The following is a 51,325-nucleotide window of genomic DNA, read 5'->3' on the forward strand; positions in this document are numbered from 1 at the left end:
GTGTTTAAACCTTTTCTTGAGTTCTTATAATAGTGGTCTTATACAATATTTGTCCTTCTGTGACTGACTAAATTCACTCAGCATAATGCCCCCCAGATTCCTCCACGTTATATTTCACAGCTTCATCATTGTTCTTTATCGTTGCATAGATTCCATTCTGTGGCTATACCATAATTTGTTTATCCATTCATCCATTGATGGGCACCTAGGTTGTTTCCATCTTTTTGCTATTGTGAACAGTGCTGCAATGAACATGGGTGTGCATATATCTATTTGTATGACAGCTCGTTTCTCTAGGATATATTCCAAGGAGCAAGATAGCTGGACGTTATGGTACTTCTATTTCTAGATTTTAAGAAAGTGCCAAATTGATTTTCAAAGTGGTTGTACCATTTTACATTCCCATCAACAGTGTATAAGTGTTCCGGTCTCTCCACAACCTCTCCAGCATTTAGTATTTTGTGTTTTTGGGTTAATGCTAGCCAAGTTGGGGAGAGATGGTATCTCATTGTAGTTTTGATCTGCATTTCTCTAATGGCTAATGATCATGAGCATTTCTTCATGTGTCTGTTAGCTGCCTGAATACCTTCTTTGACGAAGTGCCTGTTCATAGCCTTTGCGCATTTTTAATTGGGTTATTTGTCTTTTTGTTGTTGAGGTTTTGCAGTATCTTGTAGACTTTAGAGAGTAGACGGTGATCAGATTCGTAGTAGCCAAAAATTTTTTCCCAGTCTGTAGGTTGTCTTTTTACTCTTTTGGTGAAGTCTTTGGATGACCATAAGTGTTAGATTTTTAGGAGCTCCCAGTTATTTAGTCTCTCTTCTGGTGCTTGTGCATTGTTACTTATGGTTCTTATTGTGTTTATGCCATGTATTAAGGCTTCTAGCATTGTCCCTATTTTTTTGTCTGTGATCTTTATCATTTTTGACTTTATATTTAAGTCTTTGATCCATTTTGAGTTAGTTTTTGCGCATGGTGTGAGGTATGGGTCTTATTTCAGTTTTTTGCAGATGCATATCCAGTTATGCCAGCACCATTTGTTAAGGAGACTGTCTTTTCCACAATTAAGGGAATTTGGTCCTTTGCCAAATATCAGCTGCTCATAGTGGTTGAATTTACGTCTGGATTCTCAATTCTGCTCCATTGGTCTATGTATCTGTTGTTGTACAAGTACTAGGCTGTTTCAACTACCGTGGTGGTATACTAGATTTTAAAATCAGGTTGTGTGAGGCCTCCCACTTTGTTCTTCTTGAGTAATGCTTTACTTATCTGGGGCCTCTTGCATTTCCATATGAAATTGATGATTTGTTTCTCCATCTCCTTAAAAAATGCCATTGGAATTTGGATCGGAATTGCATTGTATCTTTAGATCGCTTTGGGTAGAATTGACATTTTCACAATGTTGAGTCTTCCTATCCATGAGCAAGTATGTTTTTCCACTTATGCAGGTCTCTTTCGGTTTCTTGCAGTAGTGTCTTGTAGTTTTCATTGTATAGATCTTTTATGTCTCTGGTTAGATTTATTCTTAAGTATTTTATCTTCTTGGGGGCTATTGTAAATGGCATTGATTTGGTGATTTCTTCTTTGAAGTTCTCTTTGTTGGTGTAAAGGAATCCAACTGATTTTTGTATGTTTATCTTGTATCCTGATAATTTGCTGAAATCTTCTATTAGTTCCAATAGTTTTCTTGTGGATTCTTTGGGTTTTTTTGTGTATAAGATCCTATCATCTGCAAATAGAGATACTTTGACTTCCTCCCTACCAATATGGATGCCCTTTATTTCTTTTTCTAGCCTAATTGGGCTGGTTATGAACTCTAGCACAATGCTGAATAAGAGTGGTGGTAAAGGACACCCTTGTCTGGTTCATGGGGAAAGAAAAGCAGAATTTAAATGCAAAGCTGGGTGGGGGCGGGTGGCTGGGGAGGAAGCCCAGCAAAGGAAACAGGATTTTTAATGCAACACTGTGGGAGAGGAAGCCAAACAAAGAACAACAGTAGTTTTAATGCAACACTGTGGAGGCAAGAAGCCAAGCAAAGAAAACAGGATTTTTAATGCAGCACTGTTTGAGGCTCTGTCTCATCATGTCTGCAAAGTCATGTAAAGTAATATAATCACAGGTCCCAGGGTTAAGGCATGCACTTATTTGGGCAGACATTATTCTGATGATCACATGGGTCTTCCTCTTTCACTAAGATCCAGAGGCTCATCTTCTCCTCAGGGATTTGTGATATGGAAACAAAACCAACAGAGAGCATGTGGCACAGAGCTTCCCCAGCCTGCAGTTTCCTTAGTCCTCCTCCCCAAGACATCATCCAGGAGCCCAGAGGAACAGGCCTGGGAGGCCTCGTGACCTCCGTGAAAACTGTTCTTGCTTAGCAGTTGTCATATGCGAAGAGGTTTCCTGCCTCTCCCTCTCTGTTCTGTCAGCTTCTCCTTTGAGTACTGCATCCTCTTACGGGAAACAGAAAATGAGTACCTTAAAGACAATCCCTTAAATTTGCATTGTGCTTTTCAGTTTCCAAAATAACTTTACCTCCTATTAGCCCTGGGAGAGGCAGGGCAGGCATTTTAATTGTCCCCTTTAACAACTGAGATCACGGAGTATCAAAGACTTGAGGACATTTGCTCAAGGTCCCAAACTGGCCCCTGACACCCAGCTCTGATCCTTCCCACGTATCACCGTGTTACCCAGCAACAGCATGGCAGAGGTGGAAGCCAGATCAGGGAGTTAAAGGTGAGGTCAAGTCTCAGAAAATGACTATGCTTCCGGCTGGGGTCCAACAAAGTTCTGCCTGAATGTACAGTCACATCACACTTATACACACACACACCTCACACATGCACACTCATACTCACACTTCAAAAGCCACATAAAGACACACTCACAACACACATAGCACACAAATTCATATACTCTGTGCACGCTCACAGTATACATACAACACACTCACATACCACGCAACACACTCCACAGACATGTAACACATCCATACACCCTGCATTGGCACACACGTTCTCTGCAGTAACCCATACATTCTCACACAAGCAAATGCTCATATTCACACATACACACACTAAGACATGCATGACACCCACCACACTGCATACATGCACACACACACACACTGCACCGTACAGGCACACATACCACACCACCCTCACTATCCCACACACACACACTCTACCACACACATGCACACATCATACACACCATACACCATATACACATATACACACATGGATGCAGGCACATAATACACACTCACCCCCAAAACTCATAGCATGTACTCATACATACCACATACACATGCCATACATTCTAGAACTGCACAATACATCCACGTACGTGTACACACACATGTAAATGCACACACACAAAACACACATATTACATGAAACCCATCACATACCACCTACACTGCTATAAGAAAACGAGAAAACAGAGACAAGTAGAATGGAACATAAATAAAAAATCACCCCAATCCCTTGTGATCCAGAAATGACCATTGATAATATTTTGGTGTATTTTCCTCAGAACATTTTCTGATAGATTTTATGAAAATGAAATCAAACGAAATCTAAATAAAAGATTTAGCTTTTCTAAACTTCCTTTTTTTCACTTCAAAGGAAATGGAGAGCTAATTTCCTTGAGACCTGAGGGTTGTTGGGGAACAGCGGAGGGTCAGAAGCTTCTCTTCCCAGGGCTTTGGGGGTGCAAATGTGATCTCATCACAACCTCCTTTTCAGACAGACGCCTCTCCTGATGTCACTGCAGGTCCCATGGCCCAGAGACACGCGGGCATCCCAGAGGCCTGGGGAGACAATTTCTTAAATGAAGACCAAGAAGGACGCATGTACAATTTTTAAAAAATGTTTGACCAGCAGGGGGAGCCAAGTGTTCATGAATGTTCTCCCTTCACTTGCCTTGGTTCCCAGCCTGAGCCTTCTAAATTCTAGAACTCTGAGGGAAAAAGTTCCAGAACAAATCTAGCCTACTTCAAAATCCCCAGTGGCTCCTACGCTCAGGTTTGTGGAGACGTGTGGCTTGTGGAGACCCAGGCAGGGCATCTATTTCAGGAGAGGGAGGTGAAGGCAGGGATTCTGTTCTTTCTCTGATATAATAGAAATACATTGTTGATCCCTTCCCCACGCCCCAACCCTCCATTGCCTTTGAGTCGATTCCTACTCATAGCGGCCCTATAGGACTGAGTAGAACTATCCCATAGGGTTTCCAAGGAGCAGCTGGCGGATTTAAACAGCTGACCTTTTGGTTTAGAGTCTTATTTATCAGAGATTAATATTGCCACTCCTGCTCTTTTTTGATTGGTGTTTGCTTGATATATTTTCTCCCGTCTTTTGAGTTTTAGTTTGTTTGTGTCTTTGAGTCTAAAGTGTGTCTCTTGTAGGCAGCATATAGATGGATCGTGTTTTCTTATCCACTCTGCCACCCTCTGTCTCTATTTTTGCATTTAGTGCATTTCCGTTCAGTCTAATTGATAGGTAAGAGTTTAGTGCGGTCATTTGCTGTATTTTTTGTGTGGTGTTGACAGTGTCTTTGTTCCACTTACTTTTCTGTGCTGAGCCGTTTTCCTTTATGTGTTCTCTTTTCATCTTTCTCATTGTAGTTGATTTTGTGTTTGTTGAGTGAACTGCCGGCCTTTTGGTTAACAGGCAAACCCTTAACCGCTGGACCACTAGGGTTCCATCCGAGGCATTAGAGAGCTGAAATGGACTGATATTGGCCATTTTGAATCACATGGTCTACTCTGCCAGGAATGACAAATTGAAGAGAAACATCGCTACATTCATCATCAAAAAGAATACTTCACAATCTAGCCTGAAGTACAACACAGTCAGTAATAGGTTAATATTCACGTGCCTATAAGGGAGCCCTGGGGGCATAGTGGTTAAGAGCTCAGTTGCTAACCAAAAGGTCTATAAGTTGGAACTGACTCGACTGCACCTAAAACCACAAGGAAGACTAGTTAATATGAATATTATTCAAATTTACACACCAACCACGACTGCCAAAGGTGAAGAAATTGTTGATAGACGATGTTATTTGGCTACAAATCTTCCCTTTAGAAAAGACGCTACTTTGGTTTCAAGAAAATTTTCTTTTAAAACTATTTAAAATTAAGGAAAAGTTACTGAATAAATATCAGAATAACAGTGTGTTAGTTAGGGTTCAATCATGAGACAGAAACCACACAGTGATTTGAACAGGGATAATTTAATATAAAGCATTTTTGACTGTAACAGGAGATTACCTCCTAAAGCGTAAAGACATACGGGGAGCAGCCCCTACTTCTAGGGCTGGGGCAGGGCACACAACTACAGGACAGATCTGGGGGAGTCAGGTGCTGTGTGAGTGCAGTGTATGTTCAGTTGTGTTTATCGCCACAGCCACGCTGGGGGTAGGCATTTCTTATTCTCATGGAGGCCCAGAGGGGCAGTTGGACTCCTTTCTGTATTCTCAAACCTTAGGGATCTGAGGAGCATGTAAGAGCCTTGGAATTGACACTCTGGGGATCCATAGTGAGTCCTGGTGGAGCTCAGCGCCCCCTCACTCCTTCAGGGCCCTGGGATCTCTCTCTTCTCCCGGTGACCCTTCTCTTGTCCACTGGGCCAAGGGTCCTCTGAAGTTGTGGATGGCATCCAGACTGCCAGTCCAGACAGGAAGGCAAGACCACTTGGGCTCACCCTGGGGCCTATTCCACAGAGGCCCAGACCTCACCCAGGGGTCTCATGCCCATTAGGGAACTGGACTCCCTGGGAACATGGCACATGATCCCAGGAGCCTCAGAGACTCACAGGAGCTGATTTTGGGATCCACAGGAGCTACCAACCTTTACAGCAAGTGTATCTGCATACTGACCTCTGATAGTCCCATTTCACAGATGCAGTGTGCTAGGACCACTCGGGATCCCAGAGGGAGCCAGTGCCAGCCCCAGGGGGCGGGAAGACATCACTGTGCTGCTCCCAGACTGCCTGGTGCCGCCCTGAAGAGCCTCTGTGTCTCATGTGCCTGTGAATTACCATTGCAGGGGCCTGCCTGGACCCTCATCTTACCACTAGCCTAGGGATGAGGCATGACAACTATTCTTCCATTTTCAGATGAAAGAACTTGAGGTTTCCTGAGGGTCTTATATTAGACAGTAGTGTCAGCTCCTGGACACCCAGTATGGACGTCTTCCACACCAGCCCTGCTCTGAGAGACCCACCTTGCTGAGATGAGTGGAAAGCCTGAGATCTCATCCACCCTGTGGGAGGTGGGTGGACCTGGGGTGGGATCTCATGCTCCAGCTGACACAAGGACCACTGGGAGGACACCTAGGCCACTGGAATGCGGGCAGATCAGGGGACCTGATTTGCATGAGTGTCCTCAGGCTTCTGGTGGAGGGGTGGAAAGGTGGTTTCCAGAAGGTTTGGAAGTTTAGGGATGGGTTTCTGTAGAAACTTATTGGGCTGCACGTTCTGGTCCAAGGAGAGAGTTGAGAGGGTGAAAAACACACTTGGCCAAACGTGTGTACACTCTCCTTCCTAGGGGCAGAGGCTGGGCTAGACCACGTATCTCTGGAGGAGACACATGTAGGGTATGCTGTGGTCCTCAGGCAACTGGGGCCATGCACTTCCAGACAGGCACTGTGCTCTGAGCCCTTGCTGGAGGAGCAGAGCTCCCAGCTGAGTATGAAGCTCCTGGGGGTGGGGGGCAGAGGAGAAAGATGGGGAGGGGACCCCCGAGCAGAGTGGAGTGAGCCTGGAAGGTCTGCAGTTTTGCAGGAATCAGCTCACAGCTGTCCCAACATTGGGGGGGTCGGGGGGGGGGAGGGCGTCGGCAGCTGAAGAGAAGCTGGAGGCAACATGGAGAGATTCCCCCTCCAGAGCTCCTCCTCTCTGCTGGGAGCAGACAGCTCAGGAGAGGGAAGACAGCTTCTTCTGAGCAGCAAGCATGTGGACTCAGGGGCAGAAGGAGCTGGATGGTTGGCCTGTCCCTCCTGTGGGCCTGTCCCTCTCTCGGAGGGGCTGCTACTGACCTCCAAGACGTCATCCCATTCCTGCATCCTAGGAGCTCTCTAAGACCCAAGTCAGTGTGGACTCAAAGAAGGGGCTGTCTGGTGAGGTAGGGCTTCCCTGGAGACCTCCTATCTACTGCAGCAGAGGGGCGGCGGCAGGGACAGAGCCTTACTTGGCTTGAACTCTCCCCAACCATTAAGCATGCTGTTGTCTTTACATAGCCCCTGTTGCATGCCAGCACCTCCATCTCCTCACATGGATGAGTGGCCCAGGAACAACCCACCCCAGCTGGCCTGTGCAGCAGGGCCGCCCACCAACCCTGCCACCTCGTGAGCCTTCTTCTTCAGCTCACCATCCCCATCAAGCTCGTCATTCCACCAGAATGTCCTCTCCTGTCTGCCTAGGGAGACCAGACCCATCTCTAGTAGTTGCTTACTGCTTCAGCACAAACCACCCTAACAGCTAGTGCCTTACACACAAATTCTCCATTTCTCACTGTTCTGTGGTTGACTGGGTTCAGCGGGAGGTCTTCCTGTCTGTGTCAGCTGAGGTTGCCCACAGGCCATGTTCAGCTGAAACACCCAGGTGAGCTCACATCCTCAGGCCCCCTTCCGCCAACAACCAGAGGCTGGCGTCTTCACAGCATGGAGCTCCTTTTGAGAAGGAGAAAGTGAGAGCTGCCAGCCTACCTAAGGTCTGGACTTAGAATGCCCAGACATCACTTCTGTGAATTCTCTGGGTCAGCCTGGAGTCAGGGGGAGTGTGGAGAGGCTCACCTCTCGATGGGAGGCGTGGCAAAGGCTGTGACAGCCTTTTCTCCGTGACACACCATCCCTTCAGGCCTGTCTTCCTGAGTAGGCTGCCACCTCCCAGGCTGTCTTAGTTATCTAGTGCTGCTACGACAGAAGTACCACAAGTCGATGGCTTTAATAAAGAGAAATTTATTCTCTCCCAGTCTAGGAGGCTAGAAGTTCGAATTCAGGGTGATAGCTCCAGGAGAAGGCTTTCTCTGTTGGCTCTGGGGGAAGGTCTTTGTCATCAATCTTCCCCAGTTGAGGAGCTTCTCAGTGCAGGGATCCTGGGTCCAAAGGATGCACTATTCTCCTGGCTCTTGTTTCTTGGTGGTATGAGGTCCCCCGTCTCTCTGCTTACTTCTCTCTTTTATATCTCAGAAGAGATTGGCTCAAAACACAATCCAGTCTTGTAGATTGAGTTCTGCCTGATTAACATACCTGCTGCTAATCCCATCTCAACGTCATAGAGATAGTATTTACAACGTATAGGAAAATCAACATCAGATAACAGAATGGTGGATGATCACACAATACTGGGAATCATGGCCTAGCTAAGTTGACAGATATTTTAGGGGGACACAGTTTAATCCATGACACAGGTCTATACAAGCTGCCGTAAAGCCTGGCCCTGCCTGCCTTGCCTGCCTTGTCCCAGGATACACGTTGGCTTCCCCGTGTTCGTGGATGGGCTGTCTGGCTCAGGATCTGGGAAGTGTCATGGATTGAGTTGCGTCCCCCCAAAATATCTGTCACCTTCGCTAGGTCATGATTCCTAGTATTGTATGATTGTCTACCATTTTATCATCTGACATGATTTCCCTATGTGTTGTAAACTCTATCACTATGATGTAATAAGATGGATTAGTGGCAGTTATACTGATGAAGTCTACAAGATTAGATAGTGTTTTAAGCCCATCTCTTCTGAGATATAAAAGAGAGAAGCGAGCAGAGAGACATGGGAACCTCATACCACCAAGAAAGCAGCGCTGGGAGTAGAGCGTGTCCTTTGGACCTGAGGTTCCTGTGCTGAGATGCTACCAGACCAAGGGAAGACTGATGACAAAGACTTCCTCCAGATCCGACAGAGAGAGGAAGCCTTCCCCTGGAGCCTGAATTTGGACTTCTAGCCTACCAGACTGTGAAAGAATAAACTTCTCTTTATTAAAGCCATCCACTTGTGGTATTTCTGTTATAGCAGCACTAGACGACTAAGACAGAAGGTTAGGTACATGAAAGCCCTCCCCTTTGCCAGTCACTCAGCACTTCCTGGTGTCAGGAATCGGGGCCCTGCCTGAAGAGCTCCCAGTCTTGAAGAGGCAGAAGATGACAAACAGCAGGCATCTGGCTGCAGGATGAGCAGGAGCAGCTACAAAGAAGGGAGAGGGAGGAGTTGAGGGCTTTTGGCCAAGGAGACAGGGTGTACATAGGCAGAACAGGGACAGGAGGGAGCCTCACTGGGTGCCTCACCGGGCCCTGATTCCCCAAGGCCAAGACCAGAGCCTGGGAGTGGGAGGAGGAGTGGGAGCAGCAAGGTAGTGTCTGTGTAGATAGAAGGGGCATGGTGAGCCTCTCGCTGTGGCTATGCCTCTCACTAGCTGGGCTAAAAATCACCCTGCTCTGTCCAAGGCTGTGGGCACAGACTACAGAAACGTGGGCCCTCCAGAGGCATAATGACAGAAGTGAGGAGAGGGAAGTGTACTTCATGGAACAACTTGCTGTGAGGCCCTGAAGCAGGTTTCATGGAGGAGGGGCATTGGGGCTTGAGCTGAAGAGTGGATAGGGCTTTCCAATAGTGGAGCCAGGTCAGGTAGGAAAGGGCATCCAGGTTGAGGGCACAGCCTCAGCCCAGGCCAGAAGGTGGAGCATAGGTGGGGCATCCCTGCCTGCCCAGAGGAGTTCATCCCCAAGTACTGGGCTGCTGTCAGGCTTGCCACCACCTGAAGGCTGACTTGCTGTCGCAGCATGCCTGCTGTGAGGACTCTGGCCAAGGACTCCCTAGCCCTGTGAGTTATGGAGCCTCCTGGTACGCTGCCTGGACACCCGGTCCTGGGATATCCTCTTGGTTTGTCTTGGTTGGAGCAGGGTCAGAAAGAGAGGCAGCTGACAGGTGCCGCTGAGAGGAACAGGCAGCCCAGTCGCCTCATCCTCTGACCCCTGGTCTGTGCTGGGAGGCCTTAGTGTTGGCATGATCAGTCTCACAGGCGCCTCTGTGGCAAGCTCGCTGCCCCTGCCCTCTCCCCACTCCCCTCGGGCAGGGGCCAGGCAGGAAGGCGGATCAATTTTTATTCGTTTGAGTCTTCCTTGAAATAATTGTGGCTTTAATCAGAATTTCTTCAGTGAAAAAGCACAGAAAGCTTTGATCCCTTACTAAATGGTCTTCCTAATCTCCCAGCCCTTCCGACCCCGCTTTGCAGAACAAGGGAAGGGCCAGCTCTTCTCACGCAAAGGCAGCAGTAACTCGGAGCTGAGAGGTGGCAGTGAGCGGCCCGCCGCACCCCGCCCGCACCCGGGCCCGCACCCTGCCCGCACCGAGACCATACCCCGATCCCAGGCTCGCGCACCCTCGTCACGGGCCCCACCCCAGCAGCTGGAGGGAGCCGGGGCGCAGCGGAGGCGGGCTTGCGTGGGCCTTGCCCCTCCCCTCCAGGCCTAGGCGCAGCTCCCCGGCGCCCCCCACAGCTGACGCGCCGCCGGCAGCGAGCCAGGACCTTGCAGTGCCGCAGCCAGCCGGACCATGGAGGGACGAGCGCTGCGCCGTCCGCAATTTCTCCCGCTGCTGCTGCTGCTTAGCGGTAAGGAGGACGTCGACGGGCCTGGGGGCGAGGGGGTACCCCAGCTTTCTGGGGGCAGCGAAGAGGACACGCGCGGGCCCGCACCTTTCCCCGCACCAGCACCGGGCTGCGCAGGCAGTGCCTCTGGGTGCTTGCGCAATCCCGGCCTCCGCGGAGAGGGGTCCCTTCACCCGGCTCCCGCGAGCCCCAGGCTCTGCAGGAGGGTCCTCAACCTGTCACCTCCTTACGACAGAGGGCACCCCGGGGAGCTGTCTGCCACAGGATCCGGGCTGGGAAGGGAGGGGCGGGGTCTCGGCAGGTTCCGCTGGGCCCGTGGAGCCGCTTGGGAAGGGCCTTCTCCTCCTGTCCTCGCTGCCCCAGGTATGCGGAGACCTCACCAGCCCCGCATCCCGAGGAAGGTCAGCCCCAGGAGGTAGTAAGCGCCATGTTACGGACCTCCTGTACCTGTTGACTTGATGCCCACGTGCAGGGGCTGCGGATGAAAGGAATCCAATTGTGCAGTGTCATGGATTGAATTGTGTCCCCCCAAAATGTGTGTTATCACTTTGGCTGGGCCATGATTCCCAGTATTGTGTGATTGTCCACCATTTTGGCATCTGATGCGATATTCCTTTGTGTTGTAAATCCTGCCCCTATGATGTTAATGAGGGGGAATGGGCAGCAGTTGTGTTGATGAGGCAGGACTCAATCTACGGGATTGGATTGTATTTTGAGCCTGTTTCTTTTGGGATATAAAAGAGAGAAGCGAGCAGAGAGACAGGGGGACCTCATACCACCAAGAAAGCAACGCTGGGAGCAGAGTGCGTCGTTTGGTCCCGGGGTTCCTGCGGAAAAGCTCCTAGACCAGGGGAAGATTGATGAGGACCTTCCTCCAGAGCAGAGAGAGAAAGACAGACTTCCCCTGGAGCTGACACCCTCAATTTGCACTTCTCTCCTACTTTACTGTGAGGAAATAAATTTCTTTTGGTTAAAGCCTTCCACTTGTGGTATTTCTGTTATTCCAGCACTAGATGACTAAGACAGGTAGGAAGTAGCTCCTTGTCCCTCTTGCTCTCGGCTCCCTGAGGACAGCCTTTCTGTGAGAGAGAGAGAGAGAGAGAGAGTGTGTGTGTGTGTGTGTGTGTGTGTGTGTGTGTGTGTGTGAGAGAGAGAGAGGCAACCTTCTGCCTGGCTAATGTCTCCTTAGCAAGAAAACATGACTCCAGGGAGGAAACAGTACTCACAAAATGGGAATGAATGGAATTAAAAGCTCGTTTGAGAAGTCTTACTGAAGAATTTATCCAAGAAAAAACAAGATGTTTGTGTTTCCGGGAAACGCAGCCTTTGCTTTAGTCTGAAGGGTGCTTGCTGAGGGCTGTGGGGAGCTGAGTGATGCTGACCGGGAGGGTTCTGATTTAGGAGGGGACCTGGTGCTGGAAAAGCTGGCCAGGGTCGGGGGACTCAAGGTCTGTTCCACCTGGATAGTGCCTCCTATGTCCCCTTGATGTCTTCCTTCCCCTTGCTGGCCTCAGTTTCCCTGCCTCTAAAATGAAGGGTTGGGCCTGATTGCCAAAACCTTAGCTTTGCTGGTTTACAATTTTGTGATGGAGGTGGGAAGGGGTGGATTGACCCATTCCTTCCTCTCGCATCCCGAAATCTAGGCTGCTGTCAATTGGAGTTGTCTTGGCATGGAGAAGGTATGATTTTATTTATGTTCCAGGGTGGGAGCCCGAGAAGGGAGTCACTGTGTCCACAGAACCGAGGGTTTGCTGGAGAGGGTGGCTTCCAGAAACCAGGAATACACCATTTTGGAATTTCAGCAACATTTAAAGGCTAGGCCTCTGGGATGGAGTTTTTTTTTTTTTTTTGACAACTGAAAAGTATTTCTCTTGGAGATTTTATTAGATATAAGAGGAAAGCCAATAAAAGATATTTGTTTGTATGTCAAAATTTTATATAAGCACTCACACGTTTGTACATTGGTATTAATCATTCCTTTTAACACGCAAGAGAATTTTTACAATTCTAGGATGAGTCAATCAGAAGATGAAAAGTAAAAACGCAAAGTAGAGGCTTTTTTCCCCTCCAGGATAGGGGGAGGAGTAAACATGTAAATGGTTGAAAGGTGCTGTTGAGTCAGTTCGCTCAGGGACCCTGTGTACAGCAGAGCAAAACACTGCCTGGTCCTGCGCCATCCTCACAATCATGGGATGGAGCTTTTTATCCTCATAAGGGAAAAGAGAGCCTTCAGAGTTCATTCAGCGGGAAGTTAAGACTTTCCTGACCCACCTCCAGCTTAGGGGTAGAGGTGGACAAAAAACAGAAGCTGATGTAGTCTTTTGCATTTATGCTAACCCTGGTTCTGACATGGGTCCAATTTGTATGGGCTGCCTTCTCTTCCTGTTACCTGTCCCTTGGATAGTGCTTACCTGGCCAGAGTGAGGGTCTCGGGAATTGGGTCTCATGAGTAAGACCCCGAGACCACCCAGACCTGCTCAGGGTCACACAAAGGCTTGCCAGTGGTGGACCAGCACCCACATTGGCATTGGACTTGGGAAGGAAGGTGGAGAGCTGAGTGGCCTAACTCCTAGGGCTGCCAGGCTGGGCTTGTGGCTGTCTGTGCTCTGACACCCTGCTATCTCCAGAACTGTGTTTTAGGCCCCAGCAATGCAGGGGAGAGGCCTGGCCTCACCCAGAGCTGGCAGGAATGGTTTATATGGCTGGAAGAATGGCTTCTATTGACTGAAGGTTCATTTTGATTTATTTCTCCAAAGGGTCCATCCAGGAAGATGCTGGCCTTCGCCTTTGTCTTAGGCTGGGTTTTCTAGAGAAGCGAAATCAGTGAAGTGTATAAATATATATATAGAGAGGTTTATAGTAAGGAAGTGGCTCATGAGGTTGTGGAGGCTGGCAAGTCTCAAGTCCGTGGGTCAGGTTAGAGGCTTCTCCTGACTCATGTAGCTGCAGGGGCTGGCAAACCCAAGACTGGCTCACGGGCTGCAGAGGCCAGTGAATCCCAAGATCAGCAGGTAAGACGGTAGAACACTGGCTCACTGGATGAGGAGGCTGATGAATTCCAAGATAGGCAGATAAGCTGCTACCTCAAGTCCCAAGAACCAGAGGTCAGATGAACAGGAGCCAGCTACAGAATCCAGAGCAAGCAAAAGCCAGTGAGCTTTGCTAGAAAGTCCACCTATATTGGATGCAGGCCACACCCCCAAGGAAACTCTCTTTCACCGGAGTGGCTACTCATAACATAGCTCATCATGGAGATGATTACATTATATCAGATCTCATTATGGAGGTGATTACATCATTACATAGCTGCCAAACTACATCATAACTGCCAAAACCACTGAGAATCGTGGTCTAGCCAAGTTAACACACAACTTTAACCATCACAGCCTTTAAGCTTCCAGGGGACCTCTGAGAATTACAAACCTTTTTTTCAGAAAGTAGTCAACACTGCACAGGTCCTTGGGAATGGTAAAGCCCAGTGAACCCACATGACGCCTCTGCACCTCCTTGGTCCCAAGGTCATAGAGCACTTCTCCCTTAGCCTCAGTCTCTGCAAGTGCACTCTGATGCCATCCTAGGAAGTCTGCTGGGTCATTGTGACCACTGAATGTGATTCAGTTTGGTGCGACCCCACTCCCCTAAGTGAGGCCCAGAGTGTGTGTGTGTGGGGGTGTCCATGTTTTGGCTTACACGGAGGGATGAATGGGAGTGCTGCCAGCGTGGCCTGGGCCTGTGGGCAGTACCAGTCGGCTGGTAAGCGGTGCCTCAGTGGTGTAGTCCCAGATGGAGTACTTCTGGTGTGGAGGCATACATGGTGCTGCTGTTGTTCTTATCATTAGTAAAGGTAAAGACACACGTCCTGTTGTGTCACGTTGGATTCGGTTGAGTCACATAGACTTCAGTGACCAGGCTAACTGCAGTGATTGGACTATCAAGTAGTGAAGGAGGTTGATGGCAAAGAAAAGGACCATGGATTTTTAGGACTAGAAGGTGCCTTGGAGGACATCTGGTCCTACGCTTCATGTTATAGATAAAGTGAGGCCCAGCGAGGAGAAGGGAAGTGCCCCAGGCTGTAGGGGCTGGGACAGAACCAGCCCAGAAACCCTGGCCTCCTGGGGCCAGACCAGCCTTTGGCCACCTGCAGCTGCCTTCCAATGCCTTGATGCTGCTCATATCCATCTCATGAGGACGAGAGCGCATTTATTTCATTTCGAATGACTGGTCGTAGAAGGCCTTTCTCCTGGAAATGTGTCTGTTCATCATCTTGCAGGGTCTGGAAGTCACTGAGACAAAAGAACTGTATTTTTTAGTTTCCCAACAGAACCAACCCAAATGACTTTCTACTTGATTTAGCTCTTTAGACTTTGACTAATGCAGCCAGTAGCCTGTGTGGCAGTGGCCTGTTTTTCTTGGTGTTGTCAGGAATTCAAGTCTTTTCCTTGGGCCAAGGGATATCGAGAGCACTGGCAGGAAGTTTGGTTTGTGCACATCTGCAGGGAGGGGGTGGAGCACAGGAGACCCCTGCAAGGGTGCTGAAAGGATCCCCTCAGGAAATGACAATGGCCAGGCCCAGGGAGGGACAAAGGGCTGGATGTGGAGAGTGGCCAGGTAGACTTTCGGGATGGGGAGCTGGCAGGGAAGTGATGGTCTTTGGAAACGGGCACTGATTTTGACAAAGTAGCTCAGGCCATCAGCTGCCATTGTCATTATGTCTGCCTCTCAGGGTTATTAATGCCAGGCCTGCCAGGCGGTTGGGCCCAGGGCTGTCTTCCTGCAGGCAGAGTTGGCATGTGCAGTGGAGCAGGATGGTGCCCAGGGCACACTCTGGCTTGGACACCGATTCCACTTTTGGCCTTGAGAAAGTCATTTCTCCGCTGAGCCTCAGTATCCTCATCTTCAAAGTGGAGGAGGGTAGGTGGTTTTTAAGGGCCCTTCCCAGGATAGGAACTAGCCTGAACCTCAACAGGTACTTGGAAATGCAGGCCAGAAGGGAATGAATGAGAGGTGGGGGTGGGTGGGGATCTGGAGCACCCTGAGCAAGGAGCTAAGAAACAGCCGTGCTAGCCCCAGGGTGAGTAGGGGCTCCGCTAGCACACTGAGGGTGGGAATTGGGATGGGTGTCGGCTGACCCAAGGGAACATCCTACACAGAGGCAGCTCCTAGGGGGGCTGCCTGGGCTTGGATCTTTATTTTTTTTGGTAAAAAACATAAAACATAAAATTTTCCATTTTAACAATTTTTAAGTGTATAATTCAGTGAGATTAGTTACATTCACCATGTTGTGCAACCATCTCCACTGTCTATTTCCAAAATTTTTTCATCCCCCAAACAGAAACTCAGTCCTCCTTAAGTAATAACTCCCCATCTCCCTCCCCTCCCCCAGTCCCTGGTAACCACTAATAAACTTGTTTCTATGCATTTGCCTATTCTAGATATTTCATATACGGGCGATAATACAATGTTTGTCCATTTGTGTCTGGCTCATTTCACTCAGCACAATGTGTTCAAGGTTCATCCACGTGATGGCATGTATCAGGACTTCATTTCTCTTTATAACTGAGTTTGAATCATGGCCCTCCCACTGCGTCTTACTGAGCTGGAACATAACCTTCCCCTGCCTTGGTGCTCCTGAGTTTAAGTACCCGTCTCTAAGGTTGTTGTGGGATCCAAGGGTTAGACCACATCAGAACAAGGCACTCAAAGAACATTAGTCAGTACTGAGGGAGGTGGAGATTCAGGGGCTGAAGGAGAAGGAGCACGGGGAAAGGAACTGCCAGGTAGGTGTCATTAGTTCTGTTTTCATATGAGGAAATTGAGGCTCAGAGGATAACTGACTTCTGTCAGTGGTGGGGGCTGAGGCCTGTGTACACCCAGGGTTGTCTGAGCCCTGATTGATGTCTTCCTTTTTCTACCAGCCCTCTGGTGTCTCAGTGGTTAAGAGCTCGGCTGCTAACCAAAAAGTTGGCAGTTGGAATCCACCAGTTGCTCCTTGGAAACCTTATGGGGCAGTTCTACTCTGTCCTATAGCATTGCTATGAGTCGGAATCGACTCGATGGCAATGGGTTTGGCTTTTTTGGTTTCACCACTCAGAGTGTGGCCTCAGACCTGCAGAACTGGCATCACTTGGAGCTTGTTAGAGATAGAGTCTTGGAGCCCTGCTCCAGACTTACAGGATTAGGATCTGCATTTTACAAGATCTCCAAGTGGTTCGGTGCACATTAAAATTTGAAAAGCATGGTTTCCATCACTTGTTCTCAACCCTGGTTGCATATAGGAGTCACTTGGGGATTTTAGCAAATATTAATTTGAGGTTCCCCACCATAGATGCTCTGGTGTAATTGGTCTGGGATGTGGCTTGGGTGATTCTAGCAGCTGAGTTGGGGTGCCTCTGTTCTATTCACATGGTTGCCCTGAGACATAGCAGTGTAGAGAGGCCTGGGGATGGGGCCCTCAGCCTCAGGGAGTTCTGTGTTGGCTCATGGATGGTGGGAGGGAGGGGCTAGCTTCAGAGAGGAGTGGTTTGGGTTCTACATTCAGAAGGCTTCTATTTTAATTATTGTTTCCTTCAAAGCACTTCATAGTCTAGAGCTGTGCTAAAATAGGACTGGGGATACCAGCTTGGGGAACACAGAAGCAGGACCTGCTGGAGCCCTGGGGAGCCAGGGGAGGGGGGTTGTGGTGAAGAGTGACAGTCTACTATGTGGAGAAGCGGGGCTGGGCTCTCTTGGTAAAGGTGCGGCATGCTGGAAGTTCAGCCTGTGGTTGGGGCCAGCAGGGAGCCCTGGGTGGGGGTGGTTGGGAATAGTAGGTTGGGGCCAGATGATGACAAGTCTTGAAAAGGTTTCTTAGGCTCACAATTATTAACCAATGAAAGCATCTGGCTCTGGGCTGGGCCAGGCTGGGCCAGGGTTGAGCCTCTGGTGGGTGGTACGGTCAAGCTTCAGGAGGCACATCCTTTACTGCAGAGATGGCAGAGGATCCCCTGCAGAAGATGCCAGCCCACATAAACCAGAAACTTCATCAGCCTGAGACCAGAACTAGATGATGCCCATCTACCATAACTGCCCTGACAGGGAACACAACAGAGAGTCGCAGATGGAGCAGGAGAAAGGTGTGGTGCAGAACTCAAATTCTCGTAAGAAGACCAGACTTAATGATCTGACTGAGACTGGAGGAACCCTGGAAAACATGGCCCCTGGAATCTCTATCAGCCCAGAAATAAAACAATTTCTGAGGCCGACTCTTCAGACAGGGATTGGACTCAACTGTGGGACATAAAGTGATACTCGTGAGGAGTGTGCCTCTTAGCTCAAGTAGATACAAGAGACTAAATGGGCAGCTTCTGTCCGGAGGTGAGATGGGAAGGCAGAGCTGGTTGAATGGACATGGGGGATCAGGGGTGGAAAGGAGGAGTATGCTGTCACAGTATGGGGAAAGCAATTAGAGTCACATAACTATGTATAAATTTTTGTATGGGGAAAAAAAAACAAAACAGAAGACCCCAGCTTTGGTCTTTGCTTGTGGTTGCCTGGAACTCTGTGATGCCAAGGATTCTGAGGCCATTTGGGTTCAGTGGGAGTGTGTTGTGGGTTAAAACCCACCTCTCCCTTTCTGTAGGCTTTAAAATAAACTCCAGAGGCCTGAGGCATCCTGCACCTGATCTGGCCCTGGGTCTACCTGTCCAAACCTGGCCCTACAACTGTGCACTTCCCCCCGTGCCCTCCTCAATGCACACAGTATGCTCAAGGTACACTGACCTCCTGCCTGTACGCTGGGCACATTGCTCCTGTTCAGGTTTTCTATATTTCTCCTGATTTTTTTTGTCTACTTGTTCTGTAAGTTATGGAGAGAGGAGTATTGAGATCTCCAACTATAATGGTGGATTTGCCATTTTCTCCTTGCAGTTCTATCAATTTTTGCTTCTTATATTTTATGCTCTGTTATTAGGTGCATAAGTGTTTATGATTGTTATGTCCTCTTTATGAATTGAGCCCTTTATCATTATGAAAAGGTCCTCTTTAGCTCTGGTAATATTCTTTACTCTGAAATCCACTTTGATATTAATATAGCAACTCCACCTTTTTTTGGATTATTTTTATTAATATAATATTTATTATATATTATATATATTTAATTATATGTTTATTAAATATATATCTATATAACAAAACATTTGCCATTATAGCATTTTTTACATGTACAATTCAGTGACATTAATTATATTCATCATTTTGTGCAACCGTCATCACTGTTTTCAAATTTTTCCATCACTCTTAACAGAATCTCAGTGCCCCCTAAGCAATGACTCCCTTTTCCCCCTCCATCTCACCCCTGTTAACCACTAATAAACTTTGGTCCCTATACAGTTGACTATTCTAGATAGTTTGTATAAGTGGGATCATGCAATATTTGTCCTTGTGTGACTGACTTATTTCACTCAGCATGATGTTTTCAAGGCTCAAGCATGTTGTAGCATGAATCTGGACTTCATTTCTCTTTATGGAAGAGTAATATTCTATTGTATGTATGTACATTTTGTTTATCCATTCATCTGTTGATGGACTTTTTAAGTTGCTTCCACCTTCTGGCTATTGTGAATAGTGCTGCAATGAACATGAATATACAAATATCTGTTTGCCTTTCTGCTTTTAATTCTTTTGGGTATGTACCTAGGAGTGGAATTACTGGATCATATGGTAATTCTATGTTTAACTTTTGAGGAACTACCAAAGTGTTTTCCATAGTCGCCGTACTGTTTTATAATCCTGCCAACAATGGACAAAGGTTCCAGTTTCTCTACATCCTTGCCAATACCTGTTTTCCATTTTTTTAACTTATAGCCATCTTAGTGGTTTTGTGGTTTTGATTTGCATTTCCCTAATGACTAACGAAGGAGCCTTGGTAGTGCCGTGATTAAGTGCTTGGCTGCTAACTGAAAGGTCAGCAGTTTGAACACATCAGCAATTTCGAGGGACAAAAATGTGGCAGTCTGCTTCCGTACAGATTGTAGACTTGGAAACCCTATGGAGCAGTTCTACCCTGTCCTATAGGGTCACTGTGAGGCTAAAGTGACTCAATGGCAACGGGCTTTAATGACTAATGTTGGCCAGCATTTTTTCATGTGCTTGTTGACCATTTGTATTTCTTCTTTGAAGAAATGACTCTTCAAATCTTTTGCCCATTTAAAAAAATAATTTATAATTTATTTTGTTGTTGTTGTTGAGAATACATACTGCAAACCGTACACCAATTCAACAGTTTCTACATGTACAATTCAGTGACACTAATTACATTCTTCGAGTTGTTCAATAATTCTCACCCTTCTTTTCTCAGTTGTTCCTCCTGCATTAACATAAACTCACTGCCCCCTAAGGTTCCTATGTAACCTTTTGAGTTGCTGTTGTCAATTTGATCCCATATGTTAGTTCTTAAAAGAGTATAACGCTCAAGGAAAACATTTTTTACTAGTTAAGACAAACTATTGTTTGATTTTAACAAAACTTCAAGGGATATTTTTGGTTTAAGGTTTAAAGATTATCTCAGGGCAATAATTTCAGGGGTTCATCCAGCCTTCTTGGCTCCAGAAAGTCTCAAGTCCCTGATAATTTTAAATTCTGTTCTACATTTTCCCCCTTTTGATCAGAATTCTTCTGTAGAATCTTTGATCAAAATGTTCAGTAATGGTAGCTGGGCAACACCCAGTTCTTCTGGTCTCATGGTAAAGGAGGCAGTTGTTCATAGAAGCAATTAGCCACACATTCCATTTCCTCTTCCTATTCCTGACTCACCTTCTTCTTCTGTTGCTTCAGGTGAATAGAGACCAATTGTGCCTTGGACGGCTACTTGCAAGCTTTTAAGACCCCAGGCATTGTGCAACAAACTATGAGGTAGAACAGAAGCACTAAGCACATTATTAAGCCAATTACCTTGGGTGTCCCATGAAACCATGACCCTAAACCTCCAAACCAAGGACCCAAATCCCATGAGGTGTTTGGTTGTAAATAAGCAGACTCAGCAGCAAGTCTCTGTCTCTCTCTCTCTTTTGTTGTTGTTGTAAATATGTCTGTCATGGATTGAATTATGTCCCCCCAAAAATGTGTGTATCAATTTGGCTGGGCCATGATTCCCAGAATTGTGTGGTTGGCCTCCATTTTGTGAATGTAATTTTATGTTACAGAGGATTAGGGTGGGATTGTAACACCACCCTTACCCACATCCCCGATCCAATGTAAAGGGAGTTTCCCTGGGGTGTGGCCTGCACCACCTTTTATCTCTCAAGAGATAAAAGGAAAGGGAAGCAAGCAGAGAGTGGGGGGAGTGCCGGGAGCAGAGCGCGTCCTTTGGACCAGGGTCCCTGCGCAGAGAAGCTCCTAGTCCGGGGGAACATTTATGAGAAGGCCAACAGAGAGAGAAAGTCTTCCCCTGGAGCTGACGCCCTGAATTTGGACTTTTAGCCTACTTTACTGTGAAGAAATATATTTCTCTTTGTTAAAGCCATCCACTTGCGGTATTTCTGTTGTCGCAGCACTAGATGACTAAGACAATGTCTATTACACAACTTTTGCCAGTTCAACTTTTTACCGGTGTACAAATTATTGACAACAATTATAATAATTGGCTGTGCAACCATACCCTTAATGAGATTTTTCTACCACTGATAACCCCCCTTTTCCCCCTCCCTCCCATCCCTGGTAACCACTAATAAACTTTGGTCTGTATACATTTGCCTTTTCTGGTCTTTTTATATTAGTGAGGTCTTACAATATTTGTCCTTTTGTGACAGGCTTATTTTGCTCAGCATAATGTCTTCAATTTCCATCCATACTGTAGCGTGTATCAAGACTTCATTATCCTACTGGCTGAGTAGTATTCCATTGTATGTATGTACTACATTTTGTTTATCCATTCATCTGTTGATGGGCAATTAGGTTATTTCTACCTTTTGACTACTGTGAACAGTGCTGCGATGAACATTGGTGTACAAGTCTCTTTTTGAGTCTCTGCTTTCAGATCTTTTGGGTATATACCTAGAAGTGGAATTGCTGGGTCATATGGTAGCTCTGCATTTTATTCTAAAAATTTTATGGTTTTAGTTTGCACATTTAGGTCCTTATTCCATTTTGTATTTGTTTGTTTTTTTTGTGTATGGTGTAAGACATGGATGCTGTTTCATTTTTCTGCATGTGGAAATCCAATTTTACCAACATCATTTATCAAAGAGACTCTTCTTTCTCCATCAAATGGACTTAGCACCCTTGTCAAAAATCAGTTGACCATAGATGTGTGGGTTTGTTTCTGAACTCTCAATTCTATTCCATTAATCTATGTGTCTGTTATTATACCAGTACCAGGCTGTTTTGATTATCGTAGTTGTATAACACGTTTTAAAAGGAGGGAGTGTGAGTCCTCCTATTTTGTTCTTCTCTTTCAACATTGCTTTAGCTATTTGGGGCCTCTTACTATTCCGTATAAAGTTGAGGATTGGTTTTTCCATTTTTGTAAAGAAGGCTGTTGGAATTTTTATTGGGATTACACTGAATCTATAGATTGCTTTGGGTAGTAATGACATCTTAACAATATTAAGTCTTCCAACCCAAGAACGTGGAACATCTTTCCATTTATTTAAGTCTTCTTTAATCTCTTTCAGCAGTGCATTATAATTGTCATTGTCTAATTCCCTCATGTCCCTGGTTACATTTATTCTTATGTACTTTATTCTCTTAGATGCTGTTGTAGATGAAATTGTTTCCCTAATTTCCCTTTCAGATTTCTCATTGCTGATGTATAGAAACCCAACAGATTTTTGTTTGTTGACCTTGTATCATGCATTTTTGCTAAATTCCTCTATTAGCTCTAGAAGTTTTCTTGTGGACTCTTTGGGATTTGCTATATAAAGGAACATATTTTCTGTGAATAGAGATAATTTCACTTCTTCATTTCCAAGCTGAATACCTTTTATTTCTTTTTCTTATCTTATTGCTTTGGCTAGGACTCCTTTGATCATTTTTTGATTAGATTGTTTGTCTTTTTGTTGTTAAGCTTTAGAAGTTTTTTATATATCCTGAATATTAAACCTTTATCAGCTATATATCCAAGTAAAATGAAATCCTTGACAACCTTAATATATTCTCTTTTTATCATGATGTTGCTTATTGGTCCAGTTGTGGGGATTTTTCTTTTTTTTATGTTGAGGTGTAATCCATACTGAAGGCTGTAGTCTTTGATCTTCATCAGTAAGTACTTCAATTCCTCTTCACTTTCTGCAAGCAAGATTTTGTCATCTGCACAGCGCAGGTTGTTTTACTTGGATCAACAATTAATGCCCATGGAAGCAGCAGTCAAGAAATCAAATGATGTATTGCATTGGGCAAATCTACTGCAAAATATTTCTTTAAAATCTTAAAGAGCGAAGATGTCACTTTGATGACTAAAGTGCGTCTGTCCCAAGCCATGGTGTTTTTAATTGCCTCATTTGCATGCAAAAGCTGGACAATGAAAAAGAAAGATCGAAGAAGAATAGACCCATTCGAGTTCTGGTGTGGGCAAGGAATATTGAATATACTATGGACTGCCAGAACAAACAAATCTGTCTTGGAAGAAGTACAGCCAGAATGCTCCTTAGAAGCAAGGTTGGTGAGATTTCATCTTACTTACTTTGGATATGTTATCAGGAGGGACTGGTCCCTGGAGAAGGACATCATGCTTGGTAAAGTAGAGGGTCACTGAAAAAGAGGAAGACCCTCAAGATGGAATGACACAGTGGCTACAACAGTGGGCTCAAACATATCTACTATTGTGAGGATGGGGCAGGACTGGGTGATGTTTTGTTCCGTTATAAATAGAGTCGGTATGAGTCGGTGCTGACTTCATGGCACCGAACAACAACAACATCAGGTATACAGTTCCAAAAAATGTTCTCCCAATCTGTAGGTTATTTCTTCACTTTGTTGATGAAGTCCTTTGGTGAACAAATGTTTCTCATTTTGATAAAATCCCATTTATCTACGTTGTCTTTTATTGCGTGTGCTTTTGGTGCCATATCTAAGAATCCATTGTTAAATATTAAGTCCTGAAGCATTTCCCCTATGTTCCTTTCTAAGAGTCCTATGGTTTTAGTTCTTACATTTAGGTCCTGAAACCATTTTGAGTTGATTTTTGAATATGGTGTGAAGTACGAGTCCAGCTTTATTTATTTAATTTTCATGTGGAAATCCAGTTGTTCCAAGAAACCAAACCAAACCCATTGCTTTCAAGTCGATTCCTACTCATAACAATCCAACGGGACAGAGTAGAACTGCCTCATTAGGTTTCCAAGGAGCAGCTGGTGGACAAACTGCTGAGATTTTGGTTAACAGCTGAGTTCCTAACCACTACACCACCATGGATCCAGCCTGAGCTCTTAACCAGTGTGCCACCAGGCCTTCCAGTTGTCCCAGCACCATTTATTAAGGAGACAGTTTTTTCCCCATTAAATAGACTTAGCACCATGGTTGAAAATCAGTTGCTCGTAGATGTTCAAATTTATTTCTGGACTCTCAATTCTATTCCATTGGTCAATATGTCTATCATTATACCAGTACCAGTCTGTTTTGATTACTGTAGCTTTGTAGTACATTTTGAGATTGGGAATTGTGAGTCCTCCTACTTTGTTCTTCTTTTTCAAGATTGCTTTGGCTATTCAGGGCCCCTTGCCATTCCATATAAATTTGAAGATTGGCTTTTTCGTTTCTGCAAAGAAGACTTCTGGAATTTTGATGAGGATTGAGTTGAATATATAGATTGCTTTGGGTGATATTGACATTTTAACAATATTAAGTCTTCCAATTCATGAAAATGAAATTATTGGTTGTCGTTGTTAGGTGCTGTTGAGTCGGTTCCGACTCATAGCGACCCTATGTGCAACAGAATGAAACACCACATGGTCTTGTGCCATCCTCACAATCATTGCTATGTTTGAGCCCACTGTTGCAACTACTGTGTCAGTCCATCTCATCGAGGGTCTTCCTTTTTTTTGCAAACCCTCTACCTTACCAAGCATGATGTCTTTCTCCAGGGACTGGCCCTTTCTGATAACATGTCCTAAGTACACGAGATGAAGTCTCGCCATGCTTGCTTCTAAGGAGCATTCTGGCTGTACTTCTTCCAAGACAGATTTTTTCATTTTTCTGACAGTCCATGGTATAGTCAATATTCTTCACCAACACCATTATTCAAAGGCATCAATTCTTCTTCAATCTTCCTGATTCATTGTCCAGCTTTTGCATGCATGTGAGGCAATTAAAAATATCGTGGCTTGGGTCAGGCCACTTTAGTCTTCAAAGTGATATCTTTGCTTTTTAACATTTTAAAGAGGTCTTTTGCAGCAGATTAGCCCAATGTAATACATCATTTGATTTCTTGACTGCTGCTTCCATGGATGTTGATTGTGGATTTAAGTAAAATGAAATCCTTGACAACTTCAATCTTTTCTTTGTTTATCATGATGTTGCCTATTGATCCACTTGTGAGGATTTTTGTTTTCTTTATGTTGAGCTATAATCCAAACTGAAGGTTGTAGTCTTTGATCTCCATCAGTAAGTGTTCAAGTCCTCTTGACTTTCAGCAAGCAAGGTTTGTCATCAAACATTGCAGGTTGTTAGTCTTCCTCTAATCTTAATGCTGCATTCTTCTTCATAATCCAGTTTCTCTGATTATTTATTCAGCATACAGATTGAATAAGTGTAGTGAAAGGATACAACCCTGATGCACACCTTTCCTGATTTTAAACCACTCAGTATCCCCTTGTTCTGTTCAAACGACTGCCTCTTCCCCAAAGTACAGGTTCCGCAAGAGCGCAATTAGGTGTTCTGGAATTCCTATTCTTCACAATATTATCCATAATTTGTTATGATCCACACAGTCAAATGCCTTTGTATAGTCAATAACACACAGGTAAACATCTTTCTGGTATTCTCTGCTTTCAGCCAAGATCCATCTGACATCAGCAATGATAACCCTCATTCCACGTTGTCTTCTGAATCTGGCTTGAATTTCTGGCAATTCTCTGTTGATGTACTGCTGCAACATTTTTTGAATTATTTCATGTAATATTAATGATAGTGTTCAAAAAATTCTGCATTCTGTTGAATCACCTTTCTTTGGAATGCATACAAATATGGATCTCTTCTAGTCAGTTGACCAGGTAGCTGTCTTCCAAATTTCTTGGCGTAGACAAGTTAGTACTTGCAGCGTTGCATCTGTTTGTTGAAACATCTCAACTGATATTCCGTTAATTCCTGGAGCCTTGTTTTTCGCCACTGCCTTCAGTGCAGCTTGGACTTCTTCCTTCAATACCATTCCTGAAACGGTACAGTGACCCTATATACTCCTTCTATCTTCTTTTGATGCTTCCTGCATTGGTCAATGTTTTGCCCATAGAATCCTTCAATATTGCAACTCAAGACTTGAGTTTTTCTTCAGTTCTTTCAGCTTGAGAAATGCTGAGCCCGTTCTTCTGTTTTGGTTTTCTAACTGCAGGTCTTCGCACATTTCATTATAATACTTTACTTTGTCTTCTGGAACTGCCCTTTGAAATCATCTGTCGGCTCTTTTACAGGATCATTTCTTCTGTTTGCTTTAGCTATTCTATGTTCAAGATCAAGTTTCAGAGTCTCTTCTGACATCCATTTTGGTCTTATCTTTCCTTCCTGTCTCTTTAATGACCTTCTGCTTTCTTGTGTGATATCCTTGATGTCATCCCACAACTTGTCTGGTTTTCTGTCATTAGTATTCAATGTGTCAAATCTATTCTTGAAATGGTCTCGAAATTTGGGTGGGGTATACTCAAGGTTGTATTTTGACTCTTGTGGACTTATTTTCTTCAGCTTCAACTTGAACTTGGATAGGAGCAATTAATGGTTTGTTCTGCAGTTGGCCCCTGGCCTTGTTCTAACTGATGGTATTGAGCTTCTCCATTGTGTCTCTCCACAGATATTGTCTATTTGATTCCTGTGTATTCCATCTGGTGAGATACACGTATACAGTTGCCATTTATGTTGTTGAAAAAAGGTATTTGCAATGAATGTTGTTGGTCTTGTCAAGTTATATCATGTGATCTCTGGTGTCGTTTCTGTCATGAAGGCCATATTTTCCAACTACTGATCCTTCTTCATTTCCAACTTTTGCATTCTAATCACCAGTAATTACCAATGCACCTTGATTGCATATTTGATCAGTTTCAGACTGCAGAAGTTGGTAAAAGTCTTCAATTAATAGTTCTCCTTTAGTTTCTTTCAGTAATGAATTATAGTTTTCAGTGTAAAAGTTTTTCACTTATTTAATTCAATTTATTCCTTGGTATTTGGTTCTTTTAGATACTATTGTAAATGGAATTATTTCCTTAATTTCCTTTTGAGAATGCTCATTGCTGATGTATAGAAACCCAACTGTTTTTGGATGTTGACTTTGTATCCTGTCACTTTGCTGAATTTGTTTATTAGCTCTAGAAGTTTCCTTGTGGATTCTTTGGGATTTTCGGTATTTTGGATTCTGAGTTTACTTCTTCCTTCCCAATTTTTTATTTATTTTTATTGCCTAATTGCTTTGGCTAGGACTTCTAGTACAGTACTGAATGGGAGTGGTAAGAGCAGACATTCTTGTCTAGCTCCTGATCTTAAAGGGAAAGCTCTCAGTTTTTTCTCCATTGAGTATGATCTCAGTGTGGGTTTTCCATAAACACCCTTCATCAGACTGAGAAATGGCCCTGCTTTTCCCACGTTTTTGACTGTTTTTATCATGAAAGGAGGTTGAATTTTGTCAAGTGCCTTCTCTGCATTGATTGAGATGATCATGTGATTCTTTTCCTTTATTCTATTAATGTGGTGGATTACATTAATTGATTTTCTAATGTTGAATTGCCCTTGTATTCCTGGAGTAAATTCCACTTGATCATGATGTATAATTCATTATGCTTTTGGATTTGGTTTGCTAGTATTTTGTTGAGGATTTTTGCATCTATATTCATAAGGGATATTAGTCTGTAGTTTTCTTTTCTTGTGGTGTCTTTGTCTGGCTTTGGTATCAGAGTAATGCTAGCCTCATAGTATGAGTTAGAAAGTGTTCCCTCCTCTTCTGTTTTTGGAAAAGTTTCAGAAAAATTGGTGTCTCTTCTTAAACTTTTCCAAAAAAAGTTTGGTAGAATTCCCCAGTGAAGCCATTTGGTCTGGGGCTTTTTTTAGGGGGGAGGTTTTTGATTACTGATTAGTCTCTTTGCTTGTTATGGGTTTGTTGAGATCTTCCATTTCTTCTTGAGTCAATGTAGGAAGTTTATGAGCTTTAAGGAATTTATTCATTTTATATAGGTTATTTAATTTGTTACCATACAACTATTTGTAGTATTCTCTTATGATTCCTTTAATCTGCAGGGTTAGTTGTGATATCCCCACTTTCATTTCTGATTTTAGATATTTGCATCTTCTGTTTTTCTTTGTCAGTCTAGCTAGAGATTTGTCAATTTTATTAATTTTTTCAAAAAACCAAGTGATTTAATTAATTCTCTCTATTGTTTTTCTGTCTCTATTTCATTTATTTCTGTTCTGATCTTTGATATTTCCCTCCTTTCGGTAGCATTGGACTTACCTTGCTCTTCTTTTTGTAGTTTCACGAGTTGTAGAGTTAGGTTATTGATTCTGAATCTTTCTTCTTTTTAATGTGGGCATTTACCGCTTTGAATTTCCCTCTGAGCACTGCCTTTACTGTATCTCGTAAGTTTCGACATAATATGTCTTCATTTTAATTCAGCTCTAAGTGTTTTCAGTTTTTCTTTTGATTTCTTCCTTGACTCATTGGTTGTTAAATAGTATGTTGTTTAATTTACACATATTTGTGTATTTTCCAGCTTTACTTCCGTTATTAATTTCTAATTTCACTTCATTGTGATTAAAGAATATACTTTGTATGATTTCAATCTTTTAAAATTTATTGAAACTTGCTTTGTGACCTAACATAGGATCTATCCTGGAAAATGATCCATGTATACTGGAGAAGAATGCTGTTGTTGGGTGGAGTGTTTTATATATGTTCATTAGGTCTAGTTGGTTTATAGTGTCATTTGGGTTCTCTATTTACTTATTGATCTTCTTTCTAGATGTTCTGTCCATTATTGAAAGTGATATGTTGAAGTCTTCAACTATTGTTGTAGAGCTGTCTATTTCTTTCTTCAATTCTGTTAGTGTTTGCTTTATATATTTTTGGATTCTGATGTTAGGTTCGTATATATTTATAATTGTTATATCTTCTTGATGAATTCATCCTCTTTTCATTATATGATGTCCTTTGTCTCTTATAACAGAGTTTGACTTAAAGTCTATTTTGTCAGATAATAAAACTGCCACCCCAGCTCTTTTGGTTACTATTTGTGTGGAATATTTTTTTTTCCACCTTTCGCTTTAAACCGCTTTGTATTCTTATGTCTAAGATGTGTGTCTTGTAGACAGCATATAGTTGTATCTTTTTTTTTTAAATCCATTTTGCTGCTCTAACTTTTGATTGGAGCATTTAGTCCATTTTCATTCACTGCAATTACTGATAAGAAAGGACTTACTTCTATCATCTTGATATTTGTTTTTTGTGTATGTTATGTTTTCTTTGTCCCTCATTTCCTCTGATACTGCCAACTATTGTGTTTTCTTGATTTTTTTGTGGTGAACCATTTTGATTCTCCTTTTTTTTTGGTATGTGTGTATTTTTTAGATATTTTCTTTGTGATTACTATGATGATTACATTTAACATCTTACATTTATAAATGACCTGCTTTAAATTGATACCGGTTAACTTCAGTAACATACAAGAACCCTATACCTGTCATGGGTTGAATTCGTGTCCCCCAAAAATATCTGTCAACTTGGCTGGGTCATGATTCCCAGTACTGTATAATTGTGTGCCATTTTGTAATCTGATGTGATTTCCTTATGTGTTGTAAATTCTATCACCAATAAGATGGATTAGTGACAGTTATACTGATGAGGTACAGGAGATTGGATAGTGTCTTAAGCCAATCTCTTTTGAGATATAACAGAGAGAAGCGAGCAGAGACACATGGGAACCTCACACCACCAAGAAAGCAGTGCCGGGAGCTGAGCATGTCCTGTGGACCTGAGGTTCCTGTGCTGAGATGCTCCCAGACCAAGGGAAGACTGATGCATCACAAGGACCTTCCTCCAGAGCCGACAGACAGAGAAAACCTTCCCCTGGAGCCAGCACCCCAAATTTGGACTTGTAGCCTACTGGACTGTAAGAGAATAAACTTCTTTTTGTTAAAGCCATCCACTTGTGGTATTTCTGTTATAGCAGCACTAGATGACTAAGACAATACCTATACTGTTACTCTCCCACTTCCTGTTTATGTTGTTGTTATCATCTTTATACATCACGTACCCCATAAGCTATTTTTATACTTATTTTTTAATGCAACTGTCATTATAAAGCAAGAAGAACATAACAATTGAATTAACAAGCAAAAATACCTTAAAAATGGTCCTTAAACTTGTCCTTGAAATTACCTTTAATGGATGTCTTTCTTTCTCTGTATGGCTTTGAGTTACTTTCTAGTGTCCTTTCTTTCCCATCTGAAGGACTCCCTTTAGCATTTCTTGTACGGCCAGTCTAGTGGATATGAACTTTCTCAGCTTTTGTTTATCTGGGAGTGTCTTAATTTCACCCTCATACTTGAAGGACAGTTTTGTTGGATATAGTATTCTTGTATGATGGTTCTTTTCTTTCAGCATTTTAAATATGTCACTCCATCGATTTCTACTCAGGTTTCTGAGGAGAAATTAGTGCTTAATCTTATTGGGGATTATTTGTACATGACCATTCACTTCTCTCTTGCTGCTTTGAAGATTCTCTCTTTACCTTATTTTATTAAATTTTATTTATTTTGCTGTTGATGTTGATAATATACACAGCAAAAGATACACCAATTTAACAGTTTCTACATGTACATTTCATCGACACTGATTACATTCTTCAAGTTGTGCAACCATTTTCACCTCCTTTTCTGAACTATTCCTTCCACGTTACTATAAACTCACTGCTCCCTAAGGTTCCTATCAAATTTTTAGAGTTGCTGTTGTCAATTTGATCCCATATAGATAGATCTTATTTATTTATTTTTTTTAGGATCTAATTGCTTTATTTAATTTTAAAAAAAAATTTCCCATACGAAAATTTATACATACATTGTTATGTGACTCTAATTGCTCTCCCCATACTGTGACAGCATACTCCTCCTTTCCACCCTGATTCCCCATGTCCATTCAACCAGCTCCTAACCCTCTCTGCCTTCCCATCTCACCTCTGGACAGAAGCTGCCTGTTTAGTCTCTTGTATCTACCTGAGCTAAGAGGCACACTCCTCACAAGTATCACTTTTTGTCCCACAGTCCAGTCCATTCCCTGTCTGAAGAGTTGGTCTCGGAAATTGTTTTAGTTCTGGGCTGATAGAGAATCCAGGGGCCATGTTTTCCGGGCTTCCTCCAGTCTCAGTCAGACCATTAAGTCTGGTCTTCTTACTAGAATTTGAGTTCTGCACCCCACCTTTCTCCTGCTCCATCAGGGACTCTCTGTTGTGTTCCCTGTCAGGGTGGTCATTGGTGGTAGCCGGGCACCATCTAGTTCTTCTGGTCTCAGGCTGATGAAGTCTCTGGTTTATGTGGCCCTTTCTGTCTCTTGGGCTAATACTTTCCTTGTGTTCATTCTCCTTTACTCCAGGTGGTTGGGACTAGTTGATGCATCTTAGATGGCCACTTGCAAGCTTTTAAAACCCCAGACGCCACTCACCAAAGTAGGATCAGAACATTTTCTTAATAAGCTTTGTTATGCCAATTAACCTAGATGTCCCCCGAAAGCATGGTTCCCAAACCCCTACCCCTGCTAGTCTGATCCCATATAGATAGATTTTAAAAGAGCATAATGCTCAAGGAAGACATGTTTTACTAGTTAAGCTAAACTATTGTTTGGTTTTAAGACGACTTCAAGGGATATTTTTGGTTTAAGGCTTAAAGATTATCTCAGCGTAATAGTTTCAGGGGTTCATCTAGCCTCCATGGCTCCAGAAAGTTGGAAGTCCATTAGAATTTTAAATTCTGTTCTGCATTTTCCCCCTTTTGATCAGAATTCTTCTATAGAATCTTTGATCAAAATGTTAAGTAATAGTAGCTGGTCACCATCCAGTTCTTCTAGTCTCATGGCAAAGGAGGAAGTTGTTCATGGAGGAAATTAGCCACACATTCTATTTCCTCCTCCTATTCCTGACTGTCCTTCCTCTGTTGCTCCAGGTGAATAGAGACCAACTGATGTACCTTAAATGACCGCTTGCAAGCTTTTAAGACCCCAGGCACAATGAACTAGATGCAATGAAACAGAAGGTAGAACAGAAGCACTAAACAGGTTATTAGGCCAGTTAACTGGGATGTCCCATGAAACCATGACCCTAAACCTCCAAACCAAGGAATCAAATCCCATGAGGTATTTGGTTGTACATAAACAGCCTCAGCAGCTACCGTTTTTTTTTTCTCGATATTGTAAATAATGAAACTTTTACCAGTTCAACTTTTTACAGGTATACAACTTATTGACAGCACTTACAATAATCGGCTGTACAACCCTACCCTTAATCAGTGCGATTTTTCCATCACTGCAAACTGAAACTTGCTACTCTATAAGCAATAATCTGCCTTTCCCCCCTCCTCCTGCCCCTGGTAACCACTAATAAACCTTTGTCTCTATATCTTTACCTTAGTTTTTGAGAACCTGATTATAGTGTATTTTGGTGTGGATCTCTTTGGGTTTATCCTACTCTGAGTTTGTTGAGCTTCTTGGATTTGCAGACTCATGTCCTTCATCAGATTTGGAAAGTTTTTTGCCACTATTTCTTCAAATATTCTTTCTGTCTCCTTTTCTCTCTTGCCTCCTTCTGTGATTCGTATGATACATGTGTTAGTTTGCTTGATGGTGTCCCACATTTCCATTAGGCTATAGTCAGCAGTCTGAACCTTCTCTTTTGTTGTGCCTCAGCCTCCAAAATTTCAATTACCTTATCCTTCAGATCACTGATTCTTTCTTTTGCCAACTCAAATATGTTTTTAAATCCTTCCAGTGAGTTTTAAACTTTAGTTGTTGTATCTTTCAGTTCAAGTATTTCCATTTGATTTCTTTCTATAGTGTTTATATCTTTTTTTGGATACTCATTTTGTTTATGCATCATTTTCCTCATTTTCTTTAATTTTGTGTTTTTCCCTTAGTTCTTTGATATTGTTTAATATTGTTGTATTATATTCTTCCAATCTGTTCATTATTTGGGTTTCCATAAATACAATTTCTCTCCCTTTATCTTGAATAGGCCATTATTTCCAGTTTCTTTGTGTGCCTTGTGATTTTTTTTTTTTTTTTTGTTGAACATTATAGTTTTACAACATGGTGTGTTTTTCTTAGCTACCATTGAGTTGGTCTCCAACTCATGGCGACCCCATGCACAATGGAATGAAATGCTGCCTGGTCCTGCACCATCTATATGATTGGTTGTGGATTGGACCATTGTGATCTACAGGGTTTTCATTGGCTGCTATTTGGAAGTAGACATTTCTTCCTACTCCATCTTAGTCTGGAAGCTTCACTGAAACCTGTTCAGCATCATAGCAACATGCAGTCTTTCACTGACAGATAGCTAGTGGCTATGCATGAGGTGCATTGGCCAGGAATCAAACCCAGTTCTGCTGTATGAAAGGTGAGAATTCTACCACTGAACCACTAATGCCTCGTATATATGTAACAAAATATCTGCCATTTCAACATTTAAAAAGAAATTCATTTTATTTTTGATATTTTCACAAGATTATTCTTTAATATGCATTTTTTTATTGTGATGAGTATGTATGTAACAAAAAAAATAGCCATTACAACAATTTTTAAAGGTACAATTCAGTGACATTAATCACATTCATCATGTTTTGTAATCATCACCACTATCCATTTCCAAAATTTTCCATAATCCTTAACAGAAGATGAGTGTTCCCTAAGCAATAATCCCCCTCTCCCCCTTCATCTTTGTGCCTGGTATTAAAATAGCCACGCTATCTCTCTTTTGATTACTGTTTGCATGGAATATTTTTTCCTATCCATTCACTTTCAACCTATTTGTGTCCTTGGGCCTAAGATGTGTCTTTTGTACACAGCATATCATGCTTTTTTATCCATCTGCTACTCTCTGTCTTTTGATTAGGGCATTTAGTCCATTTACATTCACTGTAATTACTGTCTTAGTTTCTTAGTGCTGCTATAAGAACAACAACAACACACACGCACAAGTGGATGGCTTTAACAAACAAATTAATTTTCTCACAGTTTAGGAGGCTAGAAGTCCAAATTCAGGGTGCTGGCTCTAGGGGAAGGCTTTTTCTCTCTGTCAGCTCTCTTGTCTTTTTTCAACTTCTGTTCTTCGGTTCCTTGCCAATCTTTATGTGGCCTGTATCTTCCCCTACGTTTGTGCCTAATATGCTGCTTTTATATCTCAAAGGTGACTGGCTTAAGACATATTCTACACTGATGTGGTCTCACTAACATAACAAAGAAAGTCCTATTCCCAATAGGATTACATCCACAGGAACAGGGGTTTAGGATTTACAATACGTATTTTGGGTGATAAAATTAAATCCATAACAACAATAATGAAGGAAGATGCCCACACAGGCTTCCCAGGGGTACTGGGAACTTGGGGTCCTCCTTGCCCTTACTCCACTCAGCAGGACGAGGGTGGGTCTAGATGAGCCCCTAAGGCCCCTCTAAGTGCTGTTAGGCTAGATTTAGGACTTCTAAGTTTGGACAGTCACAAATGGGACCCTCTTCCCACCTGGAGCCTCTGCCTTGGCCTTCCCCACCTCTTGAGGACTTTGGCCTAGGCCTCCCTCGTCCCTCACTCACCCTTCCCTCCCTCCCTCTGCTCTTTCTCCCTCCCTCCAACTCCCTCTGTTCTTTCTCCCTCCCTCCTCTCTCTGTTCTTTCTCTCTTTCCCCCCTCTCCTCCTTCCTCTGTTCTTTGTCCTCCCTTCTTCCTCCCTCCCTTCCTCCCCCTCTGCACTTTCTCCCTCTATCCCCCTTCCCCCTCTTTTCTCTTTCTCCCTTCCTCCCCTTTCTCCCCTCCTTCTGCTCTTTCTCCCTCCCTCTTACTTTCTCCCTCCCTCCTCCCTCTGCTCTTTCTCCCCCCTCTTCTCTTCCCCCCCTTTCTCCCTCTTCCTCCCTGCCTTCATCCCCCACTGCACTTTCTCCCTCTACCCCCTTCCCCCTCCCTCTTCTCTTTCTCCCTTCCTCCTCTTTCTCTCCCTCCCTCTGCTCTTTCTCCCTTCCTCTCCTCCCTTCCCCCCTACTCTTCTTCCCATGCTCCATTGGGCCTGCAGAGGCAGACTTTCCCCTTCTCGTCTTTATGGGATATGCCCGTAGGCCATATCCTCCTTTCTGCTGTGACTCCAACCTCTCTCTGGTCTAAAACTAGTTAGGGCTGAGAGAGGAAGACTCCAGCCTACCCCTCAGGCCGCCCTTGAGGAACTGCTCTTGTAGTAGTTCCCAGGTGGTGGTATCTTAGGCTCCAACCAACTTGCAGACTGGCCTGGTGGGCCTCAATGGAATTCTCATGCTGCCCTCTCTGTGTAGGTGTGTGTCCCCAAGTGGACGGCTGCAATGAGACGCGCATGCTGGAGAAACTGCCCCGCTGCGGGAAGGCCTTTGCAGAGATGATGCAGCAGGTGGATGTCTGGAAATGGTGCAACCTGTCAGAGTTCATCGTGTGAGTGCCCCGTCCAGGAGGGCCTTGTGGTGCCCCTCCCCAATGCCCAGCCTCTCCCCCACCCAGTACATTCTAGCAATGCCAAGCAGAATGCCAGGCAGCTCCTCACCTGAAGCCTCTGATGTGGGTGCCCTCCCTAACCCTTACTTCCCTTTAGGAATGGGAGTTGCACTGGCTGTTCTCCCTGTGCCTGTCTTCAATGTGCCATGCTGGAGGGAACTGCAGTTGGTGGCCAAGAAATATTGGAGAAGTTGAATTCCACCAGTCTCTCCTTGGTGTAGTGGGACAACAGCTTACCGAGGAGTTGCCAGTTTCTCAGAGAGCCCCAAGCTTTTTATCTCCTTGTGATCACAATCAGCACTGAGGCTGTTGCTTCCTTGGGAATCCCCGATGGGCTAGGCCTGCCCTTGCCTTGCTGCACACCTGAATCATGGCCTTTCCACACTGGCCCACTGCCTGGGACTCCCCCAGTTTGGCTTGGTCACTCTGCTCATCAGTTACAACGCTGCCTGGGGTCCTTTGCTCCAAGAAGCCTCCTAGACCCTGAGTCTGCTAAGGTGGCTAGAGCCCTTTCTCTTCTGCACCCTAGTCCTGGCTTCCTGTCCCCGATGGCTGTCCATGTGGTTTCTGTGTTGTGTTTCATATACAGTTGCCCTGAGGGTTGTACATGGTCAGTGCCGGGGGGACTGGCTGCTGACCAAACAGACTAGGTTTCTGAGTCAGCCATGTTGTGGTGCAGGGGACACAAGAGTGAGCTGGACCAGGCTCCTTCCTGCCCTTGGTGGGCCATGGGAGGCCTTCTGGGGCAGGCAGCCTGGCCCCAGGCCTGGGGGTGGACACACAGGAAAATGAAGGCAGAGTTTCTGGTCACCACAGAGTACTGGCCATGGCATCCCGTTCTGCTCCTTTCTGTAACACACTAAAACCACAGTAAGGAGATTTAAAAAGAGATGGCCAGCCCTAGGCCAGGGAGGACAGAAGAGGAGACAGTGGGGATAGGGTGGGGGGTGGTTCGGGAGTGGGAAAGCTGGGGCACCTAGCAGACCAACAGAGCTAGACCCTCAGCAGCAGTGGGGAACGTGGAGGTCTCTGAAGAATGGGCCAGTGACAGCAAACAAATCTCTAAATCCTCTCTCCTCCATGGGGCACTGGCCTCAGAGCCCCTCTGTCACCAGGCCAGACGAGTGGCTGTTCTTTGGAGCTGGTGAAACAGAGGTCTCTGGGCCTCCTTGTAGAACTGAGGGCATGGACAGTGTGCCCTCATAGGAGATTGGGCCACAGGATGCTGGTGGATGACTGCTGTCCCTAGGGCAGGGCCGGAGCAATCTCTTCTGAGGAATCCTTGCTGCCCACCTGAGCAAGGGCAGACTGCAGGGAAAGGCCCAGAGACAGTTTGTTGTGGGCTCCCCTGGAGGCTGGCAGAGCCCCCAGGAAGTCCAGCAGACTCAGCAATCTTCACTCCTGGGGCTGCTGGATATCTGGCAAAGGCCTTTTACACAGACAATAGAGACAAGACAGCAGAGCCAGGCAACTGGAGACTGTTGGAGGCAAGAAGACAGCTTCCAAAATCCATAGCTAATACTTTCAGAGAGACGAAATACCACACCCTGAAACAAGAACAGGATGTTATGAAAAGGAAGCACTCAGAGACAAAGAAAGAGCCCTTGAAAATTAAAAACAGAAATAAAAAGACTGAATGAAAGAGTTGGAAGAGAAACATTGAGGAAATCCCTTAGAAAGTAGAGCATAAAGACAAAGAAGTGGAAGGAGAAGACAACACAGTTAGAAGGATGGACTGGGAGGCCTGATACCTAATAAGCAGTGGGAGTTCTAGAAAGAGGGAGATCAGGGAAAGTGGAGAGGTCATCGTAAGTGGAGTAATTCAGGGAGCTTTCGCAGAGCCGAGGGTAAGCGTCTGCAGACTGGGTGGATTCACCTAGCCCAGCAAGAGGACCCGGAAACAAAGAAAACTGCTACCTGTGTCCAGGGAGACAAAAAGCAGGTGCTAGATAAAAGATCATGGGGGCATTGGTGGTTCATTGCCTTCCGTTTCAGAGACCTGGGTTTGATTCATTGCACCTCATGCGCAGCTACCACTTGTCTGTCAGTGGAGGCTTACCTGTTAGTATGATGCTGAACAGGTTGCAGTGGAGATTCCAGACTAAGATAGACTAGGAAGAAAGGCCTGGTGCTCTACTTCTGAAATTCAGCTGATGAAAACTCTATGGATCACAATGCAACTGATCATGGAGTTGGGGCAGGGCAGGGCAGTGTCCTAGCAGATCACATGATAGCCGTACCAGGTGATGGGATGAGCCCATTGCTTAAATTCCTTCATGGCCTGGCTGTGACTTTGCAGAGGGGCTCTTGTCACTCACTGGGGCAACCAAAGCATGTCCTCTCCTGAGAGCCTCCACCCAACAGCAGCACTCTGGCTCCTTCCTTAGCCAGTTAAGGTGGTGGGTGCAACTGAGGCTTCTAGAAGAGACATATTGCTTAGGAACACAGGTACAGACATCATACAGAAGTCAGCCAGTGTTACCTGGCTGGGGAGAGGGAGTTGTGATATGGGTGATGCTGATGCTCATCTCTTCTGAGCAGGGTCGTGGGTGCATGTTCTCTAAGCTGTGCGCTGACACCTGGAGGGAGGGTGGCTCTCGGAACCAGACTGAAGTGGGAGGCCACGGGGCCTGGGCTACCCAGGGGCCCTTGAGAAAAGATAATGTGCAAATAGTTGTCCTTATTAATAACACCTAGATTTTGTATTCCCGCCTGAAAAGAGGTTGGTGAGTTAACAGGGGTTAGAGGTCATGTGTTAAAACTTGTGCATAAATTTCATCCTCTGGCTCTGCTGCTGCCGGGGTGTCTAGGAAGCCTCGGTGTGCTGACTATGAGCCCAGTGGCCTCAGGACTGTCCTTGCTGGGCCTCTTTCCTCTTTAAGATGGAAGGAGAGTAGGAGATGGGATAGATGATTTTCCTACTACTGGATGATGAGCTTTTTGTGACTGTCAGGCCCTTTAATATCCCCCCACCCCCACCCGGTGTACCGCAGAAGGCCCGCGTGTAGGAGAGCTTCCTGACAAGCACACCTGAGACTCCTTTCAGCTCTGGCCCTCTGCAGCTTTCTGCCATAGACCCAGTTGCCTGCCTTTCTGGTGTCTTTACTCAGAAAAGTATTTGTTATTGTATATGTAGCCTGGTCTAGCCTGTTCCCAGCTTTGCTGAGAGGAGCCAGCTGTGAGTAGTTCACACGTGGCCCAGTGAGTCGATCCCCAGAGCTTGTGCTCAGCACTGCCCGGCACACAGCAGCTGGCGGGGGATGTCACCCTGCGACCCCTGAGCACTTGCTCTGTTCTAGGCCCTGCTAGTTGCACACAGACACAACCTCCCCTCGTCCTGTCAACCATCTGATTAGGTGAACATAATTAACCCCATTTACAGATGAAGCAACTGAGGCCCAGAAACGTTAAGTACAATGCCCAAAGTCACAAAGATGGTCACTGACCAAGCTGGGATTGGAGGAATCCAGTCACATTGGCTCTAAACCTAAACCCTGAACCACTTTTCCATACTGTCTCCTGGGATAATCCCTGCCCTGTTGTTTCCCTGCGAGGCCCCAGCTCTGACTGGAGGGGGGTGTTGCCCACTGTTCCCCAGGGTCTTTCTGCTCCAAACTTGGGAGTCAACTCTGGTGATCTTGGCCTCGCCTGAGACCGGGGCTGATCGTCACCAGGTGCATTCCTGAGATAACAGTACCCTGAGAAGGCTTTGCAGGCAGTATGGGAGTTACTCAAGGGTCATGGCTGCAAGCAGATGCTGAAGACTTTCAAAAGCCAAAGACCTTTGCATAGCCAGGAAGAGTTGTGTGCTAGAGGCTCCAGGGTTCCCCTGTCAGGGGCTGGGGTGGGGTGGGCAGTGACATCACTCTGGGTTCCCTGAGTCATGGCCCTGTAGGAAGAGCAGGTTTGGAGATGATGGGTCTGTCTGTGGACATGTGGTGTTGAGGTGCTGTGCCCCCAGGAGCCTGGGAGACATCCACAGGTGCTGGACCATGCCTTAGGCCCAGGAGATGCTACTGCTGTGGATATAGGTTCAAGACCATTGTCTTTGTCTGTCTCTTTTCTGCCTCGAGTTGGCTCTTCCTTGATGGAGTTACATGGAAGAGCAGAGATGTGAGTCTGAGAGCAAGTATGGACTCTGTCAGGAGTCTGGTTGGAGTCTTGGCCTGAGTCTACCTGGGCCCTTCGAAGGGAGGGATTAGCATTAGGAGGGCACTGAGCCGGGGGGTTCTGCCACTCCCCATTTCCTCGTCCTTTCTAATACTTGTGGGAAAAAGCCAGACAGAGATATTCTGCCCAAGAAGCTCCTTGAAGGGAGGTGGCTCCTTCCTGTTTATGGGTCAGCACAGGGGCTCCTTCCCCAGGACAGCCATAGCCCAGGAAGGAGGAGGGATCACAGGGCCAGTCCCTCAGTCCAGGAGAGAAGGGGTAGCCTATTGCTCCCCTGCCCCCACATCTGTCCTGTGGCCAGTCTTGGCCAGGCATCTGGGCAGTGCTGGCCTTGGACTGAGCTGGATGATGGCTCAGCAGGTGCCCATCTCCAGAGCATCCTGGAAGGTGGCAGCCAGCTCAGGTACATTATGTTTAGCAGAAGCCTGGGTCCCTCTGAGAAGCTTGGCCTGGTGTATCTGCTGGGCTGACCTGGGTGATGTGGAGGGACTCTGGGGGTGAGTCCCAGGCATAAATAACCCAGACATGGTGGGGGCATGCAGGTTGGGCAAGGGGCCCATGGGAGCTCAGGTTCTGGGAACAAGGAATCATTTGAGGCTTAGTAGAATATGGTTAAGGAGCCCTGGTGACACAGTGGTTAATTGCTTGTCTGCTAACCAAAAGGTCGGCGGTTTAAACCAACCAGTCTGCTTCGGTAAAGATTACAGCCTTGGAAACCCTATGGGGCAGTTCTACTCTATCCTACAGGGTCACTATGAGTCAGAATCATCTTGATGGCAATGGGTTTGGTTTAGAATATAGTTGTAAAAAGGCTAGGGGAGGCAGGATTATGGGCAGAGATGTGGGGTAGGAAAGCCAATCGGGCAGGGCCATGCCCAGAGAGCTCCCTGGGGGGAGACTAGAGGATGACTCCAATGGCATGGATGGCCCTGCAGGCGTCATGGGATGGCTGCCGCAAGGGCAATTCCAGTCCTGCTTGTCCTGTGCTACCTCTTCACATGAGGTCCCAAGAGTGGAGGGGACCCTCCCAAGGCCACATTTCGAGTGAGTGGCCAGACCAGGATAGATTCCAGCCACTCCCATCTTCCTCTGGCCTCCGTCCTTGCTCAGGTAGACCCTCAGTGGGGGAGCTGCCCCTCATGCCCACTCTGCCTGCAGGTACTATGAGATCTTCACCACCTGCACTGAGGTGGAGACCAACCTCGTGGGTTGCTACTGGCCCAACCCCCTGGCCGAGAGCTTCATCACCCGCATCCACAAGCAGTTCTTTTCCAACTGCACCGTGGACAGGGTGCACTGGGAAGACCCCCCGGATGAGATTCTCATTCCACTCATCACTGTGCCCATCCTGCTGACGGTGGCCATGGCTGGCTTGGTGGTGTGGTGTGGCAAGCACAACGACAAGATGAGGTGAGTGTGCCATTCTCCAGGTCCTGCAAACTGTAAGAAAGTCCCTGGGCCAGGTGCTGGCCCTCTGGCCACAGGCTGGGATCTGCACTTGGGCATACTCTACCGGTTATGGGTGATACCCTCACAGCCCAGAGCTTGTGGCCTGGCTGGAACACGGGCTTTGCCCCCAAGCTCTTCACTCTCTTTTTCTAGTCAGTGGAAGAAAACATGATCCAGGCTGGAGCTTGTGTCTGAGCACAGCAACTGCTGCTGCTGCCCTCTGAGCCCCTCCAGGCGGGGTCTACACCCAGCTCTAACTCCAACCCCTGCCCTGGGACCTCTCCGGCCTCATTCCTAGTTGAAGCTCCAATCTCGTCTTCAGGCCCAGCCTCATCTCCAGCCCGAGCCCTGAGCCACCTTCACCCCCATCTTCAGCCCCAGCCCCATCTCCAGCCCCAGCCCTGAGCTGTCTTCATCCCCATCTTCAGCCCCAGCCCCAGCCCTGAGCCATCTTCACCCCCATCTTCACCCCCAGCCCCATCTCCAGCCCCAGGCCCATCTCCTGCCCCAGGCCCATCTCTGGCCCCAGGCCTGGCCCGCCCATACCCACCTGCGGTGGCCCAGGTGGAGAGTGTTCCTGGCCACAAGAAGAGAGCAGTTCAAAGCCTGTGAACATTGTTACTTGGCATGGAATTCCTGACCTCTCCTGGTGAGGAGGCCCCGAGAATCACATCACACAGCTGACACCAGTTAGAGGAGACAAGGAACCAGGGGGTGGAGTCTACGCAGGAGCGATGTGTGGCCTATACATCTGCCTCCTGGTTTTGACCTGGTTCTTGGACGGCTGGGGGCTGAGATGTGAGAGCCCCTCCTGGGATACCTGCATGCTTGCTGGGTGGGCCTCCCCAGCACTTGTGTCCGAGACTTTCCCATGCCAACCTCCTCGTGTTTGTGCTCTAGGGGCCTGGGCTCTGCCTGTGTCATCTGTGCTCCCTCTGATTAAAGATGAATCCTTATTGCTTGGGTTTCCTGTTTTATTTTCAGCTTTTTACAGAGATGGTAGGTCTCCTGGGACTGACAAGCCCCCCACCCCCATTTTATAGGTCCCAGAGTCACAGTTTGTCAGGGCACAGGGGGACTCGAAGTTTTACAACAGGAGAATGTGGGCTGGGGAGGAGGCACCCCGTGGGGCTTTGAGGATGGAGGGTGGCTGTGGTCTAGATCCAGCTCCTTCTGCTTCCTCCACGAGGCCCCTGATGGAGGGGGACCCTGGCCAGTCGCTGACAAAATGGAGCTGGTCCTGGAGGCCCCAGCGCAGCGGGAGTGGGAGAGCTTCATCTCCGGGCCCTGATGTCATTGTCAAGCCCTCTGGTCTCCAGAAAAGAACAGGAGATTATGAGTGGAAGGACTGCTGGTTCTGAAGGGGGGTTTATGGAAGCACTCTGGAGACCAACATCCACGTAGACAGAGCCTGTACTCTGCCAGCCACCCTGCACACCTGGGCCCTGCTCTGGGTGGGGCACAGAAACCAGAGACCTCTCTCCTGGACACCCTTGCAGACACCAAGCGGAAAGTGGCACCAGGTGGTCCTTTCAGGGAATAGGACTTTGACGGGTAGAGCTGGGGGACAGGGAATCCCAGGTGTCAGGACCCTCCCAAGGCCACACTGTGAGGGGGTGGCCAGACCAGGACAGATTCCAGCCACTTCCATCTTCCTCGGGCCTTGTCTTTGCTCAGATAGACCCTCAGTTGGGGAGCTACCGCTCACGCCCACTCCGCCTACAGGTACTATGAGATCTTCACCACCCGCACCGAGGTGGAGACCAACCTCGTGGGTTGCTACTGGCTCAACACCCTGGCCAAGGGCTTCATCACACGCATCCACAGGCAGTTAGAAACACACAGCACCAGAGTGTGTCCTGGAGGTGGGAGGTGGGGAGTGGGTTGGGGAGGAAAGCTGGAAGGGGCTGGACTCAGGGTGAGGGGGCAGAAAGGAGGAATATTTATGAGGACTGGAACTAGGACTGGGACCAAAGCCCTGGTTCTCTTCATGGGAAGGGGTGCTGGGGTGGCTTACAGAGTCCAAGGGAGCCAGCAGCCAGGCCATGGCAGCTCTGGGACCTTTGCGGCAGGGCTGTGGTCAGACAACTTGCCTCCATCCCCTTCATCTCCCCGGTGTTCACATCAGGTCTGGTGGCCACTCTTGTGGCCAGAGCTAAGGTCAGTCCCTAAGCAGAGGGGAGGAAGGTTGAGAGGCCACTGGTCACCTCAGGTGGTGTGGGAGGGGAAGCAGAGGCCAGAGCATCTGTGTGTGTGTTAGGGCTCAGGGACAAGCTGGGCCTCCCCCTAAGGGTGGGCTCCTTGTCTCTTGCCTAGCCTGGAGCTGGACACACAGTGGACCTGCAGTCTGTGTGGTCACAACGTTGGGTTGGTGTTTGGGTCTGGGGCCCTGGAGAGAAAACTGGGGGTCATATTTGGGAGTGCCTGAAGCCATGTAGTGTGTGAGGTCACCAGAAAGGATGTTAGGGGTGGGGACAGGGGTCCTTCCAGGACAGTGCTAGAGGACAAGCCATGAAGGCGCTGGAGGGGGCTGAACAGCTGACTCTTCATGGAGGGGTCACAGCCAGGAGCACAGATCCATCAGGACTGAGCCAAGGAGGATCAGAGTCCACAGCTAGGACTTCCTGGAGGGGAGGGAGGCGCCCTAGGGGCATCATTAGACCCACCTGTTGGAGCAGGAGGGTTGGGAGCAGAGGTCCCTGGCTGAGGCCAGGGTAGGGTGGGGAGATGTTGTCTTGCCAGAGCTGCTTGTGCCTGAAGTCTGCATGGGAGCCACAGGCCCTCAGCCTCTCTCCCCTCCCCCCTCTCTGCTAGAGCCATGCGGCTTAATCTGCAGTACAGTACCAGCCCCCCAGTGTCTCCCCACTTGCTGGGGAGATGGGTATGCTTACCCCAAGTGTAGAGTGCACAGAGAGGGGCAGACTGAGAGGCCTGGGGGCTTTCAGGAAGGCTCACAGAGGAGGGGGTTTTTAGGTTGGGTCTTTAAAAGTGAGTAGGAGTTTTCCATTCTAGGAGGAGAGCATTATTAGCATATGATATGGAGGACCAAGGGATATGGGGGTGGTAGAGCCTGGGGTACAGGAGGGTATGTGGGGAAGTGGCAAGAGATAAGAAATGTGGGCTGAGGCCAGATTTTGGGGGAGGGGGCGGGGGTGGATTTGGGGTGAAGCTCTCTCCAGATGCACATTATTTAATTCAGAGTCAGCTTCTCACACGAGGCCTCTGTGTGCCTTACTCTTCCCCACTCATTCTAGAATCTTTCTGCAAGCTTCTCTTCTGTACCAGGCACCACGCAAGGCCTGGGGAGATGGTGCTAGAGGAGCCACTGTTTCTGTCCTGCAGGTGCTCCTTGTAGTCCTGCAGCTGAGATCACTGGTGGCAGCTAATAACCTTGTCCACTTGGAGGCTAGGCTGGCAGGGAGCAGCCTGTGAGGGATGCATGACCTTTCTTCCCCGACATGCCTGTATGCAGTCTGCTTTCAAACAGGCATCAAATCCTGCTTTTAAATAGGCTCTAGACCGAGGAAATGGTTGTCATGTTCACACAGGGTGTTTATTGTGCCCTTAGTCACCACAGTGAGGAGTTTATTGATTACATAAATTATGGTTTTTTTCAAGTGAGGGAATTCTATGCAGTTTTATGACCCAGTGGGTCAGTAGGGTTTTAAAAGACCCAGGAATTTCTTATGATATATCAGGTGAAAGTGTAGTATAGAGGATCCACTACTGGAAAGGCGATATGAACAGCTTTGTGGACCTGTTTGTTTACCAGTGAAACAATCACAACTGGTGGGAAAAAAAAAAAAAAACACAAAAAAACCCGAACCATTTAAAGTCTCTGGAAATTGTCCTAAGGCTATACTGCAAATGAAGAAACATTTATTCAAGAAAATCTACTAAATATCGATAAGAACAGCTAGAGTCTGTAGCACTTGAGCAATACCTTGTTCCCTCCTGCCCCCACACCGTGATCCAGCTCAGTGTGACAGAGGCTCCACTCTGGGTGGGTGTGGTCAAGAAGGCAGGGCTTCCTCTCCCTCAGCTCCCAGTCAAGAGGCTCCCTTTCCACTCAGTTCCCAATTAAGTTATCATGGTAGGGTATCTCCCTGGGAGAGGCAGGCTGCCAGCATTTCTAATCCCCTAAACTCTGTGATTGTAGAGGTTAAATTCCAGGCAAGTGTAACAGAAGTGGGAACTCCCTTTTTCCACCAAGCGGCCACTGGCAGATAAGAGGCTGTACCTCAAGCATGGCAGGCTCACCCCACCATCCCTCCACTCCACCACCACCACCCCAGCTTGCTTGTACAGCAAAGGTTCCATGAGAGGATAAATGACTCTTAGAGGTAAGCTGCTCCCTGTTTGTAAAGTAGGGATGGTGACATCTAGAGAAGTAGGCCACTGTCCCCACCCCCCAGCTCAGATCAATGGCTCATTGATTTTGCCCATGAAGAGAGGCAAGCTCTAAGGACAGAAAGCTCTGAAGCTGTCTCCAAAGGATCTGACTTTATTTAGAACAGAGTGTGATGAGTTCAAGCCTAAGGGTGCTCCTGAAAACAGTGGAGATTTTGGTGGTAAGAAATTAAGATGAGGCTGATAGCTCCATGTGAGCAACATGCTAAACCATAGACCAGTTAGTTTACCAGAGAGAATCAGGGAAATAGACAACTAAGAAGAGTCCTCCTGGAGTTAAAACAAACCTCAAAGACTGGCCTCAAAAAGTACCCATGCAAAGGGAACCAAATTTAGCTGGATTAGACTGTGGAACAATTTATGCCCCGAGGCATTGTCAACAACACTAGAGCAATCAGCTAGCAGCTAGTGGAGTTTAGCAGCTGAATATTATACCAACAGAGGCAGACAGATTAACAAAGAGATCAGGGAAAGAGACAAAGACCTTCCAAACCCACTCTCATCCCAGGGTGACTGTGTCCATGCCCAACTCTGCACCCTCTGAGGAGTGACATCAGATGCTTCATACTGTGACGGAAACAGACTTCACTAAAATACTCCAGCCAAATCACTAAACAAATGAACAAGCAAGCAGCAGCAGCAACAAGCCCCAGAGAGGAGCAGTCCAGTATCCAGAGTTGCTACAATATATTATTTTAAATGTCCAGTTTCCAACAAAAAATATAGGGTGTGCAAAGAAACAGGAAAATATGACCCAGACACCAAAAAAACAAAAGTAGGCAACAGAAACTTCCGGTAAGAATGACCGGATGAGAGATTTAACAGAAAAAGTTTTCAAAGTAACATTATAAATATGTTCACATAGCTTAAAAAGAAAGATTAAAGAAGTAAAGGAAGGTATACCAATGTTGCATTTATCAAATAAAGAAAATCAATAAAGAGATAGACATTTTAAAAAAGAGCCAAATGGAAATTCTGGAGTTAAAAAGCACAATAATCAATATTAAAAATTCACTAGAAAGGTTCAACAATAGATATGAACTGGCAGAAAGAAGAATTAGCAAACTTGAAGATAGATGGATAAATATGATACAAGCCAAAGAATGGAAAGAATAAAGAAGAGAGAGAGAAGAAAAAAAATGAACAGAGCCTCAGAGAAACGTGAGACATCATTAAGCAAACCAACATACAAGTAACAGGAGTACCAGAAGGAGAGTAGAGAGATGGAAGAAGAAAAAGTATTTGGAGAAATAATGGCTGAAAACTCCCCAAATTTATTAAACAACAATAACCTGCACATTTAGGAAACTCAATGAACTCCGAGTAGGATACACACGTAGCGAACCACTAACAGACACACTGTAGTTATTTAAATGGGCCAAAGATGGCCTCTGTGTATTAGCCCCAGGTTGTTTACTTGTTCACAACAAGCATGTTTTTAGTCACTTAGAACCTGCTGCTTTACATACCCCATGAAACTGCACCCAACATCTGCCAGCCAGATAAAACTTTATAGTTATAAAAACCAAAAGCTGCTGCCCTTTGGAGGTCTCTGACTCAGAGACATTCCATCTTGCTGCTAAAGAATATTGCCTTAACACACATAAGTTCTCCCCATTTTCTTCTATCCCCTGGGAATTCCCTTCTGCTCTTCCCCTTCTGGTGGCTCCCTGAACTGCTTGCTTTTGAAGGCCCCCTGCTTCAGAGAACTGCTCCTGGCCTGTGAGATATCAATGTGTCAGCTCCAATAAGTAGCTTGTGTGCAACATTGGTCATGTCTTTTTCCTTGATCAGCTTTGAATGCCCTCAAACTCACCACAGTAGTAAAAATGCTGAAAGGCAAATACAAGGAGAAAATCTCAAAAGCAGCCAGAAAAAAATGATGTATTTCTTACAAGGGAAATCCAATAAGAATAATGACTGGCTTCTCAGCAGAAGCAACGCAGGCCAGAAGGCAGTGGAATAATGTATTCAAAATGTTCAAAGAAAAAACTCAACCAAGAATCCTACATCCAGCGAAGCTACCTTTCAGAAGTGAAGGCAAAATAAAGACGTTACCAGATAAACGAAAAACTGAGAGAATTTGTTGCTAGTAGACATGACTTTACAAGAAATACTAAAGGAAGTTCTTCAGGCTTATCCAGTGGGCCTACAACATATAGATATGTAATATATGGTAATATATTTGCCAATAGAAGCACAAAGGAGGTGGGTGGGAGCAAAGCTATAATGGGCTAAGGAAATGAGCACATATGGTAAAGTAATAGTTATAACTATTGTTGGGTTGTAAAGTGAACAAATGTAGTATGTATAACAATGCCACCAAAACGAAGAAAAAGGAATAGAACTATATAGGAGTAATGTTTTTATATATTACTGGAATTAAACTAGTATAAATCTGAAGCTCATTCTGATAAGATGTATATGGTAAACCCTAGAGCAATCAGTAAAAAATAACTAAAAAAGATATAGTGAAAATATCATTAATGAAACTAAAATACTACAATAGAAAATATTCCCTCAATACAAAAGAAAATGGTAAAGGAGGAATAGAGGAACAAAAAAGACTGAAATTCAGACATGCCAGAATTTCATGGTGTTCCCTAAAGCAAACTGTGACCTTTTGGGTGCTGCCATCTGGACACCCCTGAGCACCACCTGAGCAGCAGGAGGTGAGAGGCATCAGAGAGGAAGGGGCTGGGGAGTAGGGAGGGAGAGAGGGTCTCCTGACACCACTGGAGTGCAGCCCTGGGGACTGGAGAACAGTGGGGGGTTACGAGCTTTAGAGGAGTATGTGGGCTTCAGAGGGTGGATGGCAGGGGTGGTTCCTCAGGGAAGTGATGTCTTTGGTGCTTTCCGTGCCTGGCCTTCTTCCATACCCCGGTCCTCTCAACCACCCTGGGATGGACCTTTTGATGTAGAAATGGGCTCAGAGTTGTTAGGAGACCCGTCCAAGCCACAGAGCCAGTCAAGCTGAGGGGTGGCTGTGGTGGAGAAGCTTCTCCCAGCCGCTTCTGAAGGCAGAGCAAAGCTGTGAAGGGCAGGTCTTCGGCCGCTCTCGGCTGTTTGTGAGAAGTGGCGCCTGCAGGGAAATTTGACTCATTTTGGGCCTGCACCTACCTCTATATGGTGCAGGCTCAAAATGATACAAATTTTCTGCATGGTCCACTTAGACAGCAAAGTCCATTTGACTTAGAGTTTGAGTTTCTGAGTCTCAGACACAAGTGAGCATTCTACATGGCAGGTCGGCCCTCCGAGGAGCAGCCGGAAAGTGGTTCTTGCTCCATCTGCCTTGGACTCCACCACCCTGCATTGGCCCATGCCCCTTTCTGCCATGCCTTTGGGGATGCCATGCCTCTTGGGGCCCCTGCTGATGGACTGTTACCCCCTCTCCCTGAGAATCTAGAGAAGGATGCTTCGGAGAGTGGCTGTAGTGGAACTCAGTGGCCTGGCCCTGCCTTGGGTCCTGCTCTGGGCTTGGGTGAGTTGCTCAGTCTCTGGCTCAGGTCCTTCTCACTGGAAATATGGAATAATGAACACAGAACCCCACAGGCTGGGGCGGGATAGTGACTAAGCATATTCATCAGCAAGGAGACATGTGCACTGCTGATCTGGGTGGGTTGGTGTCTGTGTGATGAGAAAGGGTGGAGATACAGAGCTTAGGACCACTCTCCATGCCCACTTTCTGAGCCACCCATTCGTGCACAGGTGGGAAACTGAGGCTTGTAAAGGACGTATCTCTGTCAGGACAGACTCTAGGTCACTTCCTTTCTCACACAAGACTCAGTTTCCTCTGCCCTGATTTTCCTTTTGATGATGTTTGAGACAGAGCAAAGCAAGTGGGCAATGGTCTGAAGAGGGTCAGCCCTAAAGTAGAGAGACCTGTGAGGGGTCGGGGCAGTTACCCAGGGGAGGAATGAGGGGCTGCAACTAGGGCAGTGAGGGGATGCAGACATGGGTTTGAGAGAGATCCTGGGGGAATCCCTAGGACTTGGCTCACCTGGTTTTGACTTTGACAGGATGAAAAACATAGCTGGACCAAGGATGGCCGGAACTCGGCTTCCCTGATCCCTGGTCAGGAACCCCTGCCTCCTGGGGCCCAAGATTTGTCCCAGTGTTGATGCATCTGCTCACCACGGACCTGTTTCTGTCTCAGTCTCTCCAGTTGGCCTTTAAGTGCTTGGGGATGTGGCAAGGAAAACAAAGGGGCTTTTCCCTAGAATCTTCCTCTCCAACTCAATGTCCTGTATTCCCCAGGGAACTTTGTCTTTGGTTTTCACAGCTCTATTCTGTGAACACAGATATTCCATCTTTCTCACCATCCCTCAGCTGTCCCCCCACTTCTCCTGCTGTCCTGTTGTCGGCCGCGCTGTGGAGACGTAATGTACCAGGGGTGGGGGCTCCGTGCAGCTCTACCTGGAGACAGGCTGGTAAACAGAGAGGTTGAGCCATGGGTGTTTAGAAAATTGTTATTATTATTTTGTATAGGAAGTTATCCACTTAAATAAAAAATAAAAACAACATTATAAAACAACCAGCAGACACTGGGACATCTTCACTCCCTCCCCACCCACTCAGCCCTGCCGCGTCCACAGGTGCAGGTGTGCTTTAAGGTGAATACCACACTCAAATGGCAAATGTGAACATGGTGCAGCACTGGACTTTAGGTGGAACAGTACTAAAGAAGAACACAAAGTCACAGCCTCTGTAGACTCTTCTCCTTTGGGATCCCCTGTAGCCTCACTTATAGGTATGGTTGGTTGGTGAATTCACAAATGGGCCCCAGAAGTGGCATAAAATGCCTGCTGCAGACACATTTGCTGGTCACTTAGCTGTTTCTGTCACATGATAGGTGTGGTTCTCTCCCAGCAGAGGAGGCAAACCATCATTCCCGCTGTTCAGCTACTGAAGACACCTGTGAAGTTCCTGGAAGGGGCCGGGCTGCTAGTGTGACCCAGTGTGGGGGATTAGGCTGAGCTCACATGTCCTGGAGGCTACCATTCAGATAGCCACATGTGCACCTGACACATCTGGTGGTCTGCTCTCACGGCCTTTGGAAAGTCCTCCTGTCCACCTGCGATCCAGAACTATGCTCTCACTGGATGGCCCCTCATTGGATGCCCCTCACTGAGCAGTCTGTGATATGTTATGGGATCCTCTGGGCACCCTCAGAGTCCAGGATGTCTGCACCTACTTGAAGCTCTGAAGCAGATGTGCCGTACCTGGAATTCCAGAATCTTTCTTGTTGGGGGCCTTTCCTGTGGCCCTTTTGTTTACACAGGGTAGCTATCAGAGTGTGAGGCTGGTGCCTGTCTTTGTCTCTGTGTTAGGTGTCCTTGGAGATTTCGCACAGGCAGCCTTCTTCTGGGAGAGATTGGTCCAAAAACCCTCACCATGCTCATGCCCGCTGAGTGACTGCCTGCACCAGGTGGTGGGCTCTTCTAGCTCAGGAGCTGTGTTCGGCTCCCCATAGACTCCACACCTGCCTGGGTGCTTGCAAGGTGTTCCTGAGGGAGTGGGGGACACACCACGACCTGGGCTGCAACAGGGGAACATCAATCTGGGCAGCTTGCAACTTTGGCTCTGCCCTCCCCACCTCTGGGGAGCTGGCCCTGTCTCATTGCCATATGTTGTGAGGAATTAATTGGGATCCCCTTGAATACTCTTTACAATAAGTAAGCTGAGGCTGGGTCATTGTCCTTTGGCGTTTTTTTTTTTTTTAATTTTTTATTGTACTTTAAATGAAGGTTTACAGAACAAATAGTTTCTCATTAAACAGTCAGTACACATATTGTTTTATGACATTGGTTAACAACCCCA

General features: G+C 46.1%; 1 protein-coding gene across 2 annotated transcripts; it reads left to right on the forward strand.

Annotated features, from left to right (window-relative positions):
- The first annotated feature begins 10,223 nt into the window (after positions 1-10,223).
- Positions 10,224-41,394, forward strand: RAMP3 (receptor activity modifying protein 3). 2 transcript variants are annotated; one of them, XM_023740471.1, is made up of 3 exons: positions 10,224-10,605; positions 35,284-35,416; positions 40,805-41,394. In XM_023740471.1, exons 1-3 carry the CDS (start codon positions 10,548-10,550, stop codon positions 41,058-41,060), a joined length of 447 nt encoding a protein of 148 aa, XP_023596239.1. In that variant the 5' UTR covers positions 10,224-10,547; the 3' UTR covers positions 41,061-41,394. The 2 variants fall into 2 exon arrangements, 1 of the variants encoding a protein (XP_023596239.1); XR_002825594.1 differs by lacking the exons at positions 35,284-35,416; positions 40,805-41,394 and adding an exon at positions 11,344-11,550.
- Positions 41,395-51,325: the final 9,931 nt, after the last annotated feature.

The sequence above is a fragment of the Trichechus manatus genome, unplaced genomic scaffold, assembly GCF_000243295.1.
Source record: "Trichechus manatus latirostris isolate Lorelei unplaced genomic scaffold, TriManLat1.0 scaffold00155, whole genome shotgun sequence".
NCBI lineage: Eukaryota > Metazoa > Chordata > Mammalia > Sirenia > Trichechidae > Trichechus > Trichechus manatus.

Bases quoted from the DNA above. Each gene is read 5' to 3' on its own strand.
- RAMP3 (XM_023740471.1), top strand. From the start codon at position 10,548: ATGGAGGGACGAGCGCTGCGCCGTCCGCAATTTCTCCCGCTGCTGCTG. The intron at 10,606-35,283 runs GTAAGGAGGACG...CTCTCTGTGTAG, and splicing joins GCTGCTGCTGCTGCTTAGCG to GTGTGTGTCCCCAAGTGGAC. The intron at 35,417-40,804 runs GTGAGTGCCCCG...CTCTGCCTGCAG, and splicing joins AACCTGTCAGAGTTCATCGT to GTACTATGAGATCTTCACCA.